The sequence below is a fragment of the Python bivittatus genome, unplaced genomic scaffold, assembly GCF_059951505.1.
Source record: "Python bivittatus isolate LINGU-HERP-01145 unplaced genomic scaffold, Pbiv_v1 ctg000980_np1212, whole genome shotgun sequence".
Lineage (NCBI taxonomy): Eukaryota > Metazoa > Chordata > Lepidosauria > Squamata > Pythonidae > Python > Python bivittatus.
Genome location: NW_028277125.1, coordinates 55,044,773 through 55,116,861, shown reverse-complemented (window position 1 = coordinate 55,116,861; position 72,089 = coordinate 55,044,773). Strand labels below are relative to the sequence as shown.

The following is a 72,089-nucleotide window of genomic DNA, read 5'->3' as shown; positions in this document are numbered from 1 at the left end:
AGGTAAATTCAATTAAAGAGCTAAAGAGAAGTAGTTATGAGATTTTTAACCTAGGGTACAATTTAATACATATTTACTTGGGGTTAAGTCAGTGGAGATTGTTTCCAAGATACATACATAGGATTGGCTGTTAGGATTGCAGATGGAAATGCCCAAAAGATTTCAGATCAACACAGTAGCTAACGTACTATTCTAAACAAGTAGTACTGCTATTATTAAACACCTTTGAAGTCAGTGAGATTTACCTCTGAGTAGAAATTAATTTTAATGTGCATCATACAGACTATGAAATAAGACAGATGAGTTGAATAAAGACAGAGCTAAGCTGTGATTGATTAATTAATTAATTAATTAGATGTGTATGACTGCCCATCTGATTTACAGACCTGGTATGGTGCTATAAATCCAGTGGTTTAGAATCCAGTGGCTCTTGACATCCATCCAGAATGTTATCTTGCCCCCCCTCCTCTCTTTTTTTCTAAATTCCCCAATCTTTTCCTTATTTTTCTTGTTATGACATAACTTGAATATGCTCTAGACTTAAATAATGTATTCATTGTTTTATAAACTACACTGCACGCTTTCCATAATGCAGTGTTGTCCAAACTTGGCCACTTTAAGATGAGTGGACTTCAACTCCCAGAATTCCCCAGCCAGCATGGCTGGCTGGGGAATTCTGGGAGTTGAAGTCCACTCATCTTAAAGTGGCCAAGTTTGGACAACACTGCCATAATGTATTCATAACAACCCTGGAGATAAATTTACAAGTATTAGGAGTACGGTAACAAATGCTACCATTACAGTCCTTGGCAATGTTTGAAAATGAGGAAACTAGCTTTGCTTCCTCGTTGTTTCTCTGGACTGCCATGTGACTTTGGACCAATCATTTTAACTTTTTGTGTCTCCGTTTCTCCAGTAATGAAAGTGCACTGAAATTTCCTTTGCAAATGAAAACATAATTGTATTCTAAAGAACGTCTCAAATACAGGATAAAAACTAGCATGCATACATGCTACTTCTCAAATACATGATAAAAACATCATAAAATAAGAATTCTGAAACCAAAGGATCCAAAATGGTAGTTTTCTATTACAGAATTCCACCTGGATGTTTTGCTTTTCCTATTTTAAATGAACTGTGAATTAAATGTGGAAAGAATGCGTGTTTGATTGTTGCCCTCTGCTGGTTGGTGCTGCTGCAAAACTAAAGCTGGCTGTGCCATCTAGTGGTTCCTTTTGATCGACACTGTGCAGTTCATCTACTGCTCAGCACCATATATCAAGCACAGCCCCGTCTTCAGGGCAAACAATCCAAAGAAATTTCATGTTGACCACAGGCATGGCAGGATTTTTCAGCAACTGAAGAGCAACCAGCTGAAGTGTCAGGCTGAAAAAGAAACCAAATCCGATTTATAAGGTCATGGTTTGCAAACACAGTAGCTGCATTCTCACAGTCTCCTAACTAAACAAACATCCCCAATATTGCTATTCAGCTGGGGGATTCTCAGACCTTTTACCCAGAATTTCTCTCTTCAGACCCAGAAAAACAGAAAAAGTAGTACATTGGGACATCCTGCGCAAAGAGCAGCTATATGGACACACACACAAGCAAACCTTGTGCCAATCCTGAAACACAAGAAATAGTATGTCTAGTACATGGGGAAGGTTTTAATGAGAATTTTTTTTGAAACCAATGAAGTTAAAGCTATAGATATAAAAAATTCATGGGGAAAAGAGAAACAGAGGGAAAACAGAGGAAGACAACAATCATGGACAGAATTCCCCCCCCCAAAAAAATCGCTACAGTTAGTTTAGCTAAATTAGTTGTTTATTATCTTCTTGAAAAAGATATCGAATTACAGATGGGTACTGAGAAAGATCTTTTGGCCCTTGTGCTGGTATATTCTCCTCCTCCTCCTCCTCCTCATGTCTCTTGAGAACGTATATTCAGTCTTATAGAAAGTAAGGGTAAGGGAAAGCTAGCCTCTTTGTAGAGACTGAGAGCACATTCACACTATATCCTTAAGTTGCTCCTGTCTTCTGCTGATGCCAGCTTAATTCTAAGCCCACTTTAGAAACTCCTCTCCAGACTGAGAATCTTGCAAGTGGCTTGCAAAGGGTTCATTCTGGGCTGCAGACTACCATGGCCTCCAGTGGACCATTCCCCCATTGCTGTGCCCTCCTAACTTACCATTCCAGAAAAGCAACTGCTAATTACTCTCCTTTCTGTGGACAATTCATACTGGAGATATATACTTTCATATGCAAGTATACTTATAAAACCCTTCTTTGCAACTGATTCAAAAAAATGATGAAATAGTAAATACTGTGCTACAGTATTTACTTAAGAAGAAGAAAAAAGCCCTGTGGAAAAGTAGGTAGCCCAAGAAAAGGAAAATAGCAGTTAAAAAGAAAGCAACATGATTTTGCCAGGTTTCAAACCAGTGATATTCTACATGTCAGGCAAGAGTTATAACTACTATACTATTGAAATCCCTATGTTACAATAGTCACTGCAGCAGAGATTAAAAAGTTAGAAGTTTTTAATAACTAAGTTATTGTCATTGACTCAAGTGAGAAAGTGAGTTCTTTCCTCTGTACAGAAGCCAATCAAAGTGCAGGGGGTTGCCTACAGGAAAGTAAAGTGTAGCAAGCACAAAACTCTACTTCAAATCTGAAGCAAGAAAATGCAGGTGGAATTTATGGTGGGCTGTAGGCAAATTCTTGCCCTCCAGAAATTATTATTGGCCAGTTCACATAGGGACAACCTGGCAGTGTAGATATGCCCTAACTGTTGCTTTACCAATTGGGTGTATGATTGTTTAAGAAGAAGTAGCCGGGATTTCAGTTTGAATTGGTTCCATAGTACAGGGCAAATGGTTAAAATCTCTTCCTTCTCACACCATGGTCCTGACTAATTGCACAAGTGGCACCTGATTATTGGGATGAAGCTTGGGCTCTCAGATCTAGGCTTCAAAAATCCAAACAACCACTATAAATTACAACAAAGAAAGTTTTCTATACCTTTGTTGCCATCTAGCAAGCCTAATTAAAGCCTCTGATATGAAATATACTGTGAAATCTTTCTTATAGGAGAGAATATCTGTAGCTCAGGGTTGAACTGCAGAGTCCTCGGTGGTCTCTGAGCTTGGTTGTTTGCTTGCAGACATTTCATTATCCAACTAGGAAACATCATAATCTTTCTTATTATGTTCTTTAAAAGTGTATTGTTTAACTCAGTGGCATAGTATCAGTATGTAATACCCAAGGTCACAGGAGATTATTCAGGTCACAGCTATTTATAGAGTCTAAACTGATTTGTTCATTTCATAAGCTACCTGTTTAAAAGTGCCTGAGAGGTAAGCAATTGAAGTAAATGAAATACAAAGACCTATGACAATATGGTCAAGATAAATGGGTAGACATCACTAACATTACCTAGAATTGTCCCTGAAGTAGATAACTTCATTTGGCAAAGTTAGGACAAATGGGATTGCATATTGATAAAATAGAAATGACTATCTTATGAATAGAGAATTCCAAACAAGGCTTTACATTTGCAGCATATTTTATGGCAGCCTTCCCAACCTTTGTGCCCCTCTAAATGTGGTAGGACTGTGGCTCCCAGAATTCCTAGCCAGTGTGATCAGTTAGACTGGAATTCTGAAAGTTGCAATCCCCATATAGCTGGAGGGCACCTAGTTGGGGATGGCTGATTTACAGGCAATACCATTATTTTTAAGAATCGGGACTGCAGGAGTTTAACTCTAAAAATCTGATTTCAAGTCTTCCTGAGATTGCCATTTTCCACTTGCTCAACTTTTTCTTTTTCCTTCCAGGTGTACTAATTAGTTTTGCAGCTAATTTTGCAGTTATAGTCTTAATAGAACTATCAGATCTGGACTGCAAAAAATGTATTGCCAAGTGATACATAACATTTTTTCCTGCCTTCTAGTGGGCATTAGGATTTTTTGGCAACCTCAATCTGATAGACCTATATTATAAAACCAGAGAAATCCATTACTTCAACTATAAAAAAAGTCAGTGAAATCTACTGTTTTTTTCATAAATTGATCACAGCTACACAAAGACAGAAATACTATATGTTCCAGGTTTCTCCATCCCTGTTGCCATCAGGTATTTTAGATGACAGCTGCATCATTCCCATTCCATCATTCTGGATCTGATGGGGATTATAGCCAATATGTCTGAAAAATGCCACTTTGGAGAAAACTGGATACCTGCTGAGGATAAAACCACACTGATAAAAATCAGTCCACAGAACCACATCATGTTTAATAGATATACACTGATGTTCAATGTTCACTGAATTTAATAAACCAAAATTATGCATGTGGAAAGGTAAAAGTAAAAAGATGCATTTAATCCATTAAGAAACTATCTGAAGTATTACTGGCCCAAGGGAAGAGAAATAATAAATAAGACTTGGATTCTGAAGATGATATAGATGTGAATTCTTTCCTGGGGGAATTAAAGATTATATAAAAGGACATAACAGTATGACGTCAGCCTGACTGGGTAGTCACTTTGGGTGCTGCTTTGGAACACAGTCCAAGTAAAATGAGAATGGAAAGGACATATTGGTTTGTTTTCTGCTGTATACAAAGATGTCCATGTTACTTCTGCATTATTTCTTACTCCCCACTGGTCCAAGTCTTTCTAACTTTCCTGAAAATACCATGGACAGCCAAGGAAACAAACAATTGGATCATAGAACAAATCAATCCAGAGTTCTCACTTGAGACTCTAATGACCAAGCTCAAATGATCTTTTTCTGGACACATTATGTGAAGACCTAAATCTCTTGAGAAGTCCATAATGCTTGGAAGGATGGAAGGAAAGAAAAGAGGACAACCAGCAGCAAGGTGGAATGACTCAGTTACAATGGCATTGTTGGAAGACCTGAAGGTCTATCTAAGAAAATCTATCTATGTGGTCACTAAGAGTTGACACTGACTTGATGGCACATAATCATTACTTAATTAAAAGTATTTAATGTTTTCTAGATATTTTCTTTTTTATAATAACTTTATTAAATTTTAAAACAGAAAGATAAACACTATCAAGAACTAATGCTCAAGAAAAAGAGAAGAAAAGAAAGAATAAAGAGAAAGAAGTGCAGAAAGATAAAGAAAAAAAGAAACAGAAATACAAAAAGAAAGAAAGAAAGAAAGAAAGAAAGAAAGAAAGAAAGAAAGAAAGAAAGAGAAAGAAAGAAAGAAAGAAAGAAAGAACTTCCAACTTCTTCTACTGCAGATATAAGTAAAACATACACTAAAGTCTGACTCTAGGATTACAACTTAACATACATTTTTTTATAGTCTATTAATTTTACTAATCATCAGATCCATATATCATAATTTCATTTTTTTCTATTTCCAGTAAAAGTCCAAAAGGGGCTTCCAATTAGCATTAAAATTAGTCAATGTCTTTTCTCTAATCAACGCTGTCAGTTTCAGCTAGCTCCATCAGATTTACTATCCATTCTTCCATTGTAGGTAGTATTGAGTCTCGCTGCAGTTATCATATATAAAAACAAAGATCCATGAGATTTTTTCAATTACATATCCATCAGCCCCAAAAGAAATGTGTCTGGTTTAGATTGTATATTAATCTTCAAAATCTTCTGAATTAGTATATATATTTGAGTCCAAAATTTTAGCTTTTTTACATATCCACCAAAGATGATAAAAAATCCCTTCTTATTGTACACATTTCCAACATATATCCCTTTGTGCATTTTTGACAACCTTTCCAGTGATAGATACCATCAATACATAATTTTATAAAAATTCTCTTTAAAATTATAACATAATGTAAATTTCAACCCTTTCATCCACATATTTTCCCATTGTTCCATTTGTATATTATATCCAAAATTTTTAGTCCATTTTATCATACAATCTTTAATAAAAAATCTGACAATGCCTGGACCACCTTTCTTCTAATGCCTTCATCTGGAACCTCTGGAATGGCTCTAAATCTCAAACAAAATTCTTTCTCTCTGAGTTCCAACAGAGTCAAATTATCCATTCCTCTTTCAAATTCTATACCTCTGATTCCTGATTTATTCTCTAGGGTTCCCATTCTATCATTAGTTAATTTTATCTCTCCAGACGTTTGCTTCATATCTGCAGACATTTGTTTTACAAAATTAAACTAGAAACATTGATTTAATTAAATTAGAAGAGCATCCAGTTGTGTTCTACATGTTGCCATTGTAGAAAAATTAAAAAAGGAAAAGTGTAGAGCAGAAAAGAGAGAGAAGAGAAAAGGCAAAAAAGGCAAGCAGAGAACTCAGATCCACTAAGCCTTTAAAACTAATTGCAGGGAATTGCCAGCAGATGTCTCTGCTGAAAATAGGCTTGGCTAAAAATAGGCACGGCTGATTTACATGTTCTTTTGATATATGATCCCAGCCAATTATCAGGTCAGTTAAAATAAAACAAAAAGCATTCCCATGGAAGAACAGAGTTCTGTTAAAGCAGTTATAGTTTTAACAATACAGCTTCATGAAAAATTACACTTAAAATTTTTTTAAAAGGCTTTGGTGCACCCCCTCCTCAAGAAGCCATCACTGGATGCCACTGTACTGGACAATTTTCATCCAGTCTCCCACCTACCCTTCTAGGGAAGGTAGTTGAGAAGGTGGTGGCATTGCAGCTCCAGAGGATTCTGGAGGAAACAGATTATCTGGACCCTTTTCAGTCAGGTTTCAGGCCCGGATATGGGACAGAAACGGCATTGGTCGCACTCATGGATGATCTCTGGTGGGAGCAGGATGGGGGTAGTGCATCCATCTTTGCTCTTCTTGACCTCTCAGGGGCTTTTGATATCATTGACCATGGTATCCTTTTGGGTCGACTTGGGAAGTTGGAAGTGGGTGGCACAGGTTTGCGCTGGTTCTCTTCCTTCCTCCAAGGTCAATCCCAATTGGTGTTGATTGCAGGCAAGAGATCCAGCTCATGGCCCCTCCTTTGTGGGGTGCCCCAGGGTTTGGTACTCCCTTCATTCCTTTTTAACATCTACATGAAACCACTGGGTGAGATCATCCATCACCATGGGATGAGGTATCATCGATATGTTGATCATACCCAGTTATACATCTCCATCCCAGGTGAGGTGAGTGATGCCGTGGCCACTTTTTTGCAGTGCCTGGAGGCTGTGGGGCTCTGGATGGGGAACAACAGGCTTCAGCTGAACCCTGGTAAGATGGAGTGGGTATGGATTGGAGGTCCCTCTGTATCCAAGGATTTACCATCTTTGGTTTTGGACAGGGTTGCACTGCCCCAGATGGACCTGGTGCGTAATCTGGGGGTCCTCCTGGACTCATGACTCCTCCTCGAGGAGCAGGTGGCAGTTGTGGCCAGGAGGGCCTTTGCCTACCTTTGTGTGGTATATCAGTTCCATCCTTCCTGGATCAGGAGGCTCTCATGCCCTGGTCATTTCTCAGCTAGACTATTGCAATGTACTCTACATGGGGCTACCTTTGAAGAGTATCCGGAAGCTACAGCTGGTCCAGAATGCGGCCATACAGATAATTTTGAGGGCCTCAAGAACAGCGCATATAATACTTTTACTACACAAGCTGCATTGGGTCCCAGTCTGCTTCTGAATCCAATTCAAAGTGTTGGTTATCACCTTTAAAGCCCTACATGGCATAGGTCCAGGTTACCTGAGGGACCGTCTTACCCCCATCACATCAACCCATCCCACCCAGTCAGGCAGAGAGGGCATGTTGTGGGTCCCGTCAGTGACAGAATGTCAACTGGTGGGGCCTAGGAGAAGAGCCTTCTCTGCCATTGCTCCCATCCTTTGCAACATTTTCCCCCCAGAGGTGTGGCAGGCCCCTACCCTATTGGCCTTCCAGAAAAAATTAAAGACCTGGCTCTACCAGCTTGTGTGTGGGGATAACAACTTTCCCCAATCCTGGGGGTGGCTGGCACCTCAATGACACTCCCCGAGTGACTGCCAATTATTTTGGATCTTTTTATTTTTTATTTATTACTGTAATTTTGTAATTTTAATTGATTTTGTTTTGTAAACCACCCAGAGTCGTTCAACGAGATGGGTGGTGACAAATTTGATAAATAAATAAATATTAAAAGAAAATCTTCCCCTTTCTCCATTGTTAACTTTCTTATATCACTTTAATTATCCCACTTCTTGCAAAATTTCAAAGATTTAGTTACTTTAAATCTCCAGATCATCCTGAAGTTTACAGCCCCCCAAAATGAGAAAAATACCAAGAAAAATACTTATCTGCTGTAAAAATAAGTCTGTCTTAAACTAAAGAATATTTATAATCCAAAGGTGTTATAGAAATGGGGATTGGCCAGTTCCAGTATCCTTATATAGGCTGTACCTCAGCCATGAACAGTGATGTAATCCTCATCTCCCAGTCACTCCACTCGCGAGCTGCTCGATTTACCCACAAGGAATGGCTGCCCAGAGATCAAATAGGATGATTTCAAGCTTCTTCCTTTATTTGGAGGAATTAAAGCACTCTGTGATGCCTGTCAAGTGCTAAAACAGCTGAGGTGCCGTCTCTGCTATCCAACGATGATCAAACTGCCATCCCTGCCACCAGAAGTCCCTCTTTTCCAGATATTTTCCATATGTTGAGAAGTCTTTTAGTATCTTAAAACAGCAAATATGTAGCCAAAAATATCCAAAATTCATATCTGAGCAATACTTATCCTAGGACTATTAGCCCTAAAATATACTACTTATGATATTTAAGGAAGTTTACAATTCCACAAAAGAAAAAAAAAACTATATAAAAATAAATCCAACAAAATAATAAAATAACCAAATAATAAAACTTATCTATAAGGCAGCCCTTCCACCATTACTACCTATTTGCCCTGTAGAACAATCCTTTGGAAGCCGCCTTAAAGGCCAGCTGGCTGGGAAACAAATAATTCATGCTTTAGGTCCCATTGGTTTCTGTGAGGTCCACGTACAAGTAACATATAGTATAATCCTATGCTGATCTACTCAGAAATAAATTCTTTTGAGTTTAGTGAGACTTACTCTCAGGTAAGGCTGCATAACCACAATGGGGAATCCAAGCCTATGGGACACAAGCAGCTTTTGACTTAACACAGAGGTGGTCTTTAGCAACTAGATGCTCTACTTTTTGAAAATGTTATTATTTAGTAGGGATGTGCTGTTCAATGGTCTGGATAAAACAACCCAGTGAACTTCCAGAAAGCTACTGGGCTACCCATGGAATAGCTAGATTGGTATGGTATTTTCCAGAATGGTCCATTCCTGGAACAGTTGATTTTACACATAGCTTTTATTCAGGGTTGTGCAAAGATTGATTTAGAGATTCATTGTGAAGCTGATTCAATTAAATCTCCAATTCAAGATGACTTTCCTAATTGAAGTGACAATTCAAATTTAATCACTGAATCAATCTGATGAGTCACCTTTTTTATATTGAATCAGATTTCAAATTGAATTAACAGTTCAAATTTATTTACAAATTAGAATCAAATTGAAGATATGAATCAGGTTGGTGCCAATGTGTTGTTGTTGTTATTCTTGTTGTTGTTTTGCTTAGTAGGTGGAAACACTTGCCTAACCTTGCCTACAGTCAGGCCTGATTAGTACTTGGATAAGAGGCTATCACCAAATACTGGAATTAGGAAGTTAAAAGCCCCCAGGCCACCAAACTGCATGGACATGTCATGATGGCACAAGAAGTTGAGCTAGACTCAAAGGAGATATTGTTATTATGGTAGCCAAGAGCTTCAGTGGATGTTAGGATCACCTGGTGGCTTTTTCAAAATTTCCCCAAATTTCCAGAATTCCCAGGGTTTTTTTCAACCTTTTTAAATACTTGAGGGAGTATTTGGGATAGAATTATTGCACAAAGCTGAAATAAATTTGCTGAGTAGAATTTTGGCATCATTCTAAAGGCCCACAGATTATTTTAGATCTGGTGATGATTGTCTGGTTTCTTCTAATATGAGCTACTGGGAATTTTAAGTTATTACGACTCATGAATATAAGATAAACCCTTTTGGATAGCGACTGTTTTCTGGAAAAAACTGTCACTGAAATTAGTTGAACTGATATTTGAATAGAAATGGACAAGATTGCGTTCTTTATGTACTAGTCTGTGTGGATATGAATAGCTAAGAAGAAGTTAGCCTTTTTTGGCACATCTAACTTTCTAGAGAATCACAGGATCAGAAAAGTTGGAAAGACTACCGTTTGGTTTGGGTTTCTTCTGCTTTACCTTTTCAAGCCACAGATTGGGTCTGAACCTGGTTTTGACTGGAATCTGCAGTTCAATTTAACTCAATCATACCCATACAATTTATGGCATATCTGACTCTTAGCAAATGGAAAGAATAGGATACTTGTGTGTGTGTGTGTGTGTGTGTGTGTGTGAAAATCCTTAGAGTACCATACTCTGGAATCTAGATTCAGTGTGAGATTGTTTCTTATTCCCCGGGAACCCCACATTAACTTATCTTACTTTAGAATGAAACACTTTTTTCTATGTGTCTGATATTAAATACAACTAAAAAGGGATTGTCTGTTGGGAGTTTCTTAAGCTTTAGCTGAGCCCTTCATTTAGCTGAATTTTAATTTCCTATATTTAAATCAATAAGATAGTTTGTCATCACATTTAAATATTTTAAATAACTGCCATCTAAGGGTTTTTAAATTTATTTAAGTGTGTTTGATTTCTTAATTTGCCAAATGTTATGATCTTGCAGGAACAAGAGGCAGAAAAACATAGAAAATGTGAACTCTGATCAAATCTCCTGGCTTTCCTTAGATTTCAGCCCCCATGCACCTGACACATTGCTCAAAATGAATAGTGAGACAAGCTTCCAAACCAGTATTGTATTCCACCTGGATATCCATGATTGTTTCTTAAGCCTTCTCATGGACAATAGTCAATACTCACTCCTTCTCCTGGTCAGTAGGTTTTCCTTTGAGCACTTCAGCAGAGAGACAACGCAATATAAAAGTCAAGTAGTTCTGTCAGAGCAGAAGATCAAGGTTGCCACCTTTTCAAAAGTGTTTTGTGCTAGATATTCCATGTGATAATGGATGGATTCAGATAGATAAAGGTTTTTTAAAGACCTTATTACCAACTTGTTTTTACAGATGTTTTGCTCCTTTCCACATCTCAAATTTGATCACAGAACATACTCAGTTTTCCTGTTTTTGAGCTGAAGCCTTTTGTGAATAGCCACTGCAGAAGAGTTCTTCTTCACTGGCTGTTTTTAGGGAGAGAAGGCCCCACAAATGGAGAAGCCTCTATCCAAAGAATAGTTCCTTATTCAAAGTAATTAGGTGGATAAATACTTTATCTTCAAGGAAGTGAAACTGATCATTCCAAATGTTTATTTTGTATTTTGAGATTCTTTCCATGCTACCATTTACTGGGCCGCTGACTTCAGTGGATAAAAACTACTGAGAGAAAAAGTTGCACTGACATAGAATGCGGTGCGAAGAAAGTGCAAGGTAGGATGGGTGCTCAAATTTATCCTCTATTTATCTTCATAGGTATCTCACAGTCTTAAAAATATCACGATCTACTAAACTAGGACTGTTGCATTCTCAGCTTTAAAGGCTTATTTTGTGTGCAGTGCAATAGTAAGCATATTTCTCAACAAACATGTGAGAGAGGTCTAAGTGTATGTTCATTGGAGCTACCAGATCTGGGCTGTGAACCTCCAGACCACCATTAATGGGTAGCAGAGAAATACAGAAAACTCTAATTCTTTAGTGAATCTAATGGTCATCCAGGTTTTTGCAGCCCAGACCTGATAACCCTAATTAATACAAACTCTGTAGTTCCGTTCATTTGAAAAAGAATTCCACCCAAGACACAAAGTTCTGCTAAGTGGTGTCTGGTAGTCTGCTAAACTTGCAGACTCATTTGTCTTGCCACCTGTGCCGATGCATTACAACAAACATGACTGGAATTTATCCAGAATAGTTTCCAGTTCTCTCTTTTGTGTAAGTATTTCAGCTCAGAGAGCCTCCAGGAAATAACTTATTATGGGTCTGCATGAGGAAGGTATAATAATGGTCTACTGCTTACTATTAATGCAGCCCTAAAACAAAGAGAGCAGTTTTTTTTCAAATATTTATTTCTCAGATATCTTTAATAAAATATTTGGAATGCAAGGATAAAATCTACACTATGCTATCTTTTGTAAGAGCAACACTGCTTTGTGGCTCTATTGTACTTGCAGGTATGGTTCTGTAGCTACATATCAAGTAATATAGTATCGTTGCTTTATATTTTTAATGCAGACACGTGCCACACTCTCATTATTAGAATTAAAATGGCTCTCTAGATGTGGGGCTTGCCTGTTTACAAGTGATCATGGTGGATGTTGCCAGCCACAAAACACCCATGCCCTGGGAAACAAGTTAGTGAGGTCATTCTCCATTGCTGCTCTCTACAACTTCTCTCTCCCTCTTTCTGTCTCTCTTCTGACCAGGACAGCACACTTCCAAATGTCAGACTGAAGCCACCCACCCTTTTCATTTTCTAAGGCATTTCCAGAGAATGGGCCATCCTATCACCCAAATTGTTAGATGTCCTAGAAGCAAAGGCTGGGTCGCCTGTTAGGATAGTCAGATGCAAAAATCTGGAGGTCCACAACTGACCCTTTGTGCTGCTGTCTAATGAGCATTTACATTCCCGTAGCCAAAATATGATAGCCCTAAAGAAACAAGAATAAAAACTGCTGGTGAGACTAAAGATTCAATACAAGTGATGTATTACACACATGTTCTTTATTAGTATCATTTAGAATCTGGACTAACATATAAGCCGTTATCAGTTGATTCCTAACAATTAATCATGATTAAGGGAGCTACTGCATGCCCATGTACAACATGCAGAAAAGTAAATAGCAAAGTTTCTGCCATTTTTATTGTTTTAAGACAAAACGCACTCTTCCTATGTCTTTATCCATATTCATATTCATCCGTAATGATTTCCAATCCAAAGACAAAATAATTAAAGGTAATACATGGATACTGTAGACTTGCCCTCTCTGTATCCTCCATACAATTTCCATCTTCTCTAGCTGCTCCAGATTAATCATTAGCATACTGTATGTTCCAAATGGCATGTATGTATTCGTACACAGTTTCTTCAAACTATGGACAAAAGCTGTAAACAGCTTATAAAGTAACCTGTAACTTAAATGACTTTTTATTTTATTTTCTTATTGACTATAGTGGGAAAAAGAATCTGTACCAATATGCAGTTTCTTTAGTAAAACGTGACTTTATGCATGTATATCAAATGTCACGTTCAGGCATGATTTAAAAATTACTGGAGTAGTAACCCTATCAGGAATATTTCGATGATGCAGTATCCTATCACATACGTGCTTCTGCAGTGATCAACTCTGCAAATCTGAATCGAACTTAATTTTTATGTAACATTCATATTTGCTTGCAAGGTAAGGGGAAACAGGCAATTCCATACGAATCCAAACATATACATTCTTTGCAAGATATGCATTTGTTACTAATTATAATCCCTTCTGTGTCCCAGGTGCCCAGGGATTCTCTTTGATTTAAGTCTTTTTTTGACATTTGTTCACGAACAGGGTAGGGGGCTACAAGAATATGCAGGACTAGCTCACCCTCCTCTGATGATGGCCCTGCAGTACCAGCAATGCTCCCGAGTCAACAAGCAGTTAACTTTAGTCTGGAGGGCAGGGCAACTTCACTGTCTTTTACAACATAATAGGCTTTAACTACACAAGAAGTACACCTTCATTCTCCGCCTTCTTACAACCTTCTCCCTACCACCACTACTCTCCAATTAACCTTTTCCTCTCCCAGATGATTGTACATGGGTCAGAACAAAATGCTCAAATGCTTCTTATTTTCTCAAATAGCATTTTTCTAAAATGCCATTGGCACCACATAGGGTCCAGCCTTGGAAAGAAAGATGGTGCTAGAGGTTGGTTTTTCATAAATATTGTTTAAAGAAAAGAATTAAGAGGAGCAGGAGGCCTGATAAGCCCAAGATGAGTCCCCCAATCATCACATTGCTTGAACCTCAAATCTAGTTTTCCATCCCCATGTAGTAAAACCCCTATTCACTTATGCATAACTGTAATATGTAGGTGCCCAGCTGATTGGGGGCTTAAGATGTCTACTAAAGTTAAGTGATCTCTTATTTAGTAGGGATGTGTCACCCCCCAAACAGCAGTCCCTTTATCTTATGGTTGTGATTCAAAAGATGATCCTTTCCTAGTTTCTTCAGTTTTTCACTCCAGTTTTTCACTGGAGTCTAAGGCTTCAGAAAGGGCTTTGGGTTCTTTAAAGTTTGACTCAGCAGCAAACACTTAACATTGCTAGACTTCTTAAGATCCCAGCTGACTAGTGGAACAACTCTTTTTGATGGTTAACCCAGTTTGTAGTGGGCTTTCCAGGTTCTGATAGTCCATGCTTGATCAGTATCTAGACCTACCACCTGCTGGAAGAAGGAAATGATCACTGACTTGTTCAGAGTACAAACAGTCCAGGAAAATTGGCTTGGGAGCATTGCTGTGAAGTGGGGGGAGGGAGTGATAAAAGGAGTAGAGCTAGCCCTGCATAGTCCCTCTGTACGTTCATAAATGATTGCCTGGCAAGGTAATATCTAGGTGCCCAGGAAAGCCTTGAAGAGCTGTCTTTATACCATCCTTGTCAGAAGATATGCTATAAATGGATGAAGTAACAGCAAAAGGCCAAACAAAGTATTGGCAGAATACCTGTTTTAAATGTATTTGTAGATTCATGCAATGCATGACCAACTGTATGTCTCTAAAATTACACCTAAGATGCCACCTCATATTAATTTCTTAGAATGATTATTAACGTATGACTACAATCTTTGATAGAGAGAAGCTGCATCTCCATCAATAAAATAACTTAAGACTATGAAGGAGACCCTTCTAAGAGATGAGTTCAGATGCACTGTTGATCATAGAAACAGGTGCTCTGTTCAGGTTTTCTCAACATTAATTTCCCATTTCTAGTAGCATCTGTCCAATTCATAGAGAATGGCTATATTTAAAAAAACAAACAACCTTTTCCCATCCCAAGAAGTAGTTTTAAAATGGTGGTTGTCGTTATTTTCATTGTGAACTGCTTAGAATGCTGATGTCATCAATTACTGATGGTCCTGACCCTACTTGATCATTGACTTCTTACCAGATTACTGCACAGGGCTTCTCCCGAAAATCCATGCCAATCAAAGGTGAAAGCTCAGTCATGCTCAACATATATGAGCAATGATATTGGAGAGGAACATTCCACACTTTTTAGTTAGGACTTCCAGGACTTTAACTTCCCAAGACCACTCGATGGAAGCAGAGTTATTTATTTTTTATTGCTTTTAAAAGTTTAACAGAAAAAGGGAAAGGAAAGGAACAAAACACCAAAATAGTTATGAGAGAAATACATCCATTGTCAAAGAAAAAGAAAAAAACCCTACATACCAGTGCTTTAAAAAAAAGAGGTGAGAAAAAAAATTACAACAGAAAAAAGAGGAAACCCCCTCCCCACAATATATGATATCATTATAACAACAAACCGCTACAATTCTATATATACTTGCCTAATACAAATATTATTCAAATTCATATACATTTATTTCTAATACACTAATATAACGATCATGCATTCAGATCTTGACAATCATCTCTTGGTCTGGATTCAGTTTTACAATTGTGACATTTTCAGCAGGTGGCATGTCCTAACATCAGTACTGGTACAGGGCAGTATATAAAGAGTTTAAATAAGCACTCAGCAGCTTTGGCTCAGTTGTTCTGGCTTCTTCTGTAACTGCCACTTGAGATAAAGCTATAATCCACTTGTCCACACAAACATAAGTGTCAGATCTAAAACATTATACTGGGAGCTAGCATTCCAGATAATACCCTCCAGAGAATCCCATGTAAGCCTGCTCAGAACAAATCCTGTTGAATTCAATAGGACTTACTTTCCAGCAAACCTTGTGGAACTCAGTGGGTCTTACTGTTGAGTAGGTATATCCAGGTTCACGTTGTTATTCTATCAATTTCATTTCTTAAAAGGGAAAATTTATTTTCAAACCAAGAACATTTAGCTGCTCTGTGTAGTAATTCAATTAGTTTACAGCAGATTCCCAGTGACAATGAAAAAATCTGTCCCATCCCTTGATGATTTTCCATTGGAAAAATGGAAGGATCCATTCCCTTTGAATGCACTGTCTATGGATCTGATTCGAGCAGTGATCTTGCATGCCTTCTTCGGGTTCGATGGGTGTTCTTCATGCTGTTTTGTCTGAAACTTTTTTTCGACTGATGCAGAAAAGCAGCTTCTTGTACAGACCAAGGATCCTGTCTTGTCCCAGCTTGAAAGCAATTATGACAATTTCCATGCCAACCACAATATAAACTGAGAGAAACAAAAAAAAGTTGGGGTGCTGCAGTTTGACATCACCAAAGCCAATGGTGGTTAAGGTGATAAAACAAAAATAGAAAGCTTCCTCAAAATTTAAGGCTCTTTCCCAATGGGGAAGAACAGCCGCAGCACAGGAGATGTATGCAAAAACAATCAAAGTCATCAGTGAAAAGGGCACATCCAGCTTCTCTACTTCCTTCCCTATGTTATTGATGTTGCTAATCATGTGATTCACCATTGCTCCTTTGTCTAATTCAGGACACGAATTCCATCGTTCAAATCTGGTCAGGTTTGGCGGTGTAAGAAATGCATTTTCTCTGACAATAAGCCTTTCAAAAATCTCAATGTTTTGATACTGTCCAGGCTTTTTCTTAAAGGAAGAATTATTTTTCAAAGCATCCCTAATATTTAAAGGTTCAAGAAGAACTATTTTGGTTGGCCCAAGGGAAGCTGAGCCTCCTTTGGAATCAGGGTTTTTCTTACAACAAGACCCAAAAGAAAGCCTGGCTAACACTTTGGATTGCAGTTTCCGGGCTCGATTGTAAGAGGTGGATAAAATAGCTGATAGGATGTCGCCCATGTCAGTAAGGACTAGGAACATGAGAGGTATGCCAAACAATGCATACAACATGCACAAGTATTTCCCAAGTCTTGTCACAGGATAAATATGACCATAACCTGGAACCAAACAAAACCAGAGAAAACTGTTTAAATGTTATTTGCTTTTCTACGGCATTTCAGTCTGAACAAAGCTAATGAATATGCATATAATAGATGCTTTTTGGGGGGGGGTATGGTTTACTATTTTATTAATGTTATATTGGAGCATTAATTGTATAACTTCACTAATTTTCTTTGTCCGCTTATGGATATTATCTTTTCTGAAAACACGTCTTTGCTATAAATAAATAAATAAATAAATAAATAAATAAATAAATAAATAAAATGCATACAGTAGCCTTTTAAAAAAAATGGCATCTATTGCCTGCATTTAAAATATGAAGACAAATAATAAAATCCTACTGCTTCCTGGTCTTTCCATTACAGATGTTACAGCATTTTTATAGTGAACATGGCATCAAATACAATGTGTTTATTAGCTGTGCACTTCGATACTTTTTTCCAAGAAGGGCTGTGCAGACCAGAGTTTTCACTGCAAAACTCCCTCTGGACCTGCAGCTCAAAGCACGGGGATGCCACGTGCTGTCAAGGCCCTCCAAACAGCAAAGCCCCCCACCTGGATCCTGTGAGCCTAATTGTTGCATAGATGTTGTCCTTTGAGAAGTATTGTTAAATATACAGATACTACAACCAGTTGCAATATGGAATGTGGATTCTAGCCACCTAAAAGCTTACTTTTGTTAGGCCTGGCTGATTCTGAAGTTATCACTTTTTGCATCTGTTATTTAGCTCTGGTATGATGCCTTGCGATTTGTTTCTTTGTTTTAGAATATTGGAATATTTCCATAGTTTGTGTGGAGCTTCGCCCCCTTTCATATAAATCTGCCCGATCACTAGATCATCATCAGAGGCCCTCCTGTTATGCCACTTCCTGTGGATGCTCATTTATCATCAATCAAGAAGTGGTACCTATCTACAGAAAACTCTCCTCTAGAGATAAAGTGCCAAAGTTATTAGTATTTAGGGGCATGCTAAAACACACACACACACACACACATTCATTCACTTTGGCATTTCACATTTCAGTATGGCATTCCTCTATCTGTGTCTGCACCTGTGTAGTTACATGTTTGATGTGTGATCTTTGAATATTCCTAAGTATAGTAATATTTTCTCTGAAAAAAATATTAATTAATAAAACAGATTGTGACCGGCCTATGGTTCCTGACTTTTACAGCCCACCCTTGCATAGAATGTATTTTCTGATCCCAAATTGCTAGAGAGCTGGATAGAGCAGTTTCCCTGACTCTGCCTTCTTCATCCCCAGCTGGCATCCAACATTCATGGAGAATCCCATGTAAAGCTGTGTTATATAGAATGCAAAATCCTAGCACTGTGGTGAAATTTAACACTCATCATGTCAGTCAGCTGACCAAAGACACAATTAGAAAGCCAAAGGGTTGCACGTGGGAACCTTTATAATGACACACACACCCCTTCCACTGTCCCAATTTTGTAGCCAAGGTGATGTGTGTGTCCTGTTAAGCTCCAGATTCCTTCCCTTCTTAATTTTCACACCTGTAAGCAGTGCCGAGCAAGGCTGATTTTCAAGCTAGAGAGAAAAGCGAATTGCTTTAAGTGTCTCTCTGTCTCCTTTTTGTCCTTTAATCATAGTCATCAGAAGGGCTTAACCCAGGTGGTGTTCTAAAAAAGTATCCGCCCAAATATTAACAATTTTTGTCTAAGCCATAGTGAGAAAGAATATTGTTCTTCTTTCCACTTTCAAAGAGTTTGGCTTCTCCTAGATAACCCAAAACATTGCATCCCACTACTGCAGTGTTGTCCAAACTTGACCACTTTAAGATGAGTGGACTTCAACTCGCAGTGTTGACTCGCAACTACTGCAGTGTTGTCCAAACGTGGCCACTTTAAGATGAGTGGACTTCAACTTGCAGAATTCCCCAGCCAGCCATGCTGGCTGGGGAATTCTGGGAGTTGAAGTCCACTCATCTTAAAGTGGCCATGTTTGGACAACACCGCACTACTGTCATTGGCTATCTTTGACTGACAGACTAATCCAGAGCTACTTGCCTCCAAACAGGCCCTAGTTCATGGATCAATGGCTATTAGCCTTGATGGCAGTGTGACTCCCTCTGAAGGCCATCTGCTAGGAGACTAGTGGGCTTCCTTGTGCAGTTAATTGGCCACTCTGAGGACAAACTGCTGGACTAGATGGGCCAGAGGTCTGATCCAGTAGGGCACTACTTATGCTCACTGCTCTCAGGATTTGGTGCCTGGACTGGAGTGGAAGTTCAGAGCTTTTTAAAGTATGTCTGAGATCCAAAGGCAGAATTTTCATTTGAGCATCCCACAGACACACACTTCTTCCCACTGCATCCTGTGTCAACTTAATTCTTTTCTCCATTACTTTTAGTCACTGAAGTCAGTGGATAAGTAAGCAGGAGCACATAGGGAAACCTAAAAGAGCGAATTTATTTATTTATTTATTTATTTATCAAATTTATACGCCACCCATCTCACTATATAAGTGACTCTAGGCGGCTTACAAACAAAATAATGGTGAAAGTCATACTTAACTAACTAGATTTATTGTACTAAACAAAAGTCTTGAAATATGTAATGGTTTCCAATACAGAATCATACTTGGAATGAGTTTCCCTTCAGGTGTGAAGCAGGAACAACTCTGCTTTTTGGCCTGTACCTATGAAAAAGGCTCTGAAGAAGGTAAAAAGAAGTGATGGGTGGAGGATTGTACTTTTGGAGCAGGGGGTCGATATATTTTGGGCCCTTCAAATGTGGTGAAAATGTCGGTAAAAATAATTTTGGCTGGTTCAGACTAACTATTGTACATTTTCACTAATTTAGCAGTCATGGAACTATGAAGTTGAGATATTAGATATGAACTTCTATAACAGCTGTGTCTTTGTCTACTCATAGATGCAAAGGCTCCCTCCTGGCAAACGTTTGCAGTCCGTGTATGGTTGCTTGAGGAAGGGACTAAATCAAATGTCCCCGGCATGAGGATGGCATTCCACATCCCCTGTTCATTCCTTTCATAGGCAAATTTCTTAATTTCCCTTTGATAGGTTCATGGGATTGGCATTCTAGTAACTCTCTAATTTTTCATTTTAAAACCTGTTCTCTTTCTTCCTTTTCCTTTTAGATTCCTTGAAGTGGAAAAATATGACTGTTTTAAATGTACAAAAATAAAGGTTGCCAGTATGGGAAGGGTTATGGTTCATTGGGTAGTAGAGCACATGCCTTGTGTGCAAAAGCCTCAGCTTTAAACTCTAGCATAACGTGGAAGACCTCCATTATTAAAATGAGATCCTAGAGAAGTGTTGCCAGACAAAGTCGGCAACCGAGCTAGATAGCCTGCTAGTTTGCCCAGATCTTCCCTTGTTCCAAACGCATTTCATATTTAATATTCTACACAGCTTTAGTGGATCCAATGAAACAGATTCACAGAGCAGTCTTATAAATTAGGAAGCAGCATCAATATAGAAAAACTTCTGTAAGGTTTACAGGTTAAAGGTTCTTAAAGATTCTGTAAACCGTCCAGAGTCGTTTCAACAAGATGGGCAAATTTGATATATAAAATAAATAATAAAATCTAAATAAAAGCTTATATGGCTAAAGATAAGCTTATTGTAAAAATACTTTGGTTATTATTCAATCACTTCTGACTCTTTAGGTTTTAATGGACCATAGTTCTCAAGAAAAGTTTGTCATTAACTGCTTCTTTGAATTCTTGTAAGCTCATGCTTATGATATCAGTGACAGTATCTAGCTATCTTGTCTTCTGCTGGCTTCTTTTTTTTTTTCCCCATTAACTTCATTATGAACCCTTTTCCCCAGTAGTTCATTGGATATTTTCTGATTTGAGCAGCTCATTTTCAGCATCTCATGGACCAGGGTTGTTCTACAAGTTGTGGTAAAAAAAGTCAAAATGGTAGCCATGATGGTACAATCCACGCTTTATCTGTTTTTTATGTACATTGACCATACCTGCAGACATCCCTAATATAGACATTTTCTTGGCTGTGATTATCCACTAGCAGAATATGCGAGTGCGCTGGACTGTGATTAGCCTAGTTTTTCATCTATGATCTGCCCATCATAGGTGTCTCTTCTTGGAAAATGTTCTCCCAAAAATATAGCTCACAGACTCATTGGGGTATGCAAACTCCTTCACCACTACAGGGTAATGATCCATAAAGGGCTAAAAATACTAACATTTAATTATAATGAAGGATTTTAAAATGATTAAACATTATAAATCCTATTGGTAAGGAAGGAAATGAAAATAAATATATGAAGAATACTATCAATAGCAGCCTTAACTCTGTCCACTAAAATGTCTGTCTGGCATCGGATGCAACAGATCAAATAGTGTCAGCCCTGAGTAATAATTATTAAAATTTCATTCTGCTGTTATTTGGCTCCTAATGAGTTGAATATAATATATAATAATGGCAATTTTAACGGTTGGATGTTGCAGACTGAAGATTATTTTCAGTGTAACAACCACATCCTGTTGCCCATATATTTTGGAAGAAAATTGTAAGAAAAATCAATACAAAGAAAAACTGTAATTTACCATTAACTCCAAATGCTTTATTGCATGGATTTCTATGTGATTATGTATCAACATTTAATATTTTTTTTATATTGCTGCAAACAATAATTACAAAATATTGACACAATCTCAAGCGAGAGATTACTGAAATATGTAAACAGCAAAAGTATTAAAATTCAGTGACATTCTGAATTTACAATGGTAAGCAAATGGAGAAAAATGTCAAAAGGATGTTAATATGCATGCAAATCCTTTTTAAAAAATACAGAACACCAATATGCCATTTGTCAGCCACAAACTATTGGAGAAATCACTATTACTATATGTATTGTATATAAGCATGCATATACAGTTTGTAAATTTGATTCTTAAATCAACTTAACTTTATTAATTTACAGCCAGAACCTAAAAATAGATCTCTATAGCAGAAGAAGAAACTGTTTACAGAATATTAGTGATATTCTAACAGCTCTCTAGGAAAATGTAATAAAATAGAATATGCATGTGTGTGTGTGTGTGTGTGTGTGTGTGTGTATACACATATATGTTAGAAAAAATATATATAAAAATAGGACATATATATAGAAAATAGAATGAACACACAAACACACACACACACACACACACACACACAGAAGTTTGGTTCCCTAACCGTCATAAGAATCAAACATAAAGTCTCCTCATAACAGTTGCAACTGAGCAAAATTTTGCTGCAGTTTTGGACATTTCAATGGAGAAGCCAACAAATAAAAAGCAAGTGACTTTAGTTTCGGACTTATATCTCTCCTCCATCTGTGTTAAAGATAAGGCCATGAACCTTACTAACATGAGGTCTTTTCGTGTGTGAGGCAAAAGTAATTCTATAGAGATACTTGGGAAAGATGAAGCAACCATGAAAGAGGTCCTTGAGATAGTATGATGGAATTTTGGATCTGCAATTCTGTACGTCTAGAACAAGGGTTTTCTATTTAATTATTTGCACGGCTTGTCTCTTCCAAGTGATATTAGGAATGAGGCTAAAAAGCCACAGGAAGATGGATTGTTAGCCATTCCTTTCTTCCAGTGGAAGGAACCATATCAGCCAAAGTAAGTTGAGTCAGCAATGTACCCTAAAGGATTCTCATTCAAACTGCTATAGAAGGCCATCCAAGTTCTAACCAAAGCAGCACATTTGGAGTTCAGTAGAGACTCACAATAAGGTTCTGATGAATTTGGATAGTTTAAAATGTGAATGATCAGAATATGCACAGAACTGGGCACCAAACAACAGTAGGCTTAATACCTTAGTACAGAAAATTTAAATGGCTGCAGAGAGTAATATGTTCCCATTGGAGCTGGCAAATGTAATGACTGCACTGAAAGCTTTGTGAGTTTAGGCTGTGATTTCTTGAGTTTGCTGTATCCAAGAAGTAGATGACTAGAAATAGATACCTAAATATTTAAACACCTTTATTTGCTTGATGGGCCTGCAACTAGATATTTCCACAAATGCTGGCAATGTCGCTTGGTGAAGAGCAACATCTTTGTTTATAATTTATTTCTATAATACTCATATGAGTAAGGTTCAGTGCCTTATCTTTGACCCTGATAAAGATATAATAACAACCTTATTTCTAGCTCCTCAGTTCGTCTGCAGAGCATGTGCTGGGGATATTATGACACTACCAGACTGAATGGAAATGAAATGTTTAGCCCATTCTTTGTGGTTCATTTTTGACATTTTAAGCATTTTTCCTCTTTGCTCTCCCAGTCGGAAAATCAGCCCAATTTCTTTGAGTTTTCAAGGATGTAGTTGGTGCTCTAAGCATGTGTAAATAGATGCCTTATCTATTTTGCCTCTTAAACCCACCACCACCACCTAGAAATGAAAAAGGGATCTAAAAATTCATGCCAGAGGGTCTCTGTTACCTACAAATGGGAAGCGTAGGCCTGCCTCAAGCAGGCTAGAATTACTCGTTTCTGTATGTTATTGAGCTGCAGCTTTCAGTAGCCCGAGTAGCCCTCAGTAAGCATGGCTGGGTGAAGTGATGTTGATATTTAATTGTAATTTGGCAACATCTAGTGGGTTATGCGTTTCCCACTTCTGTTCTAATTGAATGATAGAACAATATCAGAAGTCAGTCCCATTAAGTCTAATGGGACTTACTTACAAGACTTTAGGTTATAGACTTAGACTGCATTAACTCTCATCACTATCCATCATAAACTATGTTTTATTTATTCCTGCAATTAAAAATAAAGAAGGCAGAGCAGAAGCCTTGGTGTTGCCCAACAACTGTTAAACACTTGGACAGCAAACTGAGCAGCAGTATGGGTGCCAATTATGAGAAGACATACTATATTTCTATTTAATTAAAGTAGTTCATTCCAATTTTAATGTGGACTTTAAAAAATTATATATAATTTTTATAATCCCCAATTGGTGTGATGAACTTTCTTTTTGGGGTGGTGAGATATAAATGGCCACTCTGTTTCATAGGTGGAAGAACTACCTATCAGCAAATATGATAGGACTAAGGCTGTTTACATCTTTGAAGGGGCACTTTGAGTTATCATCTATTGGAGTGAAAGGCTCCTTCAAAGCAAATGTCATTTCACTTCTAACCAGTAGAGCAGAGCAGTTGCAGATCTTCACTTCATAAAAGTGGCTTCTGTGTATGCATGGAAGTCACTGTTAATGAGGCAAAGCAACCAACTGGATCAGCTCTGCCTCAGTGTTTCATTGAGATGGAGCTACCTGTCTTCATGAGGTAGGTTGTCATGGCAAGATGGAATAATCTGCTTTCACTAGGCAAAGCATACTGTGAATAAGTCATTTGCCCCTAATAAGTACTGGGCAGGGTAAAAACATCTGGAGAATTATCAAAGTTCACAATGATGTTGGAACTAAAACATAACACATATACTACAAATTTTTGTAAGGAAATTAATCATATTCTTACATCTGTATCAGTCTGTCCTAATTTTACCTTATGACTTGTTCACATAAGTACACAATACAAAATATTGACATATCTAACCAAAACTGGAAAAAAAATTAATGCATTCTGAATAAAGGCATCACAACGAAGCAGAAGGAAGAACAAATCTACAAGTGTCTCTTTATCTGTTGTGCCAGGAAACAGTAATCTTTGTTAGTTGTTACTGAACAAATGGTGCAATGTTAGCATCTTAACTAGAGTTTCATTCATAATTTCTGTTTTTCAGAAACCAGGAATTTTAGGAGCAAGAACCCCACAGCAAAAGAATGCTTTAACATTTATCTTTGGTCTAAAAATTAAGTTTTGCAACAAAACAGTGAAAATAATACACAGTTGATTTAAATCAGTCACAACAGGCAAAATGATAACATGTGGATTAATTTTTCCTCTATCAATTTCCTTAAGCATTTTTCTTCATTCAAAATCTATTGAGAAACTCTTTCTGATTTTGTTCTGTTTGATCTTAAAGATCACTTAGGCTCTATTACAATCCAAGGCTGATCTTAATCAGGGCATGGAAGCCAAGCAGAGTAGTTACTGGATACCAAGGAATGCCAGGGCTGTAAGCTAAAGATCCTAGAAGAAGGCAATGGCAAATAACTTCCAATAAAACTCATGGGTGTCATCAGAAGTCAGACTCAACTCTATTATGACTCTAGGACATATTTGAGGTAAGTGTACAAATATGCATTGGAAAACAAGAAGCACATTCACACCAGCCAATATGGGTGAGAGAGACAAGCTGCACATCAGCTCTAACTCCTTGACTGACCTGTGTTGAAAAGTTTGGTTTGCAGAAGGATTCCACCTAAGTTTACTCAAATGGGGAACCTTGTTTACTGAGGCTCTCAATCATAAATACAGTTCTTACATCTTCAAGGAAATGCAAGGAGATGTCCACTACAACCATCTCAGGTCAACATAGGGAAGCTGAAAATGTTGGCAATAGGTCTGACAATGGGTCTAGCACATACTGTATGTACTTGTCCTTTTATTCATATTGTACATTATTTGGACAAAATATTTGCACAGGATTTGGGGTTCTGGCATGATCAATAAAAATCCTGATAACTTTATCTCATCTTTGAATGAGATATTTAGTTGGTGAAGCTTCATGTCCACTGATGACATTTTCTAGGAGGTCTTACTTACTGATGTAATTGCAATACACACTTACTCAAAAGTAAATCCCACCATGTTTGGCAGGAGCTACTTCCACATATCTGTGAACTGAAAGACAGTTGTAGATGTCTAAATTAGTGTTGTTATTCAAATAATTTGGGGCCTTGGGTCACACATGCTGACCTTAAAGGGCCATGAATCTCATTGAGACTTTTTTCTACTTCATCTTTGATTAGATTAAGTATGTTTATTGCAAAATACTTCATGTAAATCATACTGACCCACTGTTGTGAAGACAGTGCAGCAGAAAAAGAGAGAGCCAAGGAAGGACCATTTCTTTGAGGGATCAATAAACCATGCAAAGTCAATTTCATTGATCAGGTCACGTGTTCTGTTTGTAAATATCTCATTGTTGGTCTCATTATCTGTTAATTAGAAAGTGAGATGCTGTGATTAGTCAAATGTTATGGAAAATCAAAGATTACAGACTACCGCTGTGTTATTTCAACAGAACTATGACATGTTGTGGCAATGAAAAATTGGCGGAGGGGGGCGCTTATTTAAACCACATACATCTTCTATTGACAGGAAACAATTCCCTCTGATTTTGCAGCTTTCCTCTCTAGTTCGTGTATGTGGCTACTCTATAGTCATTCAATGTTGAGGGAAATATACACTTCATTGGTCATATATGCTCCAGAATTAGCCCCTGGTATTAACAAGAAAAACCACTTTACAGATTAACTTCTTTCTCAGAGTAATGGCTGATGACATGGAGAAAATGCTGAGGGAATGATAAGAAAAAAAGCAGATTCATTTAACATTACTAATAAAAAGTATGCAAAAATACTATTACTTAACATTTAAAAAGTAAAACAATCTTTAAAAAACATTCCTGGCATGTTCATTTTCCTTAGGTCCCACTTTCAACAATGATTATACTTATGCCAGATTCAATCTCCTCACGAGTGCTGCATTCTCAAATGGCTCCATTATTCCCAAGGGACTAGTGGAGGTATAAGGAATGCTGTTAGGATTAAAACATTTAAGATCTGCTCTTCGTAAATGCTAAGCACAATCTATGTGAGAATAAGTTTCTAAATCATGCTTTGTTCTGTAGCTCTTTTTCACATACCCGTTTGTTCCACAAGTCTTATCAAGCCGGGGGGGGGGGGGGGGATCAGAGAGCAAATCTGCCTGCAGAAGTAAAAAATCCTTTCTATTTAAGCAAGAAAATATAATATGCTACAGAAACTCAGGTTCCCACAGTTATTTACATATTCAAAACAAGAAGAGAATGAGCGTCTATTTGGTGCAATTCACTTGGTTGCCCTCTCCGCCAACTGCTGCAAACTCATACCTGACAAATCCTTTGAAAGATTCCACAGTCTCAGCATGAAGCTCCTGTATGCTTCACTTTCATGGCTCTGTCTGCAGCCTTCCACATGAGAAAACATGAGAGCTCCCAGAAGGGCATAGACCACTAAAGAACAAATGAAGCAAGCATGGGGAAAGATAGCCCAGAATACTTGACAGCAAGTCCTTTCCTTTGGCTGGGAAAGAGATGTTTTTGGCTTCATCTCCCCAAAACTTTGCATCAACAAGACCAGAAAGGTTTCATGAACAGAGAGAAAACAAGTCTGGAACTCCAGTAGAGCCTCTTCTTGACCAATGGAAACCTGTACCCTACTTCTGTTTCATAGCTAAAGAGCTCCTGGTTTTATAGCTGGAGTTATTCTTACAAAACCCAAAGAGCTGGATGGAGATTGCAACCAATTGCAATTTAAAACATCTGTCAGATGCTGATACATTGTGCAGAAGAAATATTGATTGCCTCAAGTGCTGTAATGCATGCATATGACGAGCGACTATACGCATCACGGGTTATCACCACCTGATAGCTGAAGGAAGAGGCTGTTTGTCTATAGGGCAATGTAGCTTGCAAAGCCCTGCCCTTTGGCAACAACCAAAGCAAAATTTCCAGTAAGAGAAGGCAAATAGCAAAGAATAGATAATGAGTCCATATAAGCAGGTAATGGATCTCAGTACGATTGGGGATATTCCCCAAGGAGTGAAGATGCAATTTCTAATTTTTCCAAGAAAGCTACTAGATCTCTACCACCGTATAGACTTCTTATGTGGAGGCTGTATAAAATAATACTTACCGCTCTATCTCCCTGTCCTCCCCTGCTCCCAGCCCACTTTTGAGGTATTTGCTCTGTGCACAAAGTCTGTATCCTGAACATACATGAGTTAGACTTCGTTCATTATATAGAATTACCCCAGAGTATACTGCTTGGTGAAAGAGAGAAAACATATCCTGTCTCCAAATCAACTTTTCTCCAACTTTATATCAGTTTGGGGCAGATATAAGAGCTGAGCTTTATTTTTGTAATTTATTTACTAAGACAGGTGTATCCCAACCTATCCCAAAAGCACCATTCAGTTCAGCTGACAATACTTCCCAATTATGAGCAAAAGTTATAAAAGCAACAGTATTAAACAAGCATCCAAAGAAACTAGGTTGATAGTTACAACCAAAACACAAAAGTATTACCTACCATGTTATCATAGAAGCATGCCAGAATAAAATTAGTTTCAACAAGTGGCAAGAAACAATTACAATCAACTATACTTCATAGGACAAAGTATTCCATCACCTGAGTGCAACTATTGAGAATACTGTTTGTCCCATCATATTCAAATTAAGAATATTAAGAATGACAGCTGTGCATACCTTCATTCAATGTTCCAAGATCAGAAAGTTAGTCATGGCATGAGCTATGTGTTTTTGAGATGGTGTGGTAATCCTTACTGGTAGTGGTGTGGCCAGGCCCAAACTTTTAGTCATATGGAATCCTGGGTGTTTTCTGAGCTTGGCTGTTTGCTTGCAGACATTTCATTACCCAACTAGGTAACATCACCAGTGCAAGTGAGTGTGGGGTTTGCTCCCTGTTTATATACAGTTTTTGTCATATCTCTGATCTGGGCTTGGAACAATAGGGAGTTGGCAGGGATCACGTTGTTAGTTGTCTTATTGTCAGCTGTCGTGAGGCTATGAGCTTTTTCAAAAGTTTCTTTTGTCTTCTAGCATAAAGATGTGCTACTTTGAGAACATTCTTTTAGTGAGGAGAACAAAATTCTGTGGACAAATCTAATTCAATTAATTCTACAGATAAGTGCAGATTAGAATGTGTGTAGTTTCTTGGATCGCCAAAGTTAGGGAGCTCTTTCTCTGAATACTGAAAAGCTTTTAGATAATCAATACCAACTCTCCTTGCATTATTTTATCAATGAGCTGCTTGGATGCTCATTAGATTTGGCAACTGTACTTCAAGCATTAAGTGCTCATGTTTCTATATCCATTGTTTATACATATGCAATAGGGTTCACTCCCACCCCCACCATCATCACCATGAGAATTTGTGGAACAAAGGGGGCAACCATTCCTACATGGCACAGAATGGTCTTTAGAAAGGAAAAGAGGGCAAACCTAATGGTTTGGGAGATTAAGAGTGGCAGTTGTGGTAAGGAGCATATCCACACCATTACAACTAACACTCCTGTTGTAATCATTCCTGAACCTTGGCTATATCTTAAATTTTGCATTCATTAATCTGAAGATCTTTTGATAAAGCTCTGTAACTCTTACAAGTCGTTTTTATGTAGTCAGAAGTTAGATCCAAAGACAATGAACACACCAGCAGGTGAGGAGATTTTAAGCTTTATTGTTAACCCTAGCAAACAGATTTGAACAGGAATACAAGAGCATCGTATAAAAGCATAACATACCAAGCAAGATGATACAACTCTTCCCCTACTATTGGGAGCTATCATAAGGCAACAGCGGAGAGACCCCGAGATGGCTTAGATAACACAGCGCCTAGTCCCAAGGCCTGTGTCCACTCTCCAAACTCCAGGGGCAACGTCAGGGCTTTTTATCAACGTCTGGCACTGCAATCCCATGACTCTGTTTTGGAGTCAGGGGCTGTGAGAGTGACCAGAAGTTATACCTGCTCATCAAAGGATTCCAGAGTCTGGGAACTGTAGATAAGCTAGTGCTTAACCTAAACAATCCTGAGGGTTTTCCTCCCACCTCCTTCTAAGTAAAAGTGAAAAACAAGCCAACGAAACATTATTATGATTCAAAGTGGGCTTTCTTAACATGTGCAGGAGAAATCATGTCAGAAACTATGTCACCTAAACTCAAAATAACAATGGTCTTCCGCATTGCCACTACAGAGGATTGGGTGTGTATGTGAACCATACACAGCCATCCATCTATGGGTCTGTATGTGCACTATCATGATGGTTCCTGAACTCCAAATTTTACCACAAACACATGGAATAAATAAATAAATCCCACTGAATAAATTAGTGCAGTTTGTTTGGAATTAGTCACGTTTTCCATATTTCAGGTCTTTATCTATGACCACAAGCTCACATTTCAATAGTATTATATACTAATAATGATGGTGACCGATAAATGTGCATCAGGAGTAGGAGTCAGATGAGTCAGGCTTGACATCTTTCAGAAACTCAGTCCTGCATTCAGGAACTAGCTAACAACAGAATTTTTAAAAATGTAATCCTCCTAGATCATTTGTTTTATTGAAGACAAGAACGAAGAAAGATTCACAGAGGATCAGATAGCTGCAGAATACAGAAATCCCATCCTATATGTGAATGATAGTTTTAGAGGTTAAATATTTTTCCCTCCCACCTTTTAGAGTTAATGGAGTTTTGGCTGCTGTTTTCCCAGTCTTGAAATTGAAAGGCACCTGCCCAGTGCTTACAGAATGCTTCTCTCTATTCTGACTCCCTCCTCGCCCTTCTTCCTTCCAGAGGTTTTAGGCTTCAGTTCCCACCAACTGCACCATTTCAGAGCTCCCAGATCTTGAATTAGCAATATCAATATTATTCCATGGAGTCAAGTTTTAATGTTGCATTTTAAAACTAAGCCATTTGTCAAAAGTATAACAATGTGTTTTTGCAGGGTTTTTTTCCCTTAGAAGGTAGGGGTTGGGGGGGGGGGGTTGGGTGTAGTTTTTTCTTTTTTCCCCCTGTCTTTTTCTCTTTTTGTACTTTTTTCCGTCTCTGCAAATTAAAGCAATAACATTAAAAAAATTGAATTGTGCTTGGAAGTGACTACATACCAGTTGCATTACTCCAACGTTCAGGTCACATAATCTATAACAGCATAGTTATCTGTAGCATTTTGTACATTTTTACTTTCTGGCCACTTTTCACAGGTAATGCCACATAAACATACTACAGTAATCCAGGTAGCCACAGAAATTTGAGTGATTTATGGGAAGAATCACTATTCACATTATTTATTCTGATTCCTGTTGGCAATCTTAGTTGCTACTTTTTCTGACATTTTTCAGAGACAGCTTCTTACTATAGCCAAAATGTGTTCAGATTTATGGTTTTGGGCTCAAGAACTTAACCAGAGCAAAACCAGTGTTGGCTATGCTCTTAATCCTAGATTAATTGTCAGAACAAGGCCAGTTCCCAACTACATGACTGAATTTTACAAGAACACTTATTCCCAGTTTAAACTTTTACCAACCAAAAGTGCACTTGGAGTCATACTTTGCACTTAGCTATGGTTTGTTCAACATGCCACTATAACCTAGTTCATACAACGTTAAATCCTAAATTATGTGAGTCCACACACAATACTAAACTAAGACCAAACAAACCATATTAAAGCTCAGTGTGATATGAAATCCCAGTTCTCCTATGAGCCTACTTCTTTTGCCTGAATTATTCGGTGCCCAGTTTTGATTTCTCTGCATTGATTGCAAACAATGGTTCAGGATACTGAAATGTTCTCTGGTCCTAGATGGAAAGGAAAGATGGAAGAGAGTACTATACCACAATCCTTTTCATGTGAGTTTTCCCAAAACATTGCACACAGATATTAAACAATGAAGTGAAAGGAAGCAAAAGGCCATTGGGAAGAAGGACCAGTACGTAAAACCTATCATCAAGAATGCAAGAAGCACTCTTAAAATACGTCTCCAAGACCTATTCCTTCTAAGTATTCTGGAAGGGTAGCTGCTGATGCTCCAAGCCACCGCCAGCCAAATGAGTGGAGAGATGGCCTGCCCATCCAATTCCAGCTACACGTAATCCAGCTAAGAACCAATGTTCTCTCAATGGCAAGGACAAGTCAGAAGCCAGACAGTTGAGGACCTGCACTGTTAATCTCTTTCAGAGATGTAAGGCTACTCAGGACCATTTCATTAGGCAAAATAAGGCAGTAACCTGAGGCACATAGCCTAATGAAAAGGCAGAAAGTGGTTAGTTATGTAATTATATTGTCAGTTTTTGAGTCAATTGTTGCTGCCTGAGAAGGTAAGAAGTGCTTGGGGCATGTTCGGCTTCAGACACCAAAACAATCTGATGGCTCTTTGGTCCTGCACTTTGGCTGAGGGTAGGGAAGGAGACATTCACTGCACCAACCTGAATTCAATCAGCCTTGAGGCCACCGTATACTTCAACCTGTTTTCTAGGAACAATAGTTTTGATGTTGGCTAATGGCTACGAACATGGTGATCTAAATAAATAAAAATAAATAAAAATCACCAGTGAAACCAAAACCAAAACCACTGACAGTAAAAACAATAATGATAAAACAGAAAGTGCAACTCTTAACTGTACAATCATTCAAGCCCTTTGTGCAGGCTAAAAGGATTAATTAACAGAGGAACTATTTGGTCCTGGAGCAGTTCTTGCCCTGCAAATGTTCAGATGAACAACCGTTTTGTAAGCTGCTGTCTAGACTGAACAGTATGGAGTCCTCTGGATGGAATTTCATGAGTGGTGATGGTACATTCTGGATGTGGCCTTTTCTTCATGATATGTTTCAGGGCTTCAGTTCCCTCCACACATGAAAAGAGCTGAAGTTATGGAGAGGAGGAGCAAGCCTCAACACTCCCCAGAAATGGCATCTTCCCCTGGAATTTGCTGTCCAAAGCCAGGACACAACCTTTTATACAGTGATAGGAAATCTACTTATAATTCTACAACAGCTCCTTAGTATAGGAGATGAATGACTACGGGAGATGATAATTGCATGGCCATCAGCTTCATGTAACACTGTTACTGTTTGGGAATACACGCAAATTGTGCAACAGTTAGATGCAGGAGGAAAATCAGCCTTATCTGCAGTTGTTCCTAAAATATTAATTGCTGCATTTCACAAAGATATGGATTCCTAGAATCCATATCAACAAATGTTTATACAAACAAAAGTGGTTAGCTCAGCAGCCAGTCCATGACACTCAAATTATTAGAGAGCTATTTCACCTATCTATCCACATCATTATCATTTTGTTTAATAAAATAATTTGGGATGGAGAGCTGCTCTGAAGCATGCTGCAAATAATGATTGATTTGAATTATATATTTTATTTTTCTAGAAGAAACCAAATGCTGGTTGCTTATGGTCAGCTTGTGGCCTCATTCACCTTCAATTCATCTAGTGCTGAGAATTGTAAAAGAAAGAAGGGAGAAATTTATTTACAATTATCAGCCAGGTTATATTTCAGGTTTGATTTAATTTATCCACTTAGTTTAATTGGTGATTTCCTCCAAACTATTATACACAAATCAAAAGATGGGTAGACTATAATGCATGGATGATGCATGGATTTAAGACAGGGCTGCTTAATCTATTAAGTCAAACATTCTTTAAAATAGGACAACAGCTGTAATGAAGCCTCAAAATAGTTTAACTAAGCTATAGATTGTGAAACTGCGTATCACTTTGGTTGCTCACAAATGGCCACAAGGGGGCACTGCAGGAACGCATGATTTACTTAAAGCAGCTTTTTAGGGGAACTAAACATTGAGGTTTGACTTCCATATACTGTACCTTATTCAGAAATGTTCCAATGTGAACAGGAAAATTATCTGCTAGTATCAGAAGCTGGGCAGTTTCTATTCCAGCCACTTCTACTATGAAGCTGAATTCGTTGACTCAGAAGCCAGACTGCCAAGCCATCAGTACTCCATCTGGATCAGTGCACACATATATTGTCTGAAACAAACACATGGGTAATGTTTACGTGTTAGCAGGAGTGTCTGCATTGGGGGGGGGGGGGGGTTGAGTGAAAAGATGGCACCTGCAACCATAAGATTGAAACCTTGCCCCTTTCTTACATATGTTGCGTGGTTGCCCCTAGATGTTAGAATATATATGGTAGCCTTTTTCTTCCCTTTACTAGTTAAAACAAGATTAAGTAGAATACATCTTTTCTGGAAAAATGAGAGAAAAAGCAATATAATCTGCCTTCTTGAATTCTGCCCTTGAAGATAGGTTTGTTGTTCTATTAACACTGTAAAGGAGATTGCTTACAGATCAATAACACAACCAACATTTTCTAAAACTAATAATGTTAATTAGTCTTCCTGATCAGCTGAAGTATGCCTTGCTTTCATATGATCATCAGTCCATCTGTTCAGTACTGCTGACGGTGGCTAGAAGACCTTTCTAGAATTTCAGTGAGGACTTTCCAGCTCTCTCAGACGTGGATGACCTTGTCTGGGTTCAAAAGCTATGCAGAGTCATATGTAATTAGCTTTTGGATGGGAGACACCAGGGAATACCAAGACTGCAAGCTACACAGAAAAACTGAAACAACTTCCTGGAAGCAGACAATGGCTGAACAGTTCTATACTTTTGCAACCTGGAGATATTATGCCACCAGGAGTTGAGGTCACCAGGAGCTGAGGTTAAAATCTGGAAGTCTTTACCTTCTTTTAAGAAATGCTGAGAACTGTATCCCAGAAAAATCCTTTTTTGTGTGCATATGGATAGTAAGGATGGCTTACCTATGTATTCGCAAAGACTGACATGAAATAATCAGAAAAACAGTTTATAAGTAGCCATGGGTATTCTAGGAGACACCCTTCAAACCACATGTTTTTACAGTGGAATGCAAGGTGGATGGAATGCAGAGAAGTACAGTGGTACCTCGGGTTACGAACGCCTCTGTTAACAAACTTTTCGGGTTACGACCAGCTCCGGCCGCAAAAATTTACCTCGGTTTGCGAACTCCGCCTTGGGGTATGAACAGGATACGCAGCCATTTTCCCTCCCATGACATGGTCCGTGGCCATTTTTCCGCCCCTGACACGTGGTCCGCGGCCATTTTCCGCCCCTGACACGTGGTCTGCGGCCATTTTTCCGCCTGACACGTGGTTCGCGGCCATTTTTCCGCCCCTGACACATGGTCCGCGGACATTTTTCCGCCCGACACGTGGTCCGCGGCCATTTTTCTGCCCCTGACATGTGGTTGTAGGGAGGGGGACTCTCCCTCCAAGCAATAGCTGCCTCCCTGTACTCCACGCCAGAACGGATTAACGGTAATTACATTGAACCTTATGGGGAAATTTCCTTTGGGTTGCGACCAATTCGGGGTGCGACCAGAGTCACCGAACGAATTAAGTTCGTAAACCGAGGTTCCACTGTACACGGAGCAGCACACTGCAATTCCTTTGCAGGTTTCCTTGACTGATGAGGAGGCATGAAGGAGAAAGGCTTGAGAGCATTGCAGGATCAATCACGTCAGACTGGTTTCTCATTATGGTCTGCAAAGAACTCTGGATTGGCTAGATGGCCTTCATTTTCTATTACATTCTATTACATCTTGCTACAGCAGTCATTAACCACTAGAGTCCTTCCCATGGATGGTTAGTTTTGGTTTCTTTGGTGTATATGGATGCCATCCAATCCCTCCATAGGTCCCCCGGAACCACTATCTTGCGGAATCTCATCACAGGACCCAGGCCAGCACCCTGAGCCCAGACAGGAAATCTGCAAAAGCAGCTCACTGGGTGATTTCGCGTCCGTCACTCACTCTCAGTGCAACCTCCCTTGCTGTGAGGAAAAATGGGAGGAGGAAGCATGACGTATGCTGCCTTGAACTCCTGAATGAAAGGTGGGATGTTAAATCAAACCCAAAAAAGCCCCTCATTTCTATGATCATATGATCCCTGTGGCAGCAATCATACTTATACTTCACTTCAGTTAGCGTACAGAATATCCTTTTTAAAAATGCCACCTCTTGCAAACCACAGCGACATTCACTTTCTCTTCCTCTCTCCCCATTCCCACCCACCCTTCACCCCACCAGCTTGGTATTTCTCTAGATACCTAGTCAGAATCAGATGAGGTCATGCAGGCCTAGAAAGAGCCATGCAGATATTCCTCTCTCTCTCTCTCTTTTAAAAAGGATGGGTCACCAGACTCATCCATTAGGAAAAAAGTATTCTGCATGCTTTTCTCCCCTCACCCCCCGCCGTCCTAAACTAAGACTTCGCAACATTAGCAGTCTGTTCGTGGGCCTAGCAGTGTACTGATTCCTATATAACGTACATACTGTGAAACCTCATTCCAAGTGGGAGAGAGTTTCCATTATTAGGCAAAATCTGATAATGCAAAGATTAGGTCATTGCAGCAATTTTAATTTAACATGATGACATTTATGTCATTAAGGTAATGACGTTGTGATGCAAATGATTCTATTTGCATAATGTTTATCATTTGCATGATAATATCATTCAGCAAACAACACAAATTCCATTAATTGTGTAATGATGTCATTATGGAAATGATATCACTCCCATCATCTATGTTCTTTGCATAATGACATCATTCCATAAGCAATGCAAATTCTATCATCAGCATAATGACATCATTACATACATGACATAAACCAAAGCCAAACTGGTCCACTGAATGAGAAATCTATTACATGAAGGTCTGGTAAATCAAGATTTCATTATACTTGAATAACAACCCTTTTCTCTGTTCAGGGATAAATTCTACTAGGGCTAATCTTTTGACACCCAAGGTAAGCTAAAGCAACCCTGAGTGGGACCATAGCCATTCCCTCTCTTTTTTCTTTCCTCTTGCCACCACTTCCCCTGTTCTGTTTCTGATTCCTTTTCCCAGTTCCCACAAACACTTTGGAACTGAAACTAAGCAGCCCTGCTCTATTACATTAATGAGCATTTTGGAAGGAAGGAAGGAAGGAAGGAAGGAAGGAAGGAAGGAAGGAAGGAAGGAAGGAAGGAAGGAAGGAAGGAAGGAAGGAAGGAAGGAAGGAAGGATTGAGAACACTAAATAGTATAAATAATTTAATTTAATATCATTATCTACCTCACTGTTTCAGACTCTCATTTTGTCATCTTTTGCTTAAATGGATATTATTATAAATAAATTATTAAACTGCATCATCCCTGTGGCAAGGGTGATCACATATTCACAAGGAAAAAGGCCCTTTGGGGAAGTCTGGGGAACCCATTCTCTTCTTTGCTTCTCCAGGCTAACCAGTTGTGCAGACTGCATTGGGGCTAGATGTACTCCAATTAGCCCCTTTGTTTGTGGTATTTAAAGCTAGATTGTTGCTGATCTCATTGTTCTTATTTGTATCACGTTTGTCTCAGTTGGAAGACATTGTGTAGAGCAAGTTGGAGTCCAATCGAGGATGCAGAAGGTTTAGAAGTGTTGAAAAAGGCTCCAATTTTTCAAGCAGCATGCAGATCACTCCTCTACACATAGTATTAAATTCTAATTATAGCTTGTTGGTGCCCAAGACTGGAGTTGCTGTTAAATCTATATATACCATTTCCCCAGGCTTGCAAATTTTGTTTCTTAACCTGTTGATGCTTAGTTAAAAAGGAAAAAGGGAAAGAAACATTGCTGATGTCCAAATAACATATGAACTTATTTTTATGTGTGAGAAGAAAGCTCATTTCTCAGGAAATTCTAGTACAAGAATATCTACATATACATAACTACACCCCCCTCCTTTATTAAACAAGGGAGTATTTTAGTATCTAGGGAGGAAGAATGTGTCTTCCTATACCTGTCTCCTCTCCATGGTGACCCCATGCCTTTCTATGGTGAGATTTTTTTTTCAGTTACATTGATCACCAGGAGGCACTGCATGATTGGTTTCCTCTTTAATTGGGGCTCTTCATATACAGGTAGCCAGATGTTATTCTATGGGGTTCAAGCACTCTACCAGAAATCGAACTCACGGGCCTTCATACTTTAGAATACTACATACAGGGCAATAGCTTTACAAGTCATGTAAAAACCCATACATGACCATGAGGGTAGGACATAATAAAGCATTGGTATCTCTCTACTCTGAGAGTTTAAGGGAATGTGGACTATATGTACCATTTTGAGAGCTTACATTCAAGTATATTAGAGGAGCGTGCTAACATTAATGACAAGACATTTCTGACTTCCTGACCTTTGATTCTTGCTGGGTAAATGATGCAGACTTAATCAAAGTCAGGATATGAGGCAGCTTTAAAGGGCATTGTTAAAATTCCAGAATATTCATGGTTACTGTTCACACAATAGCTATATGTGTGCTACATTCAGGACCAGAAATAGTACGTGCCTAATACGAGTTATCAGAGGGGACAAACAGTGGAAAGGAGAGTGACATGGTTCCATCTCTTTCTTGCAGATCTCCTAGAGGCATCTAACTGGCCACTACAATGAGCTTGCTGAATTAAATGGGTCATTTTCCTCTTCCAACTCTTACATTCCTTTCTATTTTCAACCAAGAAAAATGCAGTGGCCCAAGGGAGCTGCTAGAGGAGATACCATTAAATCAAACCTATATTATACCCACAGGCTGCACAGACATCAGTCTGATCCAGCAGGGGCTTTGCTTATGATATGAAGATGATGATGATGACGACAACGATGACGACTGGAGAGACTTTATCAAAAGTAATTGAAAATATAGTTATGAGCATAATTACAGTACTTAGGTCTGACCATGTAAGAACAGGCAGCCATTTGTGTAGCATCTTTCACAACTGTGGACTTATTTCCTTTACTCAAGTATTTACCTCAAGTATTCTGTTGGCATCTTCAGGACATACTGACTGAAACAATTTTATCAAAGAAAACTAGATTTAGAGAACACAAAAACAACTAAGCTAGGTCTTTAAGTTCACTTTAAATAATAAACAGTACTCCACCACAATAAAGTTAAGTCCAATGAGTGACTACACCTTATAATGACACTTGTCATAATGGTCTCTGCTAATATATGCAACCACTTTTCCCACAAGAGGGTGCCTGATCTCCTCCAAGATAGTATGAAACTCCTTGATCAATGTATTTGCTAATCAATAGTCAAGGGAGACATAATTCTGCCCTATCCAACCAGATTCCCTATAGTATTCAGCAATTCCTAGAATTCCAACCCAAAATAGCTTGCTCTCATATTACCATATCATAGTAAGAATGCTTCTGATACGGATGACATGGAAGAATGTATAAATGACTTTGAATTAATAAATGGAATCTTCCCATATTTCTTAATACAGGTAAAACAAAGAAAGTAAATATGTATTTTCTGGCAAAAAGAGTAACAGTCTTAACTTGTAATATTCTGCTTTAAAAAAAGATTTCTTACCTATTACTCTGACAAAAAGCTCAGATTGACAAGGCAGGTAACCTTAAAATATCATCATCATCATCGTCATCATCATCATCACTCCTTCAGTTACTGATTTCAGGGTTATGAAGGCTGCTGCTTATCTAGCCAAGATGACATCAGGCATTTATAAAAAGTTTGGGAAACCATGGGATTTGTAGCATGTAGGATAAACAGCTTTGTGGGAGAAAGCCCTAAGTGGTGGTGAGGGTCAACAATCCAGTGATGAGGACTGAATGGGTTCAGCAGCCACAGAATGCTGACCCACCTGCTTGGGAATGGGGATACAAAATGGTGGTGGGGTAGAGCTTAGGGTGGCTGAAATTCTGGCAAAGTCTGTTTTCCATATTGCAACACCTTTTTGCAAATTCCACTAACCTTTCAAAGAAAGTCCCACCATGATGTAACAAAATTGTAGAATGAACCATATAGTAAAATTATAGTAGGGCCAGTGAAAAGATGCATTAGAAAATGTTAAGTAAATAAAAATTAATAGTAATAGAACATTGGGGCAAAGAAACACTTTGAAATATCAAAATGGACATGCAAACCAACTGATTGTACTTTTGTCTGTGCTTTCTAGGCTGATTAAGGTAGTAGGGGAGAATCTTCTTCTTTGATCCTATTGTACTTTCAGATAAACAGAAGATGGCTGCCTTTCCAGGCCTTTTGCTTTATAAACAGCAGCCCCATACCTACTTATCTGGAATAAATCCCATTGACCTTCGCATAAATAAGATCACATTTCCAGCAAGCCTGTTGAGCTGAAGATGCATGAAGAGAGACCTGGGCCACAGTGCAGAATGTTTTCTCAGAGCGGGGACAAAGGGAAAATGAGACTTGGAGGATCAGTTCATTGTAGTGGAATTGATTTGAGGGGGCTTCAGGTGAGAAATTGAACTAGGTGAATCTTGAATATTTGAGGAGAAAATTAATAGAAAAGGAAACTGAGGACTAGGGAAGTCAAATTCCCAAGGGAAGCCTTCCAATTGGGAGTAGGAATGAGACTACCCTCAGCTCTAGACATACTGCCTCTGACCAGAGAGGCTCTATTTTATCATCATAGCTATCATAGAGGAAGAACTTCCAGAGCAGAGGTGAGCTTGAAGAAAAATGGGGTAGCTGAAACTGATGATGGATGGTACATTGGAGATAGAGTGAGCAGGTGCATAAACAAAAGACAAGTCTCCCACACATTTTAGATCTGTAAAAGAGGACATTTCAGCAGATGTAGCTTACATGACAAACAAATTACAGGTGACAAAAGTCCCCCTCTTATTGAACATGTAGAATGCAGGAACAATGTTTTCTTTTTTATGTGGCCACTATGGCTGCAGTTTTATACACTGAGAATTGGGTATAAAACTGAGAATTGGACTCACTGAAATTAGTGAAACTTTTGAGATAGACATAGGATTGTGCTGTAACAGGTATCTATTAAAAATCTAGGAAATTATCATTCTATAGAACAAAATGTCTATGTTATTACAAACACCAGCTTCCAAATTTAGGGATGGGAAAGATGAACTAAAGATGGTTACAGGTTTCACTGTAGAGGCTACAAATATCTGGATAAATAAATTGATGCAACAAATTGATACTATATATGTAGTATCAATTTGTTGCATCAATTTATTGTAGCTAATAATGCCCTTGCTTTTCTTCAGAATTATTGTTTTGCAAAATGCAGTGTAGCAGGCAGAAGTTCAGTAGGTACTGATTTTCTTCTTGACAGGGAGATGATGCCAGGATCAAAAAAGCTTATGTTAAATTGCTGGCTCCCATTCAGCTGTTAAGTTCATTATGTCGTTTGAGCAAAAAAGTGTACATAAATATTTACAATGCATCTTCAAAGGTATTACAGGGGAAAGCATTATGCAGTGGGCTAAAAAAGCAGACAAGCAGCAGGTGGAGATACTTATACCAAAGTGTTTAATGTATAGGTTAATACATAAGGCTAGTACAACATCAAAAAAGTTACACTGTGATGAGATGTGCATTGTTTGTGCACACAGACATGCTTATCTGGGGTTAAGCATGACAAGTCCCTCAAAAATTGCATCATTGCTGATATTGGCCAAAAAAGAAAATTGAATTGGCATTTCCTAGTATTTCTGTTTCAAACTGGTATTTTTAGAATTACTAGTCTCATTCATTTGGCCAAATGTAATATCAGAAATGTGTTGCAAATCAGGTACAAGTTGCCTCAGTTTCTTCCTCAAGGGGAAAATTGGTTAACTCAGAAAAGTATTAGCTTTTCATGTAAAAAGCCTCAATTTTAATCCATGACCTCTCCAGGCACAGATGGAAAAGGGTGAGCTATAGACATAGTATGTTAGGGTCTGACTTGGCACAAGGCAGTTTCATGCACCACGTCTGGCCAACGTTGGCCCTCATTAGTCAAAAGTGTTTGACTTTAGCTGCATTTTACTTTTCTCTATCAGTGATTATTATCAGTAGGCAGATCAAGTTCTGTTTGTCCATATTTATGGTGATATACTGTCTGTCAGGCCCCATCCTTCCCCTTTATCATTGTTTCTAAACACTATGGAGAGCAGACCTGTTTTCTTTATAAATGGCTTTAACCAGCATCCTTCAAAGGTGAGTGTTAGAAATAAGTTCCAAATCTGTAAGAAAAAGCCATTATTAACCATAAATAAATGATTTCATCATAAAGGTCACAACATTTCCTTCTTTTAAAATGATGGGGCCATTTTTGCCCTGGTTGGCAAAAATACTGGATGTTTTTGGTGAACATTTGTTAAGTGCCAAAGAAGAGGTTAGTGAATTTCATTAACTCTGCTCCAGTGGGAAACAGACTACTTGGGCCTGATTTCCACGCACAACTGTATACATGATTTGATTTTTTAAAAAACTGTATAAACCATGGTGGTTTAGCTAGATCATTTTAGACCCTAGACTTAACAGCCTTGGGGTGGCCCAACCCTTTCTTTTATAATAACATGTATGTATTTCACATACTTCAAAATGAACAAAGCCAATTTTACCCTGTTGGAGGAGGGCAAATTCTCCTGCTCCTTCTGCTGTATAAGAATTTTGGCATCTACCCAAAGTCTTGCTCCAGTAAGATTGGAACTCAAGTCAAAGTGTGATCTGACATTTGATCCTGGATGAGGTTATTTCTTTTTTTCCTCTAATCCCCATTTTTCAAATAACCTTTACCACAACCGTATACATATATACATTCATCATCAAAGAATTCTTTGGGAAGGGAGCTGAAAGCTACAACTAAGTTGATTAACCTTCTGCAAGTCACCTTCTATGCATGGCCCTTTGACGTTTTAAAGAGAAACCAACAGAGAGAAAGGTATGGGGGGAGGGGGATACTATAACTATATTGTTGCATTTCTGGCAGGAGGATCTCTTAAGGCCAGACTGGACAATCCATGCAAAGGTATGGTCCTAAATTAACGTCATACTTGTTTATCTGGGAGCAAACTCCTCTGAACTCAGTGGATCTTACCTCTAAGTTGACACATACAGCAGTATTGCACTTTCAAAGAACCGAGGGTTGGGGGAGAGAAAATGTTTCTGTTTACCAGGTAAATCCTTTGGGGCCAGTGTAGGATAGGAAGGCAGTTGATGGGAGGGGAATTTTTCTTCGGAGCATTTCTTTGTAATCATATACAAAGCTTCTCTACCAACTGCTCCCACCCTATCTCATTCCATCCCACTGAATTCAGGAAAACTTCAAGACCCTCCCGAGATGATTTGTAATTGGGGTGGAGGCAAGGAAAAAGGAATAGGAAACTTCCTTCCCTTGAAGTTGCCTGAGTTAAGGTAGGAGTCAAAGCTTCCCTCTTCTATTTCCTAGTCTTCAGAGAGCAGATCCTGATGAGATTCTGCCAGGACAGAAGTCAAGGAAGATGCCAAGAAGATAAGCTGGGTCCAGAGTCTGCTTCGAAAGGATCTCACCATGATGGAAGCCCTCCTTTGTGGTTGCAAGTGTGTGAGAGTGGGGCGGGGGTGGGAAGAGTACTCACTCCGCTGTATTTTGCATATGCTCAGTGCTGCTTTCCCTTTTCTGTTGATTCCCAACTGAAATTTTAGAGATGTTTGAGTTGAATTTTTCTCCTGCCAGTTCAATCCTGCTTGGGGGTCTTCCAGTTATTTCTGTTTCATTGGGAACATGAGCACCCACCCACCATACTCTGATGAAGATAGAGAGCAAGCCTTGGACAAGACCACACATGCCTCTTGGCAAAGAGTTGCACTTTGGGAGGGTTGTTTGAAACTGGGGTGGAAGAAGCCCTGTTTAGGGCAGGAGCGACACAGGGGTTAGAGCTACGGCTGGTGCCTGGTAAAGCCAAAGATGCAAAGAAGTGAACCACTTTTCCTTCAACTCTTTGAAACAGTATCTTTTTATTCTAAACTCGATTAAGGTGTAAATGAGAGGAAAGGTCAGGACTTCATTTGTGCATGCTGAGTGATTGTAGCCATGATGGTTTGTAAACCATGGCTTAGTCATGTGTGAACCCAGCCAGCTGGCTTATTCAACAACCATAATTTACCCAAATCATACCTTGTGGGATGGATGAACTCAGCCACCTGAGGGTCAATGGAACTCAAATCCTATCGTTTCCAGGAGCTGTGTATTAAAGGAACATCACTTATTTCAAGTTAATTCATCAAATTTTAGGAAAGCAGTTTGAATAGCTCCTCCCATTTTCCACCCTGACATTTTCTATACAAATTCATGGTGAATAGGCTTCAGTACAAGGGAACAGAGAAGCTCTGTAGCAAACTCCTGAGTCCTCAACATCTGGCAGGTGAACTAGCCACTCTTGGAGACATAATGCTGGATTACAGAGATGTGTATAGTCTGATCTAATAGAGCAGCTCTTCAGGTTATCTGTGGTTTGTGATATTTTGAGCAGCACACAAGGAACAGCTTGATTGTACTTTTGAATATTTATGTTGTGGTTGCTATTTCTTGTGGCTTCCCAATACAAGCCTGTAAAAAACAAAACACATTTCTTTCCAGTGGAGACAAGACCAGAAATGTCACTCCAAGAATATATGAGTGGAGTGAGATGCAATTAGCAGGACCCAAAGGGTTTACGAGGGGAAGGGTGTGAACAAAGCATTTCCTTCCCTTCAGTCATTTATAACTTCACATTGCATTTACATGTGGTTTCAAGCTGCTGTCCAAAGAATTTGTAGGGTTTACTGAGATAACACTGCATTCATTAGTAGATCAGTGGGCTACCATTCCTCTGGTGTCTGTTGGGTTCCTGATTAAACAAATGCCCCAACTGCACCCAGCATTAATGGATGATATATCACAGAAATGATATTTTGTAGAATGCCTCACGGTTCATACAACAGATGTCAATTCTTTCCTGGAACTGTGCAGAATGCACACATGCCTATATGAACTTTAATTTGTACAACTGTGTGTATATGCATAGGCAATCCAAAATCTGAACGGGAATCCCATTCATTCTTTTGGTATTTCCATCACCTACTCCAAAAGCAAAATAGTAATAATAAGATTAATACATGATGACAATAAAGATTAGGGCAATTTTGAGGCATCCTACACAAGCAACCTTGCATTTTGCTGACCACCAGGGATGAGGAAAGTTGCTGTCCAATGCATCTGGAGGGATCCAGCCTGGGGAAAAGCATGGCTATGTCAATAGCCTAGAAAATACACCTGAACTGCGGCCAAAAGGGGAGAATCAGAAGACAAGAGAAACGGGGCTTGGCAAAGAGGTCCAGCACTATCCACCTGCCTGAGCTTGTGCAGAGGGACCTGAAGACCAAGGCTAGGGCTGTGATTTCCACAAAGGGTCAGGAGGTGGATATCGAGGCTAGCCAAAATTAGTCCAAGGCCGTTTTTCTCAACCTCAGCGACTTTAAGATGTGTGGACTTCAACTCCCAGAATTCCCCAGCCAGCCATCCTGGCTGGGGAATTCTGGGAGTTGAAGTCCACACATCTTAAAGTCGCTGAGGTTGAGAAACACTGGTCTAATGGGAAGGGCAAACCTGTGCTTTGTTTACTTGGTTAACTAAGGTTGATTGCTTAAGCGCTGGTGACTCTATTCCTACAACAGGCTAAGCCATAAGACATATTTGCGGATCAGAAGGCGTGGCTGTTTCAGGAACGGGCTGCCCAAACCCATCGCGTCCCATGTGGCTCAGCCCCAAGGGGGAGGTTCGGCAAAAGGTGCACAGAAAATTAGGAGAGGCTTGCCCACTCCTCACCTTCGCTTCCTTTTCTTCCCGTTCTCCACCGTCGCCTTCCTCAGCGAAAGCGAGACATCGCTGAGACCACTCCGAGATGGCTCCGCTGTTCCGCCGCACCCGCCTCCCTCCCTTCGTCCGGTCGGCGACTACTCAGCGATCCGTCCCCCGCGCCTCCCCGCCCCCTGCGCGCGTTGCAAAGCGCCCGAGGGCGCGCCCTTGTTCAAAAATTCTCCCGCCGCGAACGCGCGAGTCGGGGCCAGAGGAAGGAGCTGGCGCGGGGGGTGGGAGTGGGGAGTCAGGGCACCCACAGGAGTGGGCGCTGCAGCTGGCTAACAATACAGAGGCCCCGCAGCCCAGCCCTCCCTCTCCCCCGACCGAGAGGGAGACCCCGCCGAGAAACCTGGCGGCTAGGACGCTAATACTTCTCTGGAAAGCCCGGAGGAATCAGAATCTCGGCGGAATAACCAGCTGATGGGACTGCGAACGGCGAAGGAGAGAAGGGGAGTGTCATAAAACACGTTTAAGCATAGTTTATTGAGTAGACCTCAGTTGGCTGACTTGGTCATACTTTAATAATTTAACAATAAATCCACCTCTTCTCTATGGGTCCCCTTCTCTCTCATAGAAGTGATGCTGGCCATTCATATTGCAACCGCCCAACCCTCGAAACCAAAGTAATCCACATCAGGATTCGGCGCAACTTGGGAACCCAGCTGTAGAAGAGGAACAATTGCTGGCTCTTGGGCGGTTGCAATATGAATGGCCAGCATCACTTCTATGAGAGAGAAGGGGACCCATAAAGAAGAGGTGGATTCATTGTTAAAGTGTTAAAGTATTCTTTCAGGTGGCTTTCTCTGAGTCCGAATGGTTAAGTGTGGGAGGAAGGCAGGCAGGCAGGCTGGCAGGCTGGCTGGCTGGCTGGCTGAGCCTTTCCTACCTTGCAATTTGCATGGGTACCAGGTCACCCTGGCAACCCTCTGTTTCTCATCAAAGGATGTTGTCTTATCTCATCCCCATCCCAGACTTGAAAGAATCTTATGCTTCTCTTTCCTGTTTCTGAAAGCTAGTTTTTTCCCATTGAAGCGAACAGTAGCAGAAGCAAGGTAAGAAAAATCCAGGGTATACCCTTTTTAAGAAGGCAAGGACAAGTGATGTGTTCTAAGGGTGTGATTGGAGGAGTGTCCTGATCTTGCAGGTCCTTCCATTCCATTGTGGTCCAGTAGGATATGCCAGCCGCACCACTGACCAGACATTGACCAATATAAGCACTCAAGGAGACAAAATGTACAGTTAACAAAGCACTCCAAAAGGATACCCAACTACAATTTAGACAACTCAATTTATGACACCAGTTCTTTTTACTGATATTGTGAGAGTTGAGGAGCACATTAAATCACTAATAAGGAAACTTTAGGCGGGAATAAATCAATGATGCATAAAGGCTGAATTGAGTCACATGAACACAACTCCCCAAAAAGAGGGGGGCTGAAAAAAATGGATTCAGCAGGAAAGAAAGAGGTGTTTTTGGGGGGCAGTTTTTCATGATCAAGGGCAACATTGGGGTTATTAGGCCATTCTGATCTTGATGTAAAAGACATAAGAAAAGTACATTGAACCTGAAAATTCCTCCCTACATGGGATCTACCAAATGCTTTGGATTATGTTCAATCATTCCCAGCTACCATGGCTTACACCTGGAGAAATTATTTGGGAAAGGCTGTTGTAGCTCCTTTCAAATTTAACTTCACGCATTCAACTATAGCCCTTGTGCGAAGCAAACTCTACCCTATACTATACTGCTGGTATGGGATAAAGACATAATTCTGGGGTTATGTTATTTATGGGATGGTAGCAGTACCTGGCAGGGGAGGAATTATTAGCTAGGCTAGTTCCAAGAGATTGAAACCCCATTTTCCAAGAGTGAGTAGTCTTCAAATGTAGCAGTTGTAAGACCATTCCTTAATTAGTGTTCTTTTTTTTTTTAATCCGCACTCAGTCGTGACCAATTCTGCGGCAACTGCCTGGACGAGTCCCTGCAGTTTTTAAGGCAAGGTGTTTCGGAAGTGGTCTGCCATTGCCTCCTTCCTAGAGCAGAGTCCAGCTGGCGAGCGCAGGAGGCAAGGTTTCTGTTGCTTCGCGCCTTTTTCGGGCGAGCGCGGCTTCCGCGCTACCAGCAACTGCTCCCGACTCCTTTTGCAAGGCGCCGCCAGCATTTTTCCTCCCACCGGAGTGAGAGTACCCATTTATCTACTCACATGAGTTTTCGAACTGTTGGGTTGACAGGAACTGGGGGAGGAAACAGGAGCTCACTCTGCTACGCGAAGGCTGGGCTCAAACCGCTGAAGTGTCGACCATTTCTGGCCGGCAACTTTCGGCATCATTAAGACCCAGAATATTAGGCTATTTATTTGGTCCCAATGGTTGAGCCAATGTTAGGACTGCAGAGAACGTGCTATTCTATTTATTCAACAGATTTCTTTTGTTACCATCAACTATGCCATCCTGATTGCCCTGATTCTGATTTGATTCCATCAGTTGTGGTTGTAATAGAACCTTGGTTGCTACAAAGAAGTGCCTGTGGTCCATTAGTGGCATATTAGAAGCCATACTTCCAGAAATAGGCAGAATCAGGAGAAAGAAGTGTGCCGGGTCAACAATTAAATTGAACTGAAGTTAAAATCAACAAACAAACAATATTATTTTTCTCCAGCATTAATTTTTTTTTTACCAACTCATGAAATTCTACAATTAAAAACTATGGATCACATTTTAGAGGGGCTTTAAGTTACTGCTACATTTAAAATTTCTTCTGTCATTTTTATTTTATTTTATTTATTTATTTTATTTAATAGACTTGTCCCCTGTCCATCTCCCCACAATTTTTTCTACTATTCTCATGCAACCTGATGGAGAAAGTGCCTTTAATGTTTGTCTCAAAAGAGAATATTCGGTGTAATCATCTTGGACTTTCCACAGTTATAAGATGGCCAATTATGTCCATGTTTCTAATCGTTCACAGCAAATGGGCATTCTTAGAGCCAGGGCAAGAAGGCTGTAGAGACAATGCCTTTCATTTGGTTACTAGGCTGTGATTTGATGTTTCTCTGTTTTGTTTTGTTTTGTTTTGACATTGTTATTGTTGCTTCATTTTGCTCTAGCAATTTTGATCCAGTAGAAAAACAGGATGTCAAGTTTTGTAAAGAAATAAATGAAGCTTTATAACTAATTAAATAAATCTGTTCCAGATAATCCATTTCAAATGTGTATGGTGCTGGTTCCTGGCTGGAGACAGTAAAACTGGGCCTTCAGATTGACTCACCATAAAGCACAGCTTCAAACAGCAGGTTTTGGAAAGGTAGACTAGATAAAAGTTTGTTTTTATGTGGGTTTTTTTTTTTCATTTATTTTGCAAAGTTGGCTGCAAGGTCATCACAGTAGATTGATTCAATTCCCAGCAAAGAGAACTCAGCAGGCCATTCATTGCCCAGAACAATTCCACCAGATGGCACCTGGATATGGTATTATTGTATGAAGCGTTGTTTCTGGGTGAAAAAAACACACCCTCCTCCCAATATATTATGCTTTATATTGTGTGCTTGGTCTGTCTCTTCCCATAATTCAGACCTAGATAAAAACATAATCACAAACTGCATCATGATATGTCAGACCCACAGACAATCATGTTCTCTACTTTCCAGTCCACACACAGAGGGGGAAAAATAAATAGCTTGTACTGTTATTTATTGAGTTCAGGAATGTTTGCTTCCCACATCCCAGACAGCAGTTTCCTTCTTGTTTATGATGATTAGCAGACACTATTTTCATTGCTCAAGGTAAGCAGGATAACTGACTGTAGCTTTGCCCACCACTGCTAAATCCCCTTTACAAGTCCCTTTGAGAATATTCAGTAACTATATGTATAGATGGGAGCCAGGGACAAAGGTTCCATTCCCTCTACCACCTATCTCACTTACACCTCGCTCCTCAGGACAGATCTAAAGAGATGCTGTAAGCTCATTCAGCTGAACATGGTTGCAGCCCCTCTTCAAATTTTCCCTTTTATTTTAGAAACATTAGGGGAGGAGAGGGTAGAACCAGAACATACATCCTCAGTTCCTATTCACTTTTACAATTAGCAAATGCCCAAAATAAGGCTGAAGTATTCTGCCCATTAATTAAAGCAAATGCCCATTTGCTGTATGCTGAGGCCCACAATTAGAGTAACTGTCACATACAGCATTCAGCTTTAAATGCAGATGCAAATGTAGGTGGATGTTAATATTGTATGGGAAGGCCATGATGTTCAACACAACTTTCCATTCTGGGCTCTAGAAGCTGTACACAACCAGATACAAAATACCTGAAATGATGGCACAAGGAATTGTGCTTGTTAAAATGGGAAACAAAATTTGTAGCAGTTTGTAGAGTATCAGAATTTAAATAACTACTCAGCCACAAAATATGGTAAGTGGAGTGGCTTGGATAATATGTCAGTCAAGTTCAAGGATTGTGACCTCCAGATATTGTTGAACTACAAGTCTCAGCAGCTCTCACTTTGCGTCATGTTGGTTGAGGAAGCTAGATGATGTAGTATGAAAATATCTAAGGGCACACACTGTCAGTGACAGAGAAATGGAAAGCAAACATGGAAAACAGCTGTAAAAATGATATAGAATAGCAACCTATATCAACATTGCCTTGGACTGAGCAACAAAGCCACTTCAAATAGTTGTTTCACACATTATTATACTTTCTTTCTTTGGCCTTTTTCAATATAGCTCAGATTGTATATGGAGGGTGGGATACCCACATTAGAAAAATTAATTATTTGTATGTTGATTTATGTACAAAGAGGCTTTTCTTTCTAGAGACGTACCAACCTCACTGATTTATGACTGAAACATTCCTAAAAACACTGGAACATCCCATTCCCCCTCTGGATCATGCCAAATCTCCTCCAGACCTTGCCATTTCAGGAGGGATTCAGAGGTTGCCTCCCAAGTGATTTGGGTGGCTCAAACACTGGATGAGAATTTCCATTCTCTTTAGCCTTGTGAGGAACATCATAGAGTAACAGATATACTTTGCAAAGTAACAATGTGCAAGTAATTTCTGTTTCATGTTGATATTGTGATCATGTCTTTGTTCTCTAGAAAGGATTGGAAGAGTATATCTAGAATTGCAAGTTGAATAATACAATAATATCTGTAGCATACAGGTAGTCCTCGACTTATGATCATTCATTCAGCTACTGTTCAAAGTTACAAACACACTGAAAAATGTGACTTACAACTGGTGCCCAAAGTTATGGCCATTGCAGTGTCCCTGCAGTCATGTGATCAAAATTTGGGCATTTGGCAGCCTGCCCGCACTTACAACCACAGGGGCACTTCAACTCCCCACCCGCCTATCTCCCCCCAATCTATGCCCTTTTGCCCCCCTCCCCCCCTGCACTCCACCATCCCAGCTTGCCTTTGCCATCTTCTTGTTTCCACTGCTGATGAGGCGTGCCCAGGCTAGGCTTTGGCTGCAAAAAAAAAAAACAAAGAGCCAAAAGCAGCCCCAGAGCCATGGCACACCATAAAGCCCCTTTGCAAAATGCTCCTGGAGCACAGTGCGGTAAAAAGCTCCTTTGCACTGCCCTCCTCAGTGAGGCTGGGCTGGGCTTTTGTTTCACGCTCCGGGGAAAAAAAAAAACCCAAAATCCCAACACAGCCTGGCCCAGGAGCACAGCATGTAGGGGCATTTTGGCACGCTGCTGTGCAAGGGCTGATTTTGACTTTTTTTTTCCTCGCATCATGAAGCAAAAGCCCAGCCCAGCCCCACCCAGGAGTTTTTTGCCAAGGGAGGTTTTGGCACGTTGTGGCTCTGGGGCTGCTTTTGGCTTTTTTTTTTTTTTTTTCCACAGCCAAAGCCCAGCCCAGCAGCCAGGCCAGACACGCTTCGTCAGCAGCAGGAGCAAGAAGACAGCGAAGGCAAGCTGGGGTGGTGGAGCGCAGGGCAGCAGGAGCCTTGGAGTGCAGGGTGGCGAGGGCAGCTGCAGCTGGGACTAGGCTGGGGCAGCTGGGGCTTCCCAGAGCATGGCAAGCAGCCCCAGAGCCACGCAGTTCTGGGGCTGCTTGCCACCCCACGGGACAGAGTGCAGGGTGGTCAGAAGGGCAGAGATGGGGAGAGATAGGCAGGTGGGACAAATTGGAGGCAGTGCTTTACCTTTCTGAGACTCGAGGCTGGGAGAGACCAAGCCCAGAATTGCTTGGATTGGGGTGGGTACTCGCCTAACGACCTGCTATTCTTGCTTAATGACAGCAACCAGAACTGCCAGGATTGAGGTCACTAAGTGATGTGGTCATGTGACATCTTATTTTATGACCGCATCGCTTAGCGATGGAAATTCTGGTCCCAATTGTGGCCAAAAGTCGAGGATTACCTGTATTCACTTCTGTTGATTCCCTGTACTATGCTGTTTCTTATACAAGCTTTCCCAACCTGGAGCCTACCAAATGTGTTGAAGTAGAACTCCTGATCCCAGCCACTTCAATCAGTAGTTATGTTAACAGATAACATGGAAAAGTAGAAGAACTGGCTCAGGCTTTGCTGAAAATAAGATATGCCTTCCCCTAGGCAGTTGAAAGAAATGGCTGAAGAAGTAGGTTTATAATTTGCTATAACAGGAATGTAGTCAGGGAATGCAGTCTGCTGACTATGAATGAGTTCAAATCTCTAGAATCAGATGAATGACATCCCATGATACTGAAGAAACTTGCTCATGATCAAGCCAAACCTCTGGACATTTTCTCTGAGAAATCCTGGAGAAGGGGTGAAGTACTAGATGACTGGAGGAGGACAAACACTGGCCCTTTCATCAGGAAGGGAAGAAAGCAAACCCAGGAAATGGTAGGTCTGATACCAGAGGAGATTTGAGAGAAGATAATAAAGCAATCAATCTGTAAACATCTTGAAAAAATGCAGATTACCAGATATCAGCATATTCTTCAATATTTCCATTAATGAGTTGAATGAAAAGGTAGAGGGAATACTTATATTTACAGATAACACAAAACATGATGGGGATATATAATATGCTAGAAGACAGAAAAACAAACAAAATTATTTTGATAGAGAAGTGGGCAGAATTTAAGAAATTTAAGAAAAAGAAATTAGCTACACAGGCATGGGGTAAGGAATATCTGATCTAGTAATAAGATGTGTGGAAAATGATCCTGGAATTGTAATTGATTAAAAGCTGAATATTAATCAGAAGTATGATCTGGTTGCAAAAGAGGCAAATGCAATTTTTGACTAGATAAAGAGAAGTATAATTTCCAAATTATGGGACATAACCATTCTTTTATATTCTTCATTGGGTGGACTCTATCTCAAGAGTTTGTCCAGTTCTAGGCAACACTGAGGAAAAATGCAGAGAAATTGGAACAGAGGTACAGAAGGATAACAAGGCTGATCAATGAGAGTGTTGGAAACTTAAATCTTATGAAGAAAACTAAGGGAACTACAGGTAGTCTTTGTTTAGCAACCACAATTGGGACTGGCAAATCCATTGCTATGCACTGTGGTCATTAAGCGAAACATCACATGACCACGACATACAATTTTACTTCCACCTTCTCTATTGACTCAGCTTGTTGCAAGCCAGTTGTTAAGCGATCCCATGACCTTAAATGTGAGGATTGGTTGCAAAGTTACTGTCATAACTTTGAATGGTCATTAAACAAGGCAGTCAGTAAGTGAGGACTACCTGTGGTAGTTTAACTTTGAGAAGAGATGATTGAAAAGAATGTGATAGCATTTCTTGAATGCTTGAAGGGTTATTCAAAGGTCACAACCTGTTCTGTATCGTCCCACAAGCAGAACATGGAATAATGAACTTAAATTTTAAGATTCTGGCTCCTAAAAGAGCTGTTTTTTGGTGGAATAAATTACCAAAGGAAGGTGATGGATGAGTTTGATCAAAGCCTGGACATCCATCTCTCTGGGAAGCTTTGATTTGGATTCCTGCAGTGAACAGGCAGTTGGACTCAGTGGCCTAAATGGCCCCTTCTGCCTCTATGATTCCATTATTTGTGATAATTTTATTATGCTTTATATCTAGAGAATTATTACCTCATTTCCTTTACTATTTATAAATATTTGATCCACCTTTTAAATGGATTCCTTCTGTATCATGAAGGCCCTATTACAGCCTTTTCTTATTTGAAATAATTGACTCATTTTTGATAGACACATGTCAAGTGGGCACTGGACAGAATATAAGTTGCCTCTCAAAGGGGTATTAGATGTAATCAGACATTTCTCTGCTTTCTCAATAAAGTGGTCCAAAATCATCAAGGGGCCCAAATCTATCATAGCATTTAAATGTATGCTGATGGAATAATTCCCATTTTCAGTAGCTTGTACAATTTGCATTTTAATCATAAAATAATTATAAAGGGCGAAGCTTTATATAATCCACTGAAACAAATAATGCTTAAAATGAAAGGCATTTCCTAGCAAAACATTATCTATCTCTTTATCTTTTGTATAGATAGCATAGGAATCTAGAACTAGAATGTCCCACTTTGTACAGATACATTTTTTTCAACCTAGTTCTTGTCAAATGGTTTTTTTTCAAGCTTTAAAAACAACATAAATCCTCAGAAATGTGGAATGTCGTTCTATTGAAAAAGGAGGTTCTTAGTCTCTCCTTTCCTTCAGTATGGACTGCAGCCATTTCATCAGGAAATAGCAGAAAAACAGAAGGAAAACATGCCCGTTCCATTCATTTTACTGATAGACTTCTCTGCAAGTTGTTTCCATTCTTGCAGTCCACTGAAGAACCATTTTTATCTTAGAGAATTGGTGCTGGCTTGCTTTCTTTTTCTCTTCCCAATCATTTGGACTTTAAAGTTATGGAAAGCACCTGTTTTGTTTTATGGATTATATGCAGCCTGCTCTAATGGACTTTTCATGTGAGAAAGTTAAAAAAATACTTGAAACAAATGAACAGTTGCTTAATCTGGATTCACTACTCTAATGCACGGAGCATATGCATGACACTGCTTTGAAATAATTGTTTATTTTGTGGGAGGGGGAGTTCGCAAAACTGAACTTTTCAGGGGCAAAAGAGAACTAGTTTGGTGTAGTGGTTAAGGCACCCACTTTAAAACTGGGCGATCGGAAGTTCTAGTCCCATCTTAGACATAAAGCCAGCTGGGTGACCTTGGGGCCAGTTACTCCTCTCAGCCCTAGGAAGAAGGAAATGACAAACTACTTCCAAAAATCTTGCCAGGAAAAGTGCAGGGACTAGTTGCCAGGCAGTTGCCAGGAGTCAACACTGACACTCTCTCTCTCTCTCTCTCTCTCTCTCTCTCTCTCTCTCTCTCTCTCTCTCTCTCTCTCACACACACACACACACACACACACACACCAAGGAGAAAGAACAGAAGTGCAGTGTTGTCTTTGTGGCTTGTATTGTCTTAACATTACACTTCCATCTTTTTGAAGATAGGCTAACCAAGTGTTCTGTGTTAGACAATTCAGTTGCCTTCTGAACAGCTGTTAGACATCTCTTCAAGGGTTTTGTTTGAAGAGCATTCTATGCAATCATCATTGGGAAGACATCCAGCCTATCTTTCTTACTATTATAGCAGCATAAAAATGGTTGTATAGGATTATAATATACAATAAATCACTAGTAAGGGAATAGCTTAATTCTGTTTTAAAGAGCCATTAAACCAAAGGGAAAACTTTGGGGACTTGAAGATGACCATACATCCATCCTTACTTACTACTTGGATAGCAGGTTGAGCAAGCACAAAGATGCGTAGTCATAGTTTTCCCTTCTATGGCAGGTTTTCTTTTTAATTATTTATAATTTTAGAAACATATCAGTTGGCATATGCAAAATGAATGCACTTTAATATTCCCTTTTATCATTTTGATTATGTGTTTCCTCTTTTTAGTAATATATAAAGTTACTGTCCAATAAAAGCATATTATTCTGAGATGTTCAATTATTAGTATTAGTATTTTATGGCTAAAATTTTAATTCAGCATTCCTCTATTACTTTTCAAGTCAGTGCTAATTTCATTTTTATTTATTTTATTTAATATGTTCAATTTTAGTGTATCTATTTTTTCATTTATATTAAAATGATTTTTCTATTTTTTTTAACAAAAAAGCTTATTGCAACTGTCAGACATTCCCAATTAATTGTAATAGGTTATTGCCTGTTTATTTTTAATTTGAAAAAAAGCTGGGAGCAACATGGAACATGAATTTGTTCTATGGCAGCTTTTCTAGCCATTTTCAAGGACATTAAACAGAGCTACAATCAATTAGAATTTAGATTATGAAAATGTAATATCTTTAAATGTAAGCAAAAATATGTAGAGCAATTTAAATAAACAAGCAAATTAATCAGTGACTAAAATGGACTGTTCAACTGTATATTGCATGTGTAACTACATTATGTTTAACATGGTGGCTGAAACAGTATTTACAGGTAATCTTCATTTAGTGACTGCCTCATTTAGCGACCATTTGCAGTTATAATGGTGATGAAGAAGTAACTTTGGGACCAGTTCTCGCATTTACAACCTTTACAGGTCTGTAAAGCAAAGGAAAGTTGAAATAAGATCATAAGCACAGTCGTGGTTTCACTTAGCAACCATTTCACTAATGACCAAGTTCCCAGTCCCAACTGTAGTTGCTAAATGAAGACTACCTATAATACACTAGCAATATTCAGGTCTTTCAGCACATTTGGAATATGTTGTGGGCACTCTTCAAAATGGCTGTTCATAACATAGCTGCCATGGGTAACATAACCAGTTGCAAAGCTTCCAGAATACTACCTACCACATCTTTTCAGTCAGTCAAAGTTTATTTCAATCCAAGAATAGTATACAAACTGTTTAAAAATAAAAGAGGAAGGCCAAATATAAAACACAAGCTAAAGTAATAGTACAGAATATTATCATCACTATTATTACCAGAGTAAGCTGTCTCTCTAGAACTAAGAAACTGAGTGTTATTTATGTAAAACTAAGACATAGAGCTAAAATTCTAAGACAGAGGTATGTTAAATAAAATAAAATAACACCTATCTATCTATCTGTCTGTGGAGTCCTTGGTGCTCTCTGAACTTAGTTGTTTGCTTGCAGACGTTTCATTAGCCAACTAGGTAATGTTACCTAGTCAGGTAATGAAATGTCTGCAAGCAAATAACCAAGCTCAGAGAGTGCCAAGGACTCCATAGTTGAACCCCGAGCTACAGATATTCTCTTCTGTTGGTGTCTGTCTGTCTGTCTGTCTGTCTGTCTATCATCTATCTACTTATTTTGTGTTGTTCAAAAGTTAGCCATGGTTATACTATATAGAGGGATGAGGATTAGTCAGTTTGAATCTTATCTTGCTGGCAGCAGAACAGAACTTGGCAACATCCAGGGCAGTAGAGTCTCTTTGATTGGAAAGCAGTTTGTATGTAAAAAGTATCCAAATGACTTGGATATTTTACCAGATAAGGGGAAATAAAATGGATTCTAATATCTGTACAAAAACAGCAGTACAGTAAAATGTGGGTAATAGATTCTACAGTGCCTGTACCACATGGACATAGTTGAGTAGCGTGTGGAATTATTTTGTATCTCCCTTTCAACATAGCTGAAGGGAGAGCATTAAATTGAACCAGCGTTAAGGCCCTTCTCAGTTTGGATTCTGTAATATGGTTTAAGTATCTCACCGGTCTGAACATATAAGATTGCCTGCTCAGGAAAACATTCCTGGGCAGGAGAGCCTGGTCTTGTTGTCTTTTCACATCCAGAACATGTTGTGTTAGAATTCTCCTGGCTTGTTCATATCCCAAAGGAAGGAGAACTTCTTGTGAAAAGCCATAAAAGTGCAATTTATCAAGGAGATATCACTTCCACCTAGCACTAAAATTGTCTGCTAATGTTGGGGGGGTCAATCCTATGGGGGGAAAATTTAACTTCAGCCAATATGTGAAGAAAATTAGCCAGTTTTTTTTACTAATCTTAAGTGAACCTGTTTCGCAGCAGAAAGTAACATTAGATACACAGCATGGTACTTGGAAGATATTCCATAAGAATTTGGATTGCACAATTTCTGATTTGGAATAATTATCATAAGGGCCAAGCTGTGCACCATACAAGAGCTGGGCACATAAATTGGCTGTAAATAGCTTTAGGACACTGGAACAAAAAAGGCACCTCTTCGTCTACAAAAAAACTTCCAATCCCTGAAGCTGATCTTTGGGCATTCTGAGCTACATAATCCAGATGTGTGTTTCTCCCACTTGAAGCCTGGAAGATAATTCTGAGGTATCTGCAAACTTTAACTTGTTTGATTTTGTGTTCATTTAATTGCCACATGTGGATTCTGGGGCACTTAGCAAATACCAATATTTTTGTCTTTTCGTCATTTATTGATAATTCATCATCTCTGCAAGCCACATTTTAAGCTTTGGTGGAAAAAAATCTGAAATGTTCTGACAGGCCACCAGGGAATTTATATAAAGATTGAATAATGATGGGGCCAGAATGCAGGCTTGTCTGACTCCACTCCCTGAGGAGATTGCTTTTGTGACATGGGCTTGTGATGTAAATCGAATTTTTACACAGGAGTTTTCTCCAGGTCTATCAACTCAGGGTGCTTCTGCATAGCACTCAGCACCTCTAGATATAAGAGCCTACTCAACCTTATACCCTCATTCCCTCCCCACCACTCCACTCTTACTAGACTAGCAGGGAGCCCACACATCTAGCACTGAACAACCAGAGAGTGAATCAGTCCCCCTCCCCCAGCTCTCACCTGTAGAAAGGAAAATAAACCCCAATTCAGAGGGATAATCACCCTCTCCCACCATAAACCCCAGTCCATCTATCAATGGAGTCCGTGAATTTGCAGTTTCTCTGTTCTCCAGCCCAGGAAGAAATGGGAGGGGAGTGGCAGCCGCAAGGCCCAAGCCAAAAGTAATACCTGGCCCATCCTTGCATCTGCCACAGCCCACTCCCTACACCCCAAGTGCCCCTTGATGTTAGCTCCCAAATTGCCTCCTTTGCTTCTGTTGCCACCACTCTGGACCTCACCACCTCTGCACCAGCCAGCTAAAGTTATATTATAAAGTTGACTAGATCACAATGAATAGCTTGGTTAAAAAAGAAAATCCAGCAGAAAAGGCTCAGAATGAATGTTTTCCTGGCGGTATCTTGGAAGAGATGCTGTGAACAAGTTTCAGGTTGTTATTATTTTTGGTCAAAAAAGAAAAACAATATATTCATACCCATTTTATAATTTATTTGGACAGAGTGGAATAAGACAATGAGGTCTTAGTACAACCCAGAGAAACCAAAATTAAAATCATAATGCAAATTTCTTGCTGGACTTTCTACCTATTTCTTCAGAAATAGTCGTATCTAGAGCACCTACTCTGCTTCATTTTTTCCTGGACTTCCCAGCTTCTTTGACATTCTAAATTTTAATCAGAGGCCAAGGGGCATAATGTTACATCCTACTTTTCTAGCTTCATTCCTGCAACAACTTCTTCTTTTAAAAGCCCTTTCTATAACCATCAGAGGAAGGACTGGGCATAATCTGAATCTGTGTGTACATGATTGACAGGATCTCCCCCCTGGGGTGGTGGGTTGTATGTCTTCGCCTGTCTGTTTGAAGTCAGCAACTCAAAATTGATGTAATCTAGGTTAGGGTTAATCCAGTAGTCTCTCTGTTTGCAAAAACAGCCACTAGATGGCAAGAAAGCGATAATGCAAGTTTTAAACCTTTGCTTCCATCTAGTAGTTACCCTATTATTTGCAACCCAGATATGACAGCTGTACTCTAGGAGGCTAGGAGACTTCTGAGCATAGACTCTCTGACTGGTCTTAAAATCAGACTAAGTCAAGGTTTGCTTAACCATGGCTTAATGCTGGGTAAAGCAAAGTAACAGTTTCTGGCATCGTATTTATTTCCAAGAACGAGCCATACATGCCTGTTTAGAAAACAACAAGTTAGTTATGCTTATACAGATTATGGTGTCTTCATTTATTTCCAATTCCTTTCCATAAAAGGCCACTGTATTTTTATGTGTGTCTGTATTTTCTTCTGTGTCAGAAAATTAAGATGTTGTCTCTATGTCTGTGTATTTCTGCCTTCCCATTAGGTTGTGTGCAAGTGGGCGCTGGGAAGCACAGGGCAGGCTGCATATGCTCTGCTCTGGGTCACATGACCAGGAGGGAGGGGAGCTTAGAATGGAGCCGTCTCCAACACTCTGAAGCACTGCCCAAGTGCCTCTTCCATAGAGATGCATTGGGGGATTTTTTTCTGCCATGTTTTTCTTCCTGCTCAGATCTAGCTCTTTTTTCTTTGCTGGTTTCTCTCACCATACTAAATCTGGTCCTGCTGTGTCCAGTTTTTGGAGAGGTATCCTGCTGATGGACAGCCACAGCAGTGTCCTCAAGGTCTGGTCAAAAAAGTTACGATGGTGGCTGTGACAATGTGATCAAAGCTCTGCCTGTTTTTTTACGTTTGCTGCATCACAACTGCCATTTTTTTTTTCTTTTTCTTACTTTTTTGGCTACAGGCAGACAGATGGACATTCAGGCAGAGTCTGGAGGCCTTTACATAATGTATTTCTAAACATACAGTAACACTGGGTTGAAAAGAATAAAAAAGATAATCAACTGCACCCCTTTTCTTGATTTGGAAGTGTGCATATCAGACCATTAAAAGGACAGAGTACTCAAAGAGGTAGCTATAGGGGGTGCTAGCAGCATTCTAGTAAATCAAGTCTTTTCTAATGGCCCATTGTGAATAGAAAATACCCCCAGAAACCAATCTGTGGAATCATTTAGATTTTCAAAATTCAAAATGTGACCACCATCACCCCGCCAATTTAGGGACACTGGCTAAATAAATATAGCATAGTTGAGTGGGCTCACACAACATGCTAAACCATAAACCATGATTTATGTGTCACAAAAGTTGATTTTGCACAGCCCCCTCATGTACTTTAACGCAATGTGCCAGTCCACCTTTAATTAGTTTGTTTCACTTATTTACCAAAAAAGAGGTGTTGTTGAAAAAATATTCCTATAACTTAAAACAACAATACTTTTCTGTTCTGCAATACTGCACACTAACACATGCATAATGTTCTGAGATCGTTTTTAACTTATATCAGAATCTTCCTTGATTAAACAATCATGACATTATGCTAGCTCATGTTTAAAATTATAACAGTTGCAGCAGAACTATACCATCACAAATGCTATAATATATTCCAGGATCCTGCAGCTTTTCCCAATGTCTATTTTACTCCCTTTTCATTCAACCTGGCATTTACACTCATTTTATGTAAAAAGGGAGCAAAAGCCATGTGTACTGCCCAATATATACTTACATGAGCCTCACTGCCACCATCAGGCCTTCTCTAATTCATTCATCCAAGCAAAGTAATTCTAGACTTCACAATTTTTCTTTGTACATACATCCTACCACACCTATAATCAGCCATTCTCATCACTATTTCTGCTAATAAATATACCTTAAGAGGCAAGTGACCAAAATGGAAAAATGGCATTAATGAGAAAGGAGGAAGTCCCTACTATAATTCTCTTTTAGGGGCCTGTTTTTACATTTCTCCCACATTTAAGCTATTCAAAGGATTCCTTTTTTAGGTTTGGTTTGTGTAAAAGACACATATGCACATAGCCACAGATTGAGAAGAAAATGACAATGACAATAATACCTACACGGGCATTCCTTTCCCCTGAGACCTCTAAATGTTTGGAGGCCATCAGATTATTGCACAAATGTAGCAAGTTGCAACCACTGCGCACTACCTTGTATTTATCCATGATTAATGTCAGGTCTTGACGTGCTGCCCAGTTTCCCTATGTGCTTATGTTCCTCTGTCATAAGGTAGGATAACCCCAAAATGCCCTGAAATCCTCCACAGATTTTAATAACTAGTGTCATGGGCAATTTGTCTTGCTAACCCTGCTTTTATCATCTCTTACAATTCATTAGGAAGTATATTGAACTCTATGAAGAGCCCATTTAAAGAATGAGCCAATTAAAAATAATGAAATCCTCACAGTTCCAGAGCCATAGGTCAAAGCTAAGAATTTATTGCAAACAGATTTCTCTTGTCTTGTGTTCCAACAGCAAATAAAGTTCTCTTTTCCTGGATTCTTTAGCTGAAATGAAGAAAATGAGAGTATATCTACATTTACTTTGTTACAGATGATTGCCCAGTCTTACATTTCTAAATCACAGTACAGAATACCCCCAAGTTCTTATGGTACCTCATATATTTCTCAAGTAGCTTATCCAGTGGGTTTACGTCATGATTTTCTCAAATGGTTTACTTCATAGATTCAGTAGAGCAATAATTAGATGGGCCATGAGTTGCAAATAACTTTCATAGGTAAGATCATGGCATCCATATCAGGACTAACTTATGCTTAGATCCAGAGACTTGATTTGAGAAGGAAGAAGAACTTCTCTGGCCCCAACACATATGAGAATCAAGGATATTTGACATAGCTTAAGGGGCACCCCAATATTTACTGCTGCAGATATTCTACCCAATAATATAACAATCATTAGATGTGTTATAGGTTCTGTACAGCTCTGAAGAAGAAGTATAGATCCAGGGTTGTATCATTTTTGAAGTTGAGGGCCTCTCATCTGAGTCAGAGTGAGATACTGCCAAACTCTAGGGAATTTGGGGTTTCAGTGTAGAGATGCTACCCAACTCTCTGCAATCAAGAGATCTAATGCCACTTTGCTGGACCCAGCTCCATATTATCCTCCAACATTAGCCTCTTAGCTGCAGAAGCAAAGTTATCTATGAACCTGTCACTGAAGTGCCAACTATGCATATCTGGCAACATGAACATGAACTCTCCCATTTGTGAGCTGTACTAAAAAAAAAAAGTAAGAAGGTTATTTGAGATGCCCCATAAATGAAGTAGCTACTGAAATGCTACTTGATTGTTTCTAGCACAGCACCACTTTCGTTTCCAATTGTTATGTGTTAGTCTGACTCCTTGCCTGGATAACTCTCCCAGTGCTTCCACGCATTTCGTTTTAGAGCCAATCGTGCCTGCAGTATAGCCTTTTACAAATACAATAATGGGAAGCCTAGCCCTATGACAGTTTGGCAGGAATGAGACATCAAAAAGCCACTGTCTGTACATCTGTTCCCATTCAAAGAAATCATGCAAGAGTTATCATCATAGGAAGTACTGAAGGAACTCTGTAGTTCTACTACTAAAAATAGCATTTAAGATGTTCCAATTTTATTATCTGAGGGAGCATGACTCCCCAGTTAAACCATTGATCACAGTATCAGTGAACAATTGGTGGCTTCAAAACTTACTTCTTAAAAAAGAAGACTTTGTACTTCTCAAAGCAAAGACAGTATAGGTAGAAAGAAAACCCCCACAAGCAGAGGCGTATGTACATTTATTTCTTTAGCTCAGTATTTCTCAACCTTGGCAACTTTAGGATATGTGGACTTCAACTCCCAGAATTCCCCAGCCCCTCCAATTTTGGGAGTTGAAGTCCACATATCTTAAAGTTGCCAAGGCTGAGGAACACTGTTTTAGCTAAACTGAGCAATTGTAAATCAACATCAGAGTGTAAATTTACCAGTGTAACCTGGTAGCACCTTATTTGGGTTTAGAAGCAATGCCAAGTCTAGTTATTTACTTGAATGGGAGACCGTCAGGACAGGCTATTCTGGGAAGCAAAACGTATCCCTGAAAACATCCCTGATAAAGGCAAGTTCTTTCTGTATTATTGCCAGAAAAACTGCATAGCTGTGTCAGTGTAGTCACAGTTGAGCTCAGTTTGGAAAAGAGTTATTTGCATCAATTAAATGTTCATATTGTGTTTTTAATTCCTCCTAATATACCTATTTTGCACTACCATTTTAATGATTTTTCCTTAATATCATATACTTTCATGTACCTTTCTCCACTAATATAACATTTTGTGAACTTTTCCTTCACACTATCAAACATTTTGTGTACATTTTTACATTCAAAACTCCCTCTGGAAAATTCTGAAAAATGTTGGGAAGAAGCACATTGAGACAAATGTTGCTTTGAAAGTTTTTTAAGGACTTTCAAAGCTAGAACTTATGACAGTCCAGTTAGATCCCAGAGAGAAATATTCCTTGTAAGTAGGATCTTATTTCTGAGTAAGCCTTACTCACTAGGTGACCTGTTACTTTGGTATGTGTTGCATCTCTACACTGAAACCCCAAATTCCCTAGAGTTTGGCAGTATCTCACTCTGACTCAGATGAGAGGCCCTCAACTTCAAAAATGATACAAGCCTGGATCTATACTTCTTCTTCAGAGATGTACAGAACCTATAACACATCTAATGATTTATAGTCATCTTTGGATGAGAACCTGTCCTGGAGAGACATGATAGCAGTATATCTCTAACATGATTCAGGTGCCCAACCTTTAGGGGTTCAGGATTGCACACAACTTCAGTAGAATATGTGAGTGTCTATGATAGAGTTGATCAGAACAGAAAGTGGGCATGTCTAAAATAAATTGGTTGTCTCCAGATTTTTTTTTAAATCCCATCCATTTTTTCCCATTATTTTTCCTATCACCACCCCCATTTACCCATTCTTTGCAACCTAGGATTATCACTAAAGGCTGGAGTACCATAGAATGCTCTGCATGTAAAATTTCAGATAGGGACCTCATAAATATGCCTAGATACTTAATCAGGGCCACAGCCATATTGTAGGTGAAAGGCCATTACAGCAAAGAAAGATTTTAAAAATTGCATTCTAGGATTGGGTGACTTAATTAATGAGAAAATCTTAATCATATAGTAAGTCAGACTGGAGAATTCTCTGTGCCAGTTCAAATATCCTCATATGATGCACTTAGGCTGTAACTGTTGGTTTACATGAAGAACTCAATGAAAATAAGTGGCTCAGACCACAGGTGTCAGGTACAAGCCATAATGAAGCCCTTTATCCCATGACATCATCACATAAATGACATAAATTATGTATTTTGCAAATTACTTAATTCATGTCATCTTCACAATGATGTCATGATGGATAGAACATCACTTCCTAACCATTACTTTCCATGTCCTGGGATTTCCATTGAAGGAATCACAGCTGTATTACTGGATGCAGTTCTATACAGGTAGTCTCCAGTTTAAGAACAAGTTCCGTTCCCAAGGTCTGTCCTTAAGTCGAATTTGTATGTAAGCCAGAACAGTATTATTGTATAATAAGGTATAAGTAGTATTGTGTAATTAACATGAACCATTGTGTATTTAACTTGAATTTTGCTACAATAGGCTCTGTTCTTAACTATGGGTTGTCCATAAACTGGGCATTCTTAACTCAGGGACTACCTGTATATGCTTCTCAGTCCATGATATTATTGCTTCAAAAATATTGTGAGATGGTTACATAATGTGTGTGTCAAGTTATATTTATTACAATAGCCTCATATACTCATTTCAATTTTCTGGAGCTGATGGTTCCATCAATGTGGTTTTGTTTCAAGCTTCCTTTTGTACATTGCAAAGAGCTATGACCTGGAGGGAAGCCAATCATCTTCATTAATACTGAAAATGTTTAGCACATGTGGGTTAAAGAAAAACTAAATACTTAAAGGGTTTGGTTTGGCTCAGAATATACAGCTCATTAGATTATCTAGCCTCAAGTACTTCCCCTTTTATACAGGGCTAAAATGTATATGTCTGAGAATGTGGGAAGATGAACACTTCTTCACACACTGTGGAATGAATATTTTAACCTACTGATTTTTTCATGGGAATTTGGCATCTGGGTTACTAGAAAAATGGAACACAACTGTCAGTGCAGAGGTTTCTGTTTCTAATATTTGTTTTTTCCTCAGCTCACTATAAAGTACAGGAGCAATTTGTGTGTACACACACACACACACACACAAACATATAGATTAACTCACAGAGTTTACACATAGCTTTTACTTTTCCATGTCTCCACAGATCAACCATGGCTAGGTGTGCATCCCCACATTCATTCCTGATAAATGGTAGCATTGCTAAAATTAAGCATAAGCACACAGAAGTCCCCTTCCTTGAAAAATAGCCCTCCCTAACATATCAGGAGAAACCGCTTGACATGCCAGCATTCTATGTGCAATTCAAACATGAGAGGTATCCTACCTGCAGGATGACAAGTCCCCAAAATCAGTTGATCTGGAAGAATATGTTTCTTTAAATCGTTTTATTAAAAGATTTTACATAGATAATAAGAAATACATTTAAAAAGAGAGAAAAAAATATAGTAAAGAAAATGTGAAAAATTAAAAGAGAAAAGACAAAATACAAAAAATAGAAAATAGAAAATAGAACACACACACACACACACACACACACACATATATCAAAAGAAGTGGCTTCCGATCTTCCTCTCAGCAGTTATACATACAATTCTAATCAAACCTCTCTCTCTAAGATTTCATCATAATTCCCTTCTTTCTATAGCCTATTCTTTCTAATCATCAAAACCATGTCACAAAACCATTTTCTTTCTTACACAAAAAGTCCATAAGGGGTTTCCAGTCATTGATAAATGTCAGGAATGACCTTTCTCTAATCAAAGAAGTCAGTCTGTCCATCTCAGCAAGTTCTGTCAATTTCACCAACCATTCCTCCATGGTGGGTAATGTCAATCTTTCCATCTTTGTGCATACTGTATAGTAATCTCGCTGCAGTGATCATATATTGAAATAATTTTCCATGGCTCTTTTCTAACTGTTTATCTATCAGTCCTAAAAAGAAAAGTTCTATCTTAAAAGATTTTAACTTAAAATCAAAAAGCTTAATAAGATTCTGATTTAACAAAGTTTTAAATGGATAAAGGGGACAGTAATTTTAGAAAACAGAAAAAAAATTCTGATGAAAGTGCCTTTGAAAACAGTGAAATTAATCAAACAGACTGGACTTTTGTAGGAATGCTGATTGTTTATTATTAAGGAAAGTAGATAATTGGTAGACTTTACAAAATAAGAAGATAAGGGTAATATGAGCCAGACTATGTGACTGTAGCTATGGAGAACTATTTGGGACTAAAGTGTAAAGACAGAGAAAAGCAAAACAGGAAAATAAAAAAAAGGGAGAACCTTGACTTTTACTTTCACCCTAGTAATTGACATACTTTCACTTTATCATAATGGCAGCCACAAGAAAAGCAGCAAAAATAGGAGAATGAAGGAGAGGTTCACTGGAAGGATTGAAGGATTTGGCAAGAAGATGTAACAGTTGCCAATAGTTTGGATGCTTTTAAAAAGGAAATGGAAGAAGGATTTGCAGAAATAAAAAAAGATATGAAAGAAGAAATTAAGAAGATTGAAGAATCTGTAGGACAATTGGCTGATGATGTAAAATGAATTAATGATGAAGTGGAAGTTTTTGAAAGTAAGACAGAAGTTATAAATAGAGGGATGGAGAAAGATTTGGACAACTTGGCATTACTGGAACTGAGAGAAAAAGAATTTTGTTTAAGATATAGAGCAATTTCAGAAGACCTTGAGGAAGATATTAGAGAAAAATATTGTTAAATCTCTGCCTAACTTTGATAAAAGACAGAGATTGATAAGGTTTATAGGATCAATACACAAATTTCAAAATTAAAAAATGTTCCAAGAGATGTCCTTGTGCACTTTGCCAGGAAAAAGACTACAGATAAGTTGCAGCAGCATTTTAATACTAGATTGAGGGTTGATAATACAGATAAAATTGTACTTAAGGAAATTCCAGTTAGAATACTACATAAGAGAAAAGAGTATTTTTTTTCTGACAAGCTTAAACAGAAGAAGATTCCATTTAGATGGGATAAATTGGAAGGGGTGATTTTTACTTTTAAACAGCAGAGATTCAGACTGAACTCTGTGCAGAAAGCAAGAGATTTCTTGGGAAAATTCAAAGAAGAATGGGAAGAAATGCAAATGGAAGTGACAATGACAGATGTAACTAAACAAATGCCACAACAGATACAACAGAACACTGAAGATGATAATACGTTGGGCTCTACAGGTATTAACTTTTTAAAAATCTTGGCATAACTATGGATTATAAATGCTTAACACCGAATATAAATGGAGCAAATGTTCTTCAAAAGAGAAAAAAATTGATTATTTGAAAAAGATACAACAAGATGTAATTTGCTTACAAAAAATGCATATTAGGAAAAAGATATAAAATATTTAAGTCACAAAAATTCGGGTGAAGAATTCATTTCAGCAGGAATGAAAAAAAGAAATGGAGTTGTTTTGTATATAAATTCTCAGCTATATCCAAAACTTATATTGACTGATGATTATGGCAGGTACTGTATGTTGGGGTGGAAGTTAATCCACTGGGGGCTAAGACTTTGATATTGGGAATCCATGCCCCAAATGAAGATAAAACAGCATTTTATAAAGGGCTTGTGGATAAACTATTGGACTTTCCATATGAAAATTGGTGGCTCCTGGGAGATTGGAATGGGATGGTTTCCCCACAAAAAGATAGAACTGGAATCAAATACATATATTGTTACAGAGGATTTTAAAGATCAATATTCATTTGATCTGGAAAGATAGGTTGATTGAGTCACCGAACAGCAATGACTTTAATAACAATGTGCTGTTTATGTATTTATTTGCTTCTTGATAAATTTTCATTCTACCTTTCTGTTAAAATACATATTTTAAAAATTACAAATCTAAGCTGAGACAGGATGCTGCCATTTTATACCATCTGCTGGGAGCAGCAACTGAAAAGAGATATTGCTCTTTTATCTTGTTCATGACTTTCCAAAGGCACTTGCCTGACCACAATGTAAAGAGGTTAATATATAAATGTCTTTCTTTCTTGCTAGGGGCCTCTCTGATGTGTATTTAGAGTAGATTAATAGTAGATTATAGCAGATTAAACAAATTTTAGCTGATCAGTTATATGAGTTTCTACCAAATTATGTGTTAATGAAATAATATGCTGGCATTTGAATATGAATAACCAATGTTTATGAAGCATGTTTTCTTTTTATAAAAATGATGCATGTGTTATAGCAGATGCCTCCATAGAAGAGGCTTTCCATAATGCGCTGAGGAAAAAATGTTTCTTGCTGCTGCTGCAGTGACTTGTCTTATAATATATTGCTGTTTCTATGTTGCATTTAGACAGTAAGGTTTTATCTTGAGTAGAGCAGTACTTGGAACATTTCAATACTGGATACTCAAAGGAAGCTCAGGATGGGAGGCAGGGCAGAGAAATATTTCCATCTCTCCCTACTCCCCACCATCACCATTTTCTCCAAAACACAAAGGGATTAGTTTAGACCACTGAAAGAGCTAGTTTAGATCTTCCCTGGGGCTGAAATCTCGCTAGAGCACTGGGGGCGGTTGATGGCTGGTACTTCAAATCTGAAGATTCATCTATTTTGGTATTAGTTGTCCAGGTTTGCCATTTTGTTTATTTCCTTTGTTGTATTTTTATTGAAAGTATTTTGTTTTTTATATTGCGAGCCACCCAGAGTCAGTGTGGAGTTGGGCAGCACTGAAATATAAATAAATAAATAAATGGGCAGATATTCCATTCACACCTTACCACTGAACATTCATTCTTCTTGGAATGTTGTTGCTCTGACATCAGGGAGAGTTGGATTAATTATGTATCCATATAAGCCAAGAAGACAACTCATGTCAGCTTTCTTCTTCCAAGATCAAAGCAATCTCTGCCTCCAAAGCATGAATCCATAGTTATTCTTTATTGTAAAATGTTGTGAAAATCATTGTGACTTGGTGAAATATCAGTGCTGCATAGATAACAACGAGACAATAACAACAAGAAATTCTGAAGTGGTGCCTTCTGTCTTGGCTTAGAAGTCTTAGATTAAAGATAATTGACCAGTCTAAATAGTAAGGCTACCTAGTTAATTTAATAAAATGTTATAACAAGCAAAATTGACCAAACCGAACCATCAGTTTATTACTTTGAAAACTTGGTTTACAGCTCTGCCTTCCTCTCAGGCATTGTAATGTACACTATGGGAAACGCAGTAGAATTACTGAAACCAATATATCCAACAATAATCCTAAGAAATTCATGTGACAGTTCAGGGGACAAAATGGGTAGAAATAATCTAAGATTTCTAGCAGTAATTATTTTGTTTGATGATAAGCAGATGTAAAGTACGAGGAGGAGAAAATCATAGTTAAGAAAAATGTTATCTTTTCATACTTTATATAAACCCACATGATTTATAAGATCACTGTATTTTAGTCCTTAAATCACAGGAGATGAACTGAAAGCCACCTGGTGATTTAACTGGGTCTTAGATTAAATCCAGCATACTAGAACTTCATTTTGCATTATTATGCCACAGAAGTGGAAAGTAGAAAAAAAAATTAAAGATGGAATAATGCCTTAAGGACACTCACCACATCTATAATCCCCACTGAAGTGTATTATGGAACACTGTGTCCTTTTTATTTTAAAATGCATGCTATGTTGTTGTACAAATGTCACATATCAATTTCTTTTATCTTCTGCTGAAAAACATAGTACACCACAATGGACTATTGATGCTACTATAATATTTAATATTATAGGAGTCTTCTGCCCAGATGAGTAGTGTCCAGGACTGAATTTTAAAACATCTCATGTTTCAAGAAGCACAGGCAGGCAAGACTCACAATTCAGCTGTAGACACTGGACAGGTTGCAGAATAATGCTGTGCAGATGTGTGTTCTTTACCTTTGGGGATGCTTTCATGAGATAGTTTGTTATCATGCTACGTGGAGCATAGTTTATTTAAAATTAGGCGGCAATCAGATAATGGACTCATGCATTTCATTGAAGAACTCTGTGCTTTATCCTCCATAATAACTCAAGGATTAACAAAAAGTTTCATTATTTTTTTTTCTTGGATTTTTTCTTATGCACACAAATAGCCGGGCTCATACATCAAGCTAAATCATTACTTTTTAAAAATGTATCTATTTATAGCTGTTGCAAAAGTGATAGTGGCCTGACACATCCATGATACTAAGTGGCTGAATGCATATGCTAGGGACCAAATTAGCTCTGGTCCGTTAGAATCAGCAGTACAGTTAGATCATCCATCCTATCTGATTTTTCAAATACCTTCTAGGGGAAAAAAAGAAAAGAAACTTCAAATGGATTTGAAAGAGATGTGTCTTTACCATTTTGCTAAATATGGGAGAGTAGGGGCCAAACCCATCTTCCATAGGGGCCACATGAGAGAAGGGCCTCCTCTATATATCAGAGAGCTGAACTTCTAACAATGAAGTGCTTCCGGAGTGCTTCTTCTGCTGATCTAAGTGATCAAGCAGATTCACAGCAGGAAGGTGATCCCTCAGATAGCCAGGCCCTAAGCCATTGAGGGATTTAAAGGTCAACACAATGTTTGTTTGTTTGTTTGTTTGTTCCTGGAAAGCAATTGCCAACCTGAATAGACCTTTCAATACACGCAAAATGTGTTCCCTGTACCTCACACCAGTTAGCAGCCTAGCCACAGCACTTTGCACCCTTTGCAATTTCAGTAGTATCTCTGCGTAAAGCACGTTGCAATAATCAAGATGGGATGTAACCAAGATGTGGGTAACAATCACTAAGTCTGATCAGCTCAGGAATGGACATAGCTAGCGAACTCCTTACCACAACTGATAACTGTGGTTCCGGTGACACTAGACGATGAAGGAATACTCCAAGAGGATGAATGTGCTCTTTAAGCTAAAGTGCAGTCCCATCCAAAACTGGCTTCATCTTAATCCCCGAGATCAGTTTTCTCCTTACCAACAGCACCAGTCATCACTGAGACTAGAAAACGTTCAACGTTGCTGACTGCTTCTTTGGAGTTAGATGGTAGGAGCAGGTGAAACGGTCATCAGCATCCTAATGACACTCCACTCCAGTGCTCTGAATGAGCTCTCCCAACGTTTTCAGTGTGGGACACTATAGTTCAGTGTCACCAAAGATTGAGGCCATCCTGTATTTGATGTGATCCATTTAAAAAGTTCTTCCACTTGTCTACCAACCCTCCACTTCAATGCTCTCAACTTCCTGGTAAACTGATATGCTGATTTAGAGCCAGTCTGGTGTAGTGCTTAAGGCATCAGGCTAGAAACCGGGACCGTGAGTTCTAGTCCCATCTTAGGCACAAAACCAGATGGCTAATCTTGGGCCAGTTACTCTCTCTCAGCCCTAGGAAGCAGGCAAGGGCAAACCACTTCCAAAATCTTGCCAAGAAAACTGCAGGGACTAGCCCAGAGAGTTGTCAGGAGTGAACAATTACTCGAAGGAACCAAAAAAAGAAAAAAGAAAAGAGAGAAGACTACCAGGGCCAACTATCTAGGTCAATTCTGTGTTCTAGTGGTCAGCCAGGACTTCAACAGTATCACCAAAAGCTGAAGTGGAAAACTGACCAAACCAAGCACATTCAGGAAGTCATCCTGATCTACTGGGTATACCTGTCAGATCATTTTAACCACTCCTCCATTTCTGCAGAGGTTTGTAGCAGGCACCAGTCTAAAACTAACA

At 38.9% G+C, this 72,089-nt stretch overlaps 1 protein-coding gene and 1 long non-coding RNA gene across 2 annotated transcripts; both read right to left on the bottom strand.

Annotated features, from left to right (window-relative positions):
* Positions 1-15,880: 15,880 nt before the first annotated feature.
* KCNK18 (potassium two pore domain channel subfamily K member 18) lies at positions 15,881-27,382 on the bottom strand. The gene is made up of 3 exons (XM_007437114.2): positions 27,145-27,382; positions 26,066-26,209; positions 15,881-17,138 (listed from the first exon to the last, which is right to left on the bottom strand). Exons 1-3 carry the CDS (start codon positions 27,380-27,382, stop codon positions 16,327-16,329), a joined length of 1,194 nt encoding a protein of 397 aa, XP_007437176.2. The 3' UTR covers positions 15,881-16,326.
* A 4,894-nt stretch (positions 27,383-32,276) lies between these two features.
* LOC148213593 (uncharacterized) lies at positions 32,277-45,612 on the bottom strand. Its single transcript, XR_015794413.1, has 4 exons — positions 45,507-45,612; positions 43,818-43,883; positions 33,673-33,837; positions 32,277-32,352 (listed from the first exon to the last, which is right to left on the bottom strand). It is a non-coding gene; the product is annotated as an uncharacterized LOC148213593 (long non-coding RNA).
* Between the last annotated feature and the right edge of the window lie 26,477 nt (positions 45,613-72,089).

What these genes read in the sequence shown, in the direction of transcription:
- KCNK18 (XM_007437114.2), bottom strand. Translation starts at nt 27,382, where the DNA reads ATGCAAAGTTTTGGGGAGATGAAGCCAAAAACATCTCTTTCCCAGCCA. An exon ending in TCTTTCAAAGGATTTGTCAG is followed by an intron (nt 26,210 to 27,144) that starts GTATGAGTTTGC and finishes TCTAATTAACAG; the next exon opens with ATAATGAGACCAACAATGAG. An exon ending in CACTGTCTTCACAACAGTGG is followed by an intron (nt 17,139 to 26,065) that starts GTCAGTATGATT and finishes GTTTGGTTCCAG; the next exon opens with GTTATGGTCATATTTATCCT.